This window comes from Saccostrea echinata, unplaced genomic scaffold, assembly GCF_033153115.1.
Source record: "Saccostrea echinata isolate AGI-Se365-2 ecotype Australia unplaced genomic scaffold, CSIRO_AGI_Sech_v1 ptg000001l, whole genome shotgun sequence".
In the NCBI taxonomy this organism is placed as follows: Eukaryota; Metazoa; Mollusca; class Bivalvia; order Ostreida; family Ostreidae; genus Saccostrea; species Saccostrea echinata.
In genome coordinates, this window is record NW_026889750.1 from 52,984,386 (window position 1) to 53,056,474 (window position 72,089).

The 72,089-nt window shown below is 32.8% G+C and overlaps 2 protein-coding genes and 1 long non-coding RNA gene across 4 annotated transcripts; 2 read left to right on the top strand and 1 right to left on the bottom strand.

Annotated features, from left to right (window-relative positions):
- Positions 1-5,976: 5,976 nt before the first annotated feature.
- On the top strand, positions 5,977-18,541 carry LOC133180830 (fibroleukin-like). The gene is made up of 8 exons (XM_061315289.1): positions 5,977-5,989; positions 9,805-9,877; positions 10,369-10,497; positions 10,809-10,922; positions 13,421-13,557; positions 14,030-14,126; positions 15,546-15,713; positions 18,200-18,541. Exons 5-8 carry the CDS (start codon positions 13,429-13,431, stop codon positions 18,460-18,462), a joined length of 657 nt encoding a protein of 218 aa, XP_061171273.1. The 5' UTR covers positions 5,977-5,989; positions 9,805-9,877; positions 10,369-10,497; positions 10,809-10,922; positions 13,421-13,428; the 3' UTR covers positions 18,463-18,541.
- A 7,222-nt stretch (positions 18,542-25,763) lies between these two features.
- Positions 25,764-29,291, top strand: LOC133180842 (uncharacterized). The gene is made up of 4 exons (XR_009720400.1): positions 25,764-26,185; positions 27,090-27,161; positions 29,042-29,094; positions 29,243-29,291. It is a non-coding gene; the product is annotated as an uncharacterized LOC133180842 (long non-coding RNA).
- Positions 29,292-29,864: 573 nt separating this feature from the next.
- Positions 29,865-35,579, bottom strand: LOC133180850 (protein TEX261-like). Of its 2 annotated transcripts, none has more exons than XM_061315311.1 (4): positions 35,430-35,579; positions 34,365-34,444; positions 33,197-33,350; positions 29,865-29,896 (listed from the first exon to the last, which is right to left on the bottom strand). In XM_061315311.1, the coding sequence occupies exons 1-4, from the start codon at positions 35,497-35,499 to the stop codon at positions 29,880-29,882; spliced, it is 321 nt and encodes a 106-aa protein (XP_061171295.1). In that variant the 5' UTR covers positions 35,500-35,579; the 3' UTR covers positions 29,865-29,879. The 2 variants fall into 2 exon arrangements, with proteins under 2 accessions (XP_061171295.1, XP_061171288.1); XM_061315304.1 differs by lacking the exon at positions 29,865-29,896 and adding an exon at positions 30,271-30,323.
- Between the last annotated feature and the right edge of the window lie 36,510 nt (positions 35,580-72,089).

A 72,089-nucleotide genomic window follows, 5' to 3' on the forward strand; every position in this document is an offset into this window, starting at 1 on the left:
GTATGACTATTAAGATTAGTTCTTTTTTTTTTTTTTTTTTTGCTTATAAAATGTCTCTAAATTCTCCCTGTATCATTTAATGAATTAAAGTCTTCTGCCAAAAAGCCCAATTTCATTCTGCAATTTGATTGTTTAAAAATATTAAGTTTTAGATTCATTGTTCTGTAGTAATTTTATGAAGCAGAAAAGGACATATTTTTTATGCGCCACAGTTCCGCCAAAGGTATAGTCCCTGCAAGATTTGGTTTCCTTTTTTCATTCAAAGGTGCACAATTATGAGAAGAAAGGAAAAGAATTATCTTTAAAATCAATTTCTTCTAAATATAAAAACCATATAACCAAATACACGTTAAATATTGGATTTATTCGGAAACCAGATAAAAATTCCTCTTTAAGAAATTTTCCTGACAGTAAATTCAAATATTTGCATTTAAGTCACGAACATATAAATCACATTTCAACTGGCTATGTTTTGATCTCTAGTAGGGACGTGGAGACCGGTCCTTTGGATGAGACCGTATAAACCGAGGTCCCGTGTCACAGTAGGTGCTGGCACGAAAAAGATCCCTTACTGCTCAATGGCCCTGAGTGCCGAGCATAGGACAAAATTTGCAGCTCTTCACCGGCAAGTGGTGGCGTCTTCATATGAGTGAAAAAAATCTCGAGAGGGACGTTAAACAACATACAAACAAAACATAATCTCTAGGAGAGGAAAATGAGATTTACTCACACCACCTTTATTGAATTTTTATTTAACCCGTCAAATCAAATCAAACGTTGAACACATTTTTTAAAATCTTACATACACTGTATTTAATAGCTTTTTTTGATTTACATATTTAAAAAAAAAAATCCGATATGACCTATCTTTCGTTTGAACTTATTCTCTAAATGTACTTATTCCAATAAAAAAAATAGATGAAAGGATGATTAGGTAGAAAATGTTGAAAAAGATTATCGGGAAAAGAAGTTTTGCTTTATTTATACGGCAAGGGTTGGTGCAAAAGTAACGTCACGACTGCTTTAATATCTTTAATAATGGAAAGTTTCCATCACAACTTCATATACTTATATCTCTATCCAATTGACTTTTTACCTAATACTTTAATAATGGAAAGTTTCCATCACAACTTCATATACTTATATCTCTATCCAATTGACTTTTTACCTAATACTTTAATAATGGAAAGTTTCCATCACAACTTCATATACTTATATCTCTATCCAATTGACTTTTTATCTAATACTTTATTCAGATATATGCAACATTAAATTAAATATTAAAATAAACACAATGTTGGGTCTCGTGCACCTCTGCACGACAAGAATGTACAGAAGTCGTTATGACGTTTCTCATTAACACTTATTTTGAATTTGGTGATACATAAGATTTACACAAAAAAGAATGAATTTATGAATAACATTTGGACAGAGTTAATATGAATTTAATGCTACAACTAAAAACAAGACAGTTAATAGCAAAATGGCAGTAAAGAGAATAAAAAAGAAGCATGTGAGAGGTTAAAGGTTATGCGGAAGAATTGAAAATCAGTGACGTCATAACGAGGTCTGCAATATTGTTGACGTGCGGCGATAGACGTAACCCAACGTTCTGGTTATCTTAATATATTAAAAATCATCTATATGCTCAAATGAAATTTTATAATAAAATGAAAGCAGACAGGCGTTAAAGTATGTCATATTGTGTTGATAATAGTTAATTATTAAAGATTTCATAGCAGTTGTGACCGTTCACGGTAGCTCATCAGTCAGTAGAGCGCTCGATCTGTGATCGGGAGGTTGTGAGTTCGAATCTCGGCCGCAGCTGGCCTAGGTCGATAAAAAATGGATAGCAATTGTTCCTTTGCCATGCGCTCGGCACTTTGAAGTGAAAGTTGCGGGTCCTTCGGATGAGACCTTAAACACCGAGGCCCCATGTCACGGCAGGGACGTAAAACAACATACAATCAATCATTCATAGCAGTTGTGACATTAATTTCGGATGAACAAACGTACAATGATGGCTCTGTGTAAGATTCAATGTCCTTTTCTGTTTATTTTTAGTTTTTCATTGTCAACTAGTCTCACTGAAACATAGTATTGGATCCTTTTTTTCTACCATGTTGGCTTGGCTGAAAATGTAAAATCATCTCTTGATACCCAGTTATTCGTAATTATTGTTGTTAAGCCACTCGCTGACCTATGGCTTTTTCTGTTATTTCCTTATCATGACTAGGAGCATACGGCGGGTGTGACCGGTCGGCAGGGGATGTTATATCACTATATGTAAAGACCAGGCCTCTTTGTTATCCTCTCTTTACTGTTTGTGTTTAGATTCTGTTAAGTTTATTACACACGGTAAGGTCTGTTTTATAATGCTTATAGTATAATATGTCGTGTGTACACTCTTAATACAGGGTAGTTTCGAGTGTACATACGACATATCATACTATAAGCATCACAGTCCCCCACTTTTAATTTTCTTTTCCAAATACATAAGATAATTTTTACCATTCTGGTGAAATTCAGCAAAATCTTAATACTTAAAAAATGATTGTATTGCTTGTTCAATTTTTAATGCAAGAAATATGACATTTTTGAGTGCAGAGAGGTCAAATAATTGACTATGCGAAGTAATTTGAAACCTTTTCGTTGTCACAAACGTTAATATGTCTTTTCAAGACAAATTAAAATTGTATTTGGTCCCATGATTTATTTGGATAAAAGAAATTGGAAAGAAAACTGCGAAAAGGTCATATAAACTGCTCGGTAGCTCCAAAAGATGCGCACTGGCCAACATTTCTGTTTTGAATTTTAATTAAGTATTGTGTGTAAATTCTAAAAATATACTTCATTTTTTTTTTCAGAATACTTTTGATAGCAGGATCCAATCTCCTTAAACGCCCTCATTTTTGACATAATACATTGACTCCGACTTTTTAATTAGGACGGCATTAACAAAAATTGAAATAACTTTGCAAATAAAACTGCTAAGAATATTCAACAGGTAGGACCCGACATTCTGACATTAAAACTAGCACAAATACCCACAAAACGTCAGCCAGGGTTTCTTAAAAGCAGGAAAACCCCCAGCTGCTGAAGGATGGATTTTTATTTTTAATACATGTAATTTCTTTAATAAACTGATTTAAGTTCAAAGAGATAAATCCTAATAATGAATTAACAGCGTCAAAGCTTGTGGTTATGAACATAAATAAATAGTTATGCTTGATGAAGTTTTAACCCTCTGTATCAGATTTGGAAGTGATTCTCTTTATCTTCTTATCACCTAACCATACCTTCACCATCAGAGCGCAAGCCTGACACCAATAATGTATATATTTTGATGACAGATTATTTGTTAAAATGAATTGCAAATGAGATATTAAAACTTTTACTACGTAGTATCTGACATTATTTTGCTTTTTAATGAAAAATGTTGTCAGTATAAGTAATAAAAATAGATGATAAAATGATTATGCTGAAAAAAAAAATGGTTAAGATTAGCTGGAAAACTTAATTTAACACAAAGAAACAGTGTTGGCCAAGTAAACGAGAGTAGTTGTAATTACAACAGAAATTGTACCTTAAATGCCTTAGAAAATCTTAAGTAAGCCACATATTTTTATACTGATATCAACTGTTCGAAAAGTTTTGCACACTACAGAGGAAAAGATACATGATAAGTAATCCTCAACAAAAATCACTATGATGTCTTGTTATTAACTTGCCCTACAACTATGTTTGTGATCAAGAGTTCACATCCCTCCTTGTCCTAAATTTAAAGATTCTGTCGTTTAAACCGAAATATGGAGAAAACGAAGAGAAATCAATTTCAAAAGTCGATTTATACAATACAAATCGGGAGGAGAGTAATTAATGACCTTCGAGAACATCAGAGGTTTAATCAGTTATCATGGAGGAGCAAGCATCACTATCCACCGGTCACACCTGCCGTATGCTCCTTGTCGTAAACAGGCAAATGGATAGATATGTAGACAATCAGGGTTTAAATAATGGCCTAACAATAAGTATGAAAAACGTCTGTCAGCATTTGACTTCCGACTATTATTAATTTTTTCAGTATTAAGGAGGTTAGCAATCTTTTTATTTTTTAGTATAATAGTATTTTTTAAAAATTAGTTTTACAACCAAAAACCTAATTAATTGGTTAGTACTCCTGAAAGCAAAACAAAACAGTTGAAAAAAAAACAACAACAGAACTTCGGATTTTGATTTGAAAAATTGCACTCTTTGGTCGATACAAAGTCGATACAATGTTTCTACAAACTGAAGTTCCTTTTTTTTCAAACAAAAAGTTAGGTTATTTATTTCACACTGAATTGTAATCAGAGATAGTTACCTAATTTGTGTGGAACACTTCTTTGATAAATTTTTAAGCTAATAATTCTTATGTTACTTTTGAAAGCGTTAAATTAATTTTACGGCATTAACATTTGAGTTTTTAAGAGCTTTTACGGATATGAGCATAGATGCATTGTCAGTATATCAACTAAAATCGACTGATTGTATTGTTTTACCTCCCTTTAATTTTTTTTGTCACTCAAGAGACGTTACCAATGTTCCAGTGAATCCAAAATTCATCAAAATAACCTATACTCGGCACTTGGAGGCATAAAGCAGTGAGGGTTCTTTATCCTGCCAACCTCCACAGTGACCAGGGACCTCGGTTTTATGTATTTATCCAGGAGACCTGTGACTTTCTAGTGCCGGGCGCTTACCCGCTTGGCGAATGTAAAGATTTCATTTGTATTGACGCTGCGAACGAGAATGATGCTCGAACTTCTCGATCACGAAGGAAACTCCCTACCACTAGGCTACCGTGAAATACCGCTACCACTAGGCTACTGTGAAATACCGCTACCGCTTGCTTAAGAAAGATGGATTCTACTCAAGGATCACATCAGCCTCGAAGTGGAAACTTTTCAATTTTTCAAATGATCTGTATAAAGAATTTTTTTTTTTAAAATTGAAAGCACTAGCAAGATGTGTCTGTTAAACACTAATGCCCCCGTGTGACGAACGCTAATTTTTTTCCCATTGACGAGCAGTGATTTTTATTTATATTGCTTTAATTAAATGAATGGATGTAAAATTTTTCATATAAGTATCACCTAGCAGATTAGAACTTTGAACACCAACTACAATATATCATAAATTATTTTTAAATTTGATCCGTTGTTCTCATAAGCTAGGCTTTGATAAAAAAAAAAAAAGGGAAAGATATGTTTTGCCTCCTTTCTTAAGTCATATTTCCAAAGTTATAATTTTTCTAAAGTCCTTCATTTTTTATGAATATACATAAAAATTGTACAAGTGTAGTTATACCTTACTGTACTTATTTAAAACAATGGGAATGATTTTTAAAGAAAAAACTGCCTCCCCTGAATATAACATAAAACAAGCACATTAAAATGTATAACAAGCAATTGTTTAGCAGCAGACCTTTCACATTTTTACGGTTGATCTTTGTTTACAAATCAAGATACAGCAAAAATGATCATTTAAGGTCAGATGACAACAGAAAATGTTAATTGAATCTAATAAATAGTTTTTAAATTTCTTATTTACAAACGTTCAATAGGGCGGTCCTTCGAATGAGATTAATACCCCAATCAAAATGGGTAATTATTACTAGTAACTAATCATTTTAATCTGCAAGGAATTATAAATCAGCTAAAATGGACTTTACCTCGTCCATATTCTGTAAAACATTTAATGGCAAATTGCCAAACTTCTTAAATCATTTGTTTGTAAACAATTCGAGTCAATCTAGCTAGCATACGTATTTCTTTGAAATAAAATGATAAAATCGTTTTCATTTTGAAAGGAGGCTGTCAGTCACAAAAAGATAGCCAATCATAATATTTGCCAATATCTTTATACAAATCAATTGTCTTTAAATAGAGACACGACGCTAACCTACACAGTCTGTTCTTAGACACCAGCCATAATGCAAACAGGAAAGGTAAGTGAAATTACTTAGATATTTTACATACATGTAATTATTAAAATTAAGTTCTAAATTTCTAACGTACACAATTAAAAACATTTTTATGAGTCTGAGGACTCTGGTTCAACGAGAATGAAAAAAATCTAAACCTGTATATATTTTTTAAACAAAGTATATAATTATTTGAGGCAGATTAAAATTTTCTTCAAAGAAAGTAATGTTAATAAATTTAGAAAGATGAAAAGGCGGTATAATGATTGTAGATTGCAATTTTTAGTGAAATCGACAAATTTGTTAATGCAATTTGTTCCAACAAGGAAAGCAATCTTTCTCACTCATGATTTTCCGTAGACGCAGTTCAGAGAAGCTAATAAAGCTTAACACTACTCATAAATAAGTTCCGTCACACGGGTATATAAACCCTTCGATTTCGTTACTCCCGATTGCACACTTGAAACCTGTGGCCGACTTGTAGTATTTGTTTCGTGGTCTTTGATTTTGTGCGTTTATTCCTTGTTTTTTATGCATTTCCTGTTTGTAAATTATGCATAAATAGAGGATATTCAATGTTTTGTAGATGAATATGGAATTTATTACAAAACATTGAATTTTCTGTTTATTACATTTTCTTTGATTTTCCCTTTGCCTCTGTCTTTTCTTAAGGTCAAGATCTAGTAAATAAAAGGAGCCTACAGATTTCTCAAATTTGAGAAATAAATTCCCTAAATGAAGCTTTGTAAGTATAGCTTGGTCAAAAAAGGTGTTTCGGGGCATAATTTGTAGGTAAACAAGACGAAAAATCATATCTTAAACTTTCATTTGCAATGAAAAATTAAGAAAATCAGTCATGAATATGGGAGTTTTTTCCATATCAGACAAATTAAATGATTCCAGATTGCCTATGTAGTGGTTTAGATTTCTATTTCATAGCCCTCGTTTTGTAAACTATATTTTGCAAGTATTTGTTGGTATTTCAGTCTGATAATTCTATTTACCTTATGTATTCAGTTGTTACTTATTTATTGCAGCTCGGGCTGCTCTATACATATAAGTTTAAGAGTTGGTATATGGGGATTGAGGTGGGAGAAGTTATTCAGAATCAAAGGTTTTCTAAACATTAAAAAGATTGTTTATCAGAATGTTCCTTCCCTTTTTAAATTACGAGATACACAATATATTTACTTCCATAAAGTGAATCTGTAAAAATATATATGTTTTCCATATTTAATATATAAAGTTGCTCATCATTTACTATCGAAAAAACGACAGGTCCCTTTTTTTAGAACATCGAATTTTACTTATCGCATAAAAACGTACTTTACACAGTTCGTGTTTTATATTCTTAAAGTGAAAGACATTTTTGAAAATAGGTGATGCATGTGTCTGGTTTCAATTTATATTTTATGCAGCCAACATTTACTTGAGGAATTGATAAAGTTTAAAAGGGTATCGTTTTTGTTCGATTTTCATCTGACTATAAGTTTTCAAAATATTCTCGACTATCGTCTCCATCATTTAGATGCATGCCTTTGTCACACATATCGAAGCGGTTTGATGATCAAGACTCATTTCCATTGTTTACTTTATTAATTTCCCGGGCGACAATTGATGGTTACATCAATGTTTTCTTGTTATTTGTCTGTTATAAGTTAGGACATGTGTTGACATTCCACATGTTTTACTTTTTAAACAGGAAGTGTCATCCATGTTGGGAGTCTTTCCATAGTACTTTTGGTAGCTGTGTTCTGATTGGTTAACTTAGTTGTAGGATCTTTGATATTTATTGGCTTTTATATTTGGGCCTATAGCTAGGGTATTTAAAGCCGCGTTCGTGTAGTTTTCTTCACTTGGGTTGGGGAACACGACCTCATTGTTAGTTCCTCTTTACTGTGCTAAGAAAACCTCATGGTTTATCAGCACTATTTGATTAGTACCTTAGAGTGCTAAGAAAACCTCATGGTTTAACAGTACTCTAGGTCTTAGCTAGCTTTAGTTTCATGTTTTTCACAAGTTCTAGGTTTTTGTTAGGAAACAGTTAGGATGTAGGTTTCATAGAGTTAATTTAGTTTTCCCCTTTCCAAGTCCAGCCTGGTCTAGGGATAGGTAGATAACAGGTATAATTCCTAGAACTACTGTTCACTATTTATTTATTTATGGTGTTGTTTATTTTCTGGGTTAGATATTTTTAGAATCCAGATTTAGCATTATTATTTTAAGTTCAACTCTAGAGTGTTGATTAGTAGAGTTCATATTGGGTGATGTAGCTCATTTCCCTTACATTTTTCCACATCATTGACATTTAAAGCAGTTTTTAATAGGATTTTTGACCTTTTTCATAAGTATGGAGGCTCAGTAGGGACATAGATATTTTTATTTAAGCATCTTTCATTTTTTCAAAGGGTTTCCACATTCCTCCCATTTTTTCCTATTAAATTTTTCACAAACTTCTTATTTATTTATTGAGATTATTGTTATTCACTTGCCAAATTAAATTATATTTTTGATAAAACTATTTATTTCTGTGCAATTTTGAAAGACTTTATTCTCTGTTAAGTTTTGATTATTATTTATTATTTGTTATCATTTACAAAGGTTAATTCTCACTTTATTAAATTTATAAAACTTACAACTGTGTTTTCATTTAGCGTTGATCATAGTTCAGATATCCTCTTACCTGGGTTGACAATCATAACTGGAGGCAGTTTACTGCTTTAAGCCAAGTTGGCTAGTAACTTTGTGAAGTTATTCATTAAAGAGTTCTACTTCCGGTTACACCTACAGTCTCTCAGAAAACGGTATTTTGTATGTTCTTAGCCTCTTCTTTAAAATAATATTAAATTGAATATAGGTTTCAAATAGGTTTACTTTTCACATGATTTCAAATTGAATTCCAGAAAAGTACTTCGTTTTCTACATAATTCTTTTACAGCTGTAAAGTACAGGAAAAAGAAAGTTTAATTTGATTATGACGTCATAATGTATTTAGCATCAAAAGGCAGTCTAAAATCATTTACTAGATCTTGACCTTAACACAGTGTCATAGCTAGGCTTGACGTCATAGTTGAGCGGTTGAGACGTCATAGCTTAGCAGTTGTGAGATTGAAAACATTCCATAGCATAAATTTTAGCAACATATTTGGGGAGAAAATTGCAGTTTTAGCTCTATCAAGATGTTTAGTTACTATCTCTAACGGTTATGACAGGCCATAAATTATTTTTTACTTACATTGATATCCTTTCACGCTGTGAGAGAATATCATTTTGGTATCCTTTCACACTGTGAGAGAATATCACTTTTATTCAATAAATAAATCACAGTATTTCACTGTTGAAAATGTAATAAATTTGGTTATTTTATGTTACTTTTCTCCTGGCTCGAAAAAAGTGCTTTGATAATTTTAATGTGATCGAGTAGCATGGCAATGAAAGATGTGCGACCACATCGGTGAGACCACTGCAGCGAATTACTGTTAGGAGGTCTTTTATATAGGGGTTGTCGGGATACCGACAATGAGAGAGAAATATGGCGGACAATGTCTTTACGAGTAGTGTTTAGCTTTAAAATTACTGGCGAGCTCCAGAAGGGCAAATCTCTCCTGAAATATTTTGATACAAAACACAAACTCAATTGAACAATATTTTTTAGTCAGAATGCTGCATATTATTGATACAAAACTCACACGGATTAGTTGCGTAGACATACATGTATATAAGTAAGTGCGCTAGATGTTGTGCTAGAAAAGAGACAACGTTCCTTTTTTACAGTTATATTTTCAAATAAACCAAGACAGTTGATATTTTGGTATTTGAATGTTGATCTTACTTTTCAGATACTTTTTGTTTTTTTGGTCGGGTATGTTGCAAGTCTACAAGCTGAAACCCTGACAAAGAGATCAAACAATTGTAAGTCTTCCAAATCTTTTGAAAAAGATTAAAAGAAAGTGATAAGATACGCGTATATATATCGTAACAGTTTAAAAAAAAATCGCCTGAGAAATGAAATTCCAATTCAATGTCTTATTCTAAACTGTTTCTGTTTCTATTCATCAGTAAGTTGCCCACGTGGCACAGTGATTAGAGCGTTTGTTCTTGAATTGCGAGTTTGAATCCCTATCTGGACGTGGAGATCGATCCTTCGGATGAGACATTTATAAAAAAAAAAAAAAAAAAAAAAAAAAAAAACATAAAAGACAATAATAATAGAGAACAAAAAGGAAACAATAAGGTTTCCTAAAGGATATCAAAATTCTTTTGAAAATAAAGTACTCGGCAAAGTATATATATATATATATATATATATATATATATATATATATATATATATATATATATATATATATATATATATATATATATATTAACGACATATTTTGATTACAAGTATATTGTTTCAGTCGCTGACAGAAATCCTAACCCATGTCAGAATGGTGGGACATATACACGGATAGGAAAATCCATACCACCACGTGGACCTAAGTTCATATGTACCTGTCCTGAGGGGTTTTCAGGGATAGTATGTCAATGTAAGCATCTTTTGTTTTTGAAATATTATAAGTCATTTTTCTCTGTTCGTATAATTATTGTGCACCTATAAAAATAGAGAATCATTATCATCTAATTACTGAAAATACCAACATAAGTTGTTTTCCAACCTCAACTAAAATCATAAAAACCTTCTACGCTTCATTCTTTCATATATTCAATGTACGTGAATGATGAGGTCTAACGAAATTCGATAAGACATTTATTTAAAACTAGAGGGCTTCCAAATATTTATCAGGTTGAAATTAGATATAACAATGAATCTTTTTGATTTAAAAGTTTGTTTCTTTAGTTAATGTTTGTGACAAACATGATTGTCAGAATGGAACTTGTGAGGCAGACCAGAACAGTACACGTGGTTACAGGTGTAACTGTATCGAAGGTTATGCCGGGGAGAATTGTGAAGGTAAACTTATAAATAACAATACATTGTGTATTTGAGAGTTGCTTTGCAACATTAACTGAGAATCTCTTAGATTTAAATATTTGTTAGTCCCCTACCGGTGAGGGGACTATAGGTTTTCTCTGATTCTATTTGTCCGTCTGTCTGTCTGTTTGTCTGTCCGTCCGTCTGTTTGTCCCTCGGTCTGTCTGTCAGTCTGTCCCACTTGGTTTTCAGACCTTTTTCCTGAACGCTTGCAGATATTGAGCTGATTTTTGGAATGTGAGTATATCTTGATGAGTTACAGATCAAGTTTGCATTCCGTTCCGCTTCAATGACTTTTGACGGAATTACGACCTTTTCAATTTTTCAGGGTTTTCCGCAATTTTTTTTTTAAACGCTTGCAGACATTGAGCTGATTTTTGGTATGTGACTTTACCTTGAGGAGTTATAGATAAAATTTGCATTTCGTTCCGCTTCACTAATTTTTTGACGGATTTATGGTATTTTCAATTTTTAACGGGAACCAGATTACAATTGCCTCTAGGGGACTAGTATTGCTAATGCAATACTCTCAGAATGCTTGTTTCTTTAGTTGATGTATGTGACAGACATGATTTGTCAGAATGGAAATTGTGAGGCAGATAAGTCCAGTACACGAGGTTACAAATGCAACTGAATCGAAGATTATATGGGGAGAATTGTGAAGGGAAAGTGTTTATTATTTGAAATACTGCAGAAGTCGCCCACGTGCGGCATAGGTAAGAGCGGTTGTTCTAGACTCGCGGAGTCCAGAGTTGATCTTTACGTCGCGAGTACGAATCCCATTATGGGAGGTGTAGACATTTCCTTCCGATTGGAATATATAAACCGAGGCCCCTGTCGCAGTAGGTGTTGGAACAAAAAAAATTCCATCATTGCTCAAAGCAGGTGGTGGCGTTTCAATAAATGTTCGAACACTCAAAGGAACGTTAAACAGACAAACAATGCTGCCCTACTCCTAGGAATTATCATTTCCTTCAAAACTGAATGCATATCAACATTGTGAAAATCAAGTCTTGCTATTTGTTTGTTTTGTTACTTATTTTATTTGTTTATTAGATTTAATATTTTTCCTTATTTTTAGTATATATCAATAAATTGTATCTCTACATCCCCAAAGTTCCATTTAGATTATTTTCTGATCACCTGTGCAGGTTAAGTTATTAATTCATTAGGAGAAACAGTGTTGAAACGTGACAAAATCGTAAAAGAAATATATAGTTTGACATGTAATCAATGATATTGTATCTCTTTAATAACAATTAAGCATTCTTATATTATTGTATTTAAAAATTTAAGAAACTTTCATAGATTAAAAATGACAACATCATTAAGAATGATAAGAATAAAGAAAATTATTGTTGCCAATTATGTGATGACTAATTCCTTCTCAAAACATGAGAGAGAGAGAGAGAGAGAGAGAGAGAGAGAGAGAGAGAGAGCAAGCAATCCCAATTTCCTCATTTGTTCGAGGGGAAATATGCTTTTTTCAGCTCTGTATACTTACATTTTTCTCATTTTCTTTATTGGTAAAGTAGTCGTCTAAACGAAGAAAACGATACAGAAACAAAAGGTTTTGACCGTTTACTAAGAGAGAAAACACACATTTTACTGATTTCTGCTCATATCAGTATTTTGATTAGAAGTTTTCAATAGCCAACAAGATTGTAGTTTGTATGGAAAATCGTACTTATTTCAAACTTTAAAAAAACTTTTGTCTATTAATAAAAACTATGGTTACATTTCTTTAAGTCTCTAATTGTTTAATAAAAATTACTAAATGCATTTTCCTGTGGTAGAATTTAGAAGCAGAGAAGGAGATATGTTCAGCGCCGCCTTCTCACCAAAAATACAGTCCCTCCTAGATTTCAAAATCGGTTTACCATTTGTATTTTAAAGTAGTTGAATTATAAAGAGGGAAGAAAAATATGAACTTTGAAATCTTTCATCTAAAAATATAAGATACATCAGCAAATATACTCTGAATATTTCATTTAGTCAGAAATCAGACAAAACTCTTTCCTTAAATCTTAAATTTAAAAAAAAAGTTGAACATTGTTTTCCTTATTTGACAATAAAACAGCAAACTGGTACACCTTTGCCAAATGTTATTTATAATAGTAATATCGTAATTAGCATTAAATTTTACAATGTCCGAAAGAAACATCAATTCCATTCATCCATTTGATTTTATTTTCTCCACAATTAAACACAAACATAAAAGATTAACAAAAAATTAAGTTTTTTTAGTGAGATTGATAATCAATTTAAAAAAAAAAACATATTTACAGGTTGGTAGATTGAGGAATTCAAATAGATTTGCAACAAGGAATATCATTATAGTTAAGCGTTCAACGTCAGTTATAATTCAGATTATTTTACAAAGTTATTTTCTACTTATGTCGATCTGCGGTGAGTTAAAACATATTTTTTATGCTACATTACACAATCTCTTCATTCATTTCTTTGTTCTGGTTTAGTTTTGCCAATGGATTGTAAGGAAATTCAAGAAAATGGTCCATATAATTCTGGTGTGTACGAAATTTTCCCAGATGGGAATCCCTCAAATTCGGTTAGGGTGTTCTGTGACATGGAGACGCAGGGCGGTGGATGGATGGTATTCTCTTTTATTTATAAAATTTTCACTTAATATGCAGGGGATGCTTACTCCTCCATGGCACCTGCTCTCACTTCTAATGTTTTAGAGGTCCATGTTTGCTCTACTCCTGATTTGTATTGTTTGAGTAGACTTTTGAGCTTGAATACTGTTATCATTATATTTCATGCACATATATATTGACGTTATCTATTTAGTATGAATATATATTACCTTTATCAGTACCTGGACATTATTCTTTCAACTAATTTCAACTATCGCACTGTTTAAAAAAGGTTTTCTTTGCTTTACATACTGTCATTCAAAACACGACTTATTGACTTAATAGAAATCTCCAAAAAAAGATTAATGAGATACAATATACATTTCACAATTATCATTCAAGCATGTTTAATTATGAAAATTATAATAATAATATTGATTAGTTGTTTATGATATTAATAATAATACATGTTATTATAAATTGTTAAAGGCAATCCAAAAACGACTTACAGGATCCGTGGACTTTAATCGGATATGGGATGAATATAAGAATGGATTCGGTGACCCTGAGGAAGATTTCTGGATTGGTAAGTTAGGAAACTTCAAATTTGATCACTTCTCCTCTTTTATATTTGATAAATGGCATTTTTAGGGACAAGTTAAATTTTGCCTCTCGTAGCAAAGGTATTTTTTTAGACAGGGAAATATTTAACACAATGGTAATTTGTTGTTAAAGGATAAAGAATAACTCAGTTGTAAGTACATGCAAAATCTGCGTTGAAATAAAGTTTCAAAACGAGATATTTTTTATAAATTCAAGTCAAGGTAAATTTATAACCGGTAACTTTACGTACATTTAATTAAATAAATCAAAATTTTGTATATACAAAGTGTTTAGCCACTTTCATGAGTGAACTTGATCAGAATTTCTCCATACGATAAAAACGTCTTTATTACATTTGTAGTCATCTAATGTTCTCCATGTATCTGATTAATATTATGGGCTCACGGCGAATGTGAGAGGTCGATAGGGGATGATTACTTCTCCTTGGCTCCTGATCCCACCTCTGAAATTTTCGAGAGTCCATGTTTAATGGCCCGTTCCAAGATTTTTTTTTTTCGTTATTTTTTTTCTTCGATTAATCAGTTTTTTAAAAACTTTCTCGCTGCATGAAAAAAAACCCATAAGTATGTCAAAAAAAGACAAAACAAAAATAAAAAAAAAAAACTGGAAATCAGACTGTCGAATATGTGTTTCTTGCATATATTGGGCAATTTCCTTTTTTTTTCTTACCAAATATTAAAAATGAGCAAAAAGTCTTTTGTGGCATTTTGAATATCTGCTTTAAACTGGTAATAAAGAATTTCTCTAAAAAATCATGAACAAAAGATTATCCTCAAACTTTGCGTGTACATTAAAGTTAGCGAAGGTTATAATACAAAAAATAAGTGGATAGCTATTGTAGTTTTAACACTAATTAACCCAAGTTGGAAAAAATTCTGTTTGAAAGAAAAAAAAAATATGCAGAACCTTGAAACACATAACGAAAATTAAAGTGGTTACATTTTAATCAAACACAGGAAAAAGAAATAAAATTCCAAATCCATTAAGTGTGGTCATCATAAAAAAAGATTTATCAAAATCTTCAGTGATAGAACCGTCCTCTGACATTTTACAATAATGAGAAAGTTGAAAAACAGATTTAAAGTATTAAGAATACAATACAAGATTATTCTGTTTTCCTTACTTTATGTTATGTGATAATTAAAGCATACGTTATTCGAACAAATAAGAGAAAGAAAGAACGGACATAACCATATTCTCAAAGTCCAGTACATATTAAAAAGCATAGGTAGAAACAAAATGTATATTTTATCCAATATATATATATATATATATATATATATATATATATATATATATATATATATATATATATATATATATATATATATATATATTGTAATTTACTTTAATATTGATTTGTGAATATATCTTTAAACAGGAAATGACCAAATCCATCAACTGACAAAAGGAAATGACTCTTCTCTCTACGTTTCCATAACTCTAGTAAATGGCACAACACTGTACGAGTTATATGATCGGTTCTCTGTAGCAGATGAAGCAGAGAATTATCGCCTTTTTCTGAGTGGACCGGCCACAGGAACACTGGGTAGGTGACAGGTAACATATGTAAAGCACAACCACAGGAACACTTTGTAGGTGACAGGTAACATGTGTACACCACAAACACAAGAAAACACTGGGTGCGTAACAAGTAACATGTGTACACCACAACCGCAGGAACACTTTGTAGGTGACAGATAACATGTGTACACCACAAACAAAAGAAAACACTTGGTGCGTAACAAGTAACATGTGTACACCGGGTACTCGACAGGTAACGTGTACACCACAACCACAAGAAAACCCTGGGTGCGTAACAAGTAACATGTGTACACCACAACCACAGGAACACTGGGTACGTGAAAGGGAACATGTGTACACCACAACCACAAGAAAACCCTGGGTGCGTAACAAGTAACATGTGTACACCACAACCACAGGAACACTGGGTACGTGACAGGTAACATGTGTGCACTACAACCACAGGAACACTTGGTACGTGATAGGTGACATGTGTACACCACAAACAATTGACAGTGAGATAAGAATTGAGATAAGTAGTGGGGAAAGCATGCATATATATTTCCAATCTAGCTTGTAATAATTCATTTGATTGGTTGGCAAGCCGGGTGCAAATTTCTATATACACGTCGTGAGCAGTCATAAATCGCAAATTACAAGTGATATATGGCGTACGTCATTAAACCACGCAGAAAAGCCACATCCCTGAATTTATACATTTGTGGTATATCTCTCTTATATGAACATACAGAGAGCAAATATCTTCATACCTGTATGAAGTTTTTCGAAGGTCATAGGTCATTACGTGACCTAATCACACAGCGCAGTCATTCTATATAAAAAGACTTACTCTACTAAGCAATATAGCATGCTTTTCATGTATAAAAATGTACAGAATACGCAAATAAAAAAAATAATCATTTTATTTACAATGAAAACGAGTACTGAATATAGTGACTGCATTTCGGTAGACACACCTTCATCATCGAGATCGTTGTCTTAACAATCATGAATGTAAGCTATCGCCAGTGTCTCCGTGTCAACATCATAATAAATTTGCCTTATTGAAATCGTAGATCTTATTTTTCTGATCCAATTTTTTACTTGATTTCAAGATAACTGGTCCGGACAAGTGTCTTCGTCCATCCCTTTCCGACCGAAATTCCTCCAACATTTAATTACCAAACATCGGACGTGTTTCTTGCGTTTTTTTAACATCGAATATGGGTTCTCATGAATACAAAAAATCCCAGAAACCAATATGCTCACTATAATTGATCACAAGTAGCCTTTCACAGAATATTCCCTTCAAAACAGAATCCTTTGCCAGATGAATTTGAAGCGTAACCGCTTTCAAGCCAATTACACCTTACGTAATTTGTCAAAATCTACGACGAACAGTTAGTGCAATATCCGATTTTCCGTCTCAAATGTATACATAAGTAATAAATAACAAGTTTAAAAACATCACTGGGAAATGAAGTGGGTCGGTACGTGATCAAATCCTGTGAAGTTTTTAAACTTGTTTTTTATTTCTTAAGGAGGCTGGGGGGGTCAACAAATTAACCACAAACTAACCACCAGATTTAACTTAATTTTTTTTAGATATGATATCTTAAGCTGTCAACTATTATTTGGCAAAGAAAAATTTCAAAAATTTTAGTTTTAAAATTTGATCATTTTCTATATCTTCATATGGAGCTCTTCTTCTAAAGGAGATCAATATAGTCTAAAAATGGCCACAACCCCCCAGCCTCTTTAATTGAACATGGATAACTAGAAATATACTTGAATAAAACATACTTAGAAAATATCCTACTTTGATTATTTTATTTTCAGAATATTTTTGAAGTTTTTTTTTTAAATATAGTTTTTTTTTAAAATTAGATTTAAAATCCAAACTAATTTATCGAGCATAAATACTTCTAAATTAACATTGATTTATAATAATAATAATAATAATAATAATAATAATAATAATAATAATAATAATAATAAAAAAATAAAAATAAAATAAATAGATCAATGTACCAACCTGTATTTGATTTGTACTTTTCTAAATCCATGTATTATAAACCAATTTTTATACGCATGCGAAAAATTTCCGCGAAATCTGCGAGCAACTCCAGCTCGCGGATATTTATCGTCGCGAACCAGTCATTCGCTGCGCCATATGTTTTATTCATGTGAATATCATGATCGTATGTAGGACAGTGATGGGCGACTGCGGCAAGTAGTACAGTGAATGTTTTCAGATTAAAGAAATGATTTTACTTTTTCTTCTCAAACTATATCATTATTGACATTCAAATATAATTAATAATTAAAAATAACAGTGGTTTTGACTAAAGCAAAAATTTACCGTCTTGCATTGGAGTGGTAAATGTACATGATGTACAACAATTAGATTAATTTGCCCCTTACTGAACATCAATTCATGTAAATGACGTTCTACCGTTGTTTGTTTTATTATTTCACAAATGAAGAGAATGAATTTCTTTAATTCTGTAGGTGAAAGAATGATAATTCCTGGTGACCCAGACAACGGTATAAATGGAATGTATTTTAGTACACGGGATAGAGACAACGACAGAGCGGATAATGGTTTTCAATGCGCTGTTGAATTTGGAATAGGTGGGTGGTGGTACAACAGCTGCCACGATGCCTTCCTAAACGGGCCCTGGGATTCACAAAACTGGAGACAGCCTTGGGACCCCCCATTGAATGATGGGACCGAGGTGAGAGGGACGTTGATGATGGTCAGAAGAGTCTAAGGACATCACTCATAACTTCCATACACAGAAAAAGGAGACAGATATAAAAAGGGCAATTTTTATTATTAAACGTGTGTAATGAATAAAATCACATTACACATTTTGTAAAGGATACATGCTTGTTTTCATTTTTTCTGAAGAAAAAAAAACATCTTCTCAGAGAAAGGGGCTTAACCTGGATTTTATTTTTCTGGAGACGGTCAACATGGTGTGCTTTCTCGCGCATATGCCGTTTAAACGGTGTTCTTCAAACCGTTTTACACGAAGAATTTTCAATCATGCGACGAAAAATACTTGTGGTCTCTACTGTATTTTCATTTCTCTGGTTTTCTAAAACGTTTTTGTTTGAGGAGAAAAAATTGAGACACATCACATTGATAACACTATCCTGATGAAAGAAAAACTTCATTTGTTTCTAATTTCGTATTCTGTTTACTCTGAGAACTTATTTAGTACTTACATTTATTGAGAATAGTCTGGGAAAACTTTATTTTAGGGACTGTTTTGTTTGTTTACTTCCTGGAAGTATAACGTGATTTTTTTGTATTGAATGAACTCTAGGTCTATAAATTGAAATATTAAGAAAACATTGGTGTTAATAATTGTTTAGAGGAGGGAAATATTGCCAAACCAGGGTATCTATACTACCTATCTTGTCTCGTAAAAGTATAAAAAAAAATTAACCTAAACATAAAGAAAACCATAATTCATAGGTTAAAACTATTAACCCCTTTTAAGTATATGATGTTACATGTTTCCTTTGACAATAAAATTTGAGTGGCATTTTCCACTTTATTTGAAGTCAAAGATGGTCAGCGCGATTATAATAGGTTATTGAGCTGCTTTTAACCAGAGAGAATTTAATTATTATAAATACGTTGTAACTATAAGTTCTTGTTGATTTAACTACAGTTTAGGACCGAAATGTAACCATACAACAGCAGCCTTTTTATTTGTCACGATTAAAAATATTTCTGACATGTTTTATATTTCATATTTTACTTTAAGTCCAAAGCACTGTGCTGGTATATCGTTACTGGAAAAAAAAAATCGCAATGCGGTATTATAGTCAACGATCGGCAATATACCGGAAGATCGATATGATTGTGAAGTCCTACTCTTAATGGTGAAAATTAAGTCACCGTGTAATAACAAAGCAGTCTTAAAAGACTCTTCTCTGAAAAGAACCCCAACATTTTCTATAAAATTTATTGAAAAAAAAAATACATTTAATATTTCTGTGTCAGAAGTGATTTTTGAGCAAAGTAGATGGGTGAAAAAGGCGTGCAGAATGCCATTAGCTTCATAATTACAAAGGAAAATCATATTCAGTTTTCGAATGAAGTATTTAAAGTAAATTTCTCGTTATTGAAATTTATGAAATTATGATAAGCAAATCTTTATTGAAGAAAATTCTGTTTTTAAAAAAAAATTCGTGTGGTCCTCATTGGGTTCGAAACTTAGCGAAAAAAAAAAATCCTTGTTATCCTTTGAGACTATCACGCTAGCCACTAGGCTATACCGCATGTACTCCTAATGAATAGTAGCATTGAAATCGTGTTTATGATAAGACCTTGACTAAAAAACTTAAGTATTTTTTTTTCCGGAAAGATGCATCTGTTGTGTCGGAAAGGTGTATTTTGAAAGTATAGTTCGACTTTGCTACATGTTTCTGTTTAGCAACAAATTTCTATTTGTACAATAGCTTTAAAAAAATGAAGCAAAGACCTACTCATATAGAAAAAGTGTGTTATACAATGAGATAATAATCCTTATGCCCTCTTTAGAGTATGTTTGCTATTTCATAAGCAAATAAATTCAATCTTTAAGAGCATTTTGTACATTGTGGATATATCATGAAATAAATGGAGATAACGAACAGTATTCAAGCTCAAAAGTCCACTATACAATACAAAATAGGAGCAGAGCAAACACGGACCTCCAAACATCAGAGGTGGGATCAGGTGCCATGGAGGAGTGAGCATCCCCTGCCGACCGTTCACACCCGCCGTGTGCTCCTTGTCATGATCGGGAAATAACGGAAAAATCCGTCGACAATTCAGTGTGTAAATAATGGCCTAACAATTAGCGTGAAAAACGTCAGTCAGCATTTGACTCAATGATAAATTGTATTTGCTGACAAGGTCACTGTATCGACCATAGAACTTACGAAATGATGACTTTAAACGAGACAGCTGATATTCTTGTTTCATCAACTTATTTGTCAATAATTTACCTCGTTTTAGAAATTGTACATACGTAGAGCATGCTCTTGCGTATCGAATCAACTGAGAGATATATATACCCAGTATGCAGGTGATGAAGGTATATTGCTGCATAAGTAAGGGAAGTTGATGATTGAAAAGTTAAAGTCATCACGTTTATCATAATGCTTGGTTGTTAGATTACCATTAACGTCTTTTTCAAGTAAATGTCCAAATATGAAACAGATGTGTCAGACTCCGTGGTATCTTTTATCTCAAGTTCACAAGGATATATCGTATCGACATAAGAATGGAAATAGCCATTGTTAATTGACAATACGTCATTGATATATCTAAATGTCGAGTTGAAGGCCACAGCAAGTGTTTTCTTCTTTTCACGTACAAGATTTTGGACAAATTCTGCTTCATATGAATACAAAAAAGGTCTGCTAATAACGGGGCGCAATTGGTACCCATGGGAATTCCAATAGAGTATACTTTAATATTAAAGGTAACATCAAAGAAAAACTTGAAATAATTGAGATTCCAACTTTCACCTTCAATTTTTGTCGCACAATAGGCAATTTGTTTTACATCTTGTTCTCCCATATCTCCTTTGGACAATTAAAACAAACAATAAAAACCCTTTTGAAAACATGCTATCTATTAATAAAATAGGAAATTATAAATTGTTTAGAAACATGTATTGCAATAACTTTTAGAACATGTTCTTGATTATTGAATCGATTCAGAGACATATTAAATTAATTATACATGTACATGTGATAATGGTGATTCTGAAGATAGAAAACGGTATTTGACGAAGAATCTCAGTAAAATGATAATTATATTAGGTTATGATTTATATACTGACATGCATAATTTAAAGGGAAATGACTCTCGAATCCTTTATTAATTTTTAACAATTTTGGCGAATTAAATCCAAAAAAAAAGATACAATCAGCATTGATCTATGCACAATTTTTAACTTACTGTTCTTTGAAAGAAAAGAAATCTTAACATCTTTTGATAATTCAATGAGGCGGAATTCGAAGCAACAGACAAAGAGGTATCTAGGCGTGATATCGCAATATGAAGCAATAAGCGTAAAGTAGTATTGTCGATAGATTCACGACAAAAATAAAGCCACCTTGACTGTTTTTTCAAGAAGTGGTACAAGTAGAAAGTACTTAACTGCTTAAAGAACTCAAAAGCACTTTCAAAGAATTGATTTCTCTAAACATTTCAAGCATCAATAGCAACACCACATTTGACTTTTTATGCTTTAAATGCCATTCCTCATGAACAATAAAATAGACCCGGGGAACATGATTTGAAGAACTACCTGAGGGTGCTTCCGTGTAGTCATTACTAATCAGTGGCTTGTTGTTCTTAAAATACTTTGAAATACTTTCTGTATACATTCTTTTGTAAAACTTTGATCGACCACTGTGGTCCCACTCTACCCTTGGGCTCATGAGTTGAACAATCTTGAATTAACACTATGTAATGAAACGTTCACTTAAGTATAAACTCTTCTGGCCCAGTAGATCTTGAGAAGAAGGTTTTGAAAGATTTTTTCCTATACAAACTTTGATCATCTATGGTAGGCCCATCCTTCCCTCGGGGGTCATGGTCTGAATAAAATTCAATCTACACTTTATAATAAAGTTTTCACGTAAGTTTTAACTTTTCTGACACAGTGGTTCTTGAAAATATTTTTAAAAGATGCCACTAAATTTTTCTAATTTATCTTCCCTAAAAGGAGGACCTGGTCCTTCATTTGAACAAAATTGAATCCTCTTTATCCAATGATGCTTTGTGGCAAATTTGGTGGAAATTGGCCAGTAGTTTTTGATAAGAAGAACCTTGGCATATGATAGTACGTTAGTCCCGGATACAATTTTCTGACCGAAACTTTTTCTCCCTACAGTATTGCGGGTAATACTTAATAAAAACAACTTGTTTACTTATACATGTATATCTGCCATACACGTTTCTATCCTTTTGTTGTTTGTATGTCTCTCTCTCTCTCTCTATTTGTGTGTCAATCTTCTCTCTCTCTCTCTCTTTAGGAAATATTCTTTAACACAATATATCTGCGACAATATGTGCAAATGTTCACAATACATATTTCGGCGACGACAAAATGTGCCGATGCGTGACTGTACATATTGGCGTCCTTTATGCAGAAGGAAAAAAAGCTCGTCTCGGTACATATTGTCGCCGGCGACAATATGTACAGACGGACGATAATATGTGCAGTGAGGGTAGGTACATATTGTCGCTGACGCCAGTACCTGGTCTGTGTACCCCTGTCAATTAAGTGCGTTAAGGTACATCACTGGGTGCTAGAACTTGATTGACATTTACTTACTAGTCCCTGTGTATACCCTGTACACCTTGTTTGGCACTCGTGGTGACCTTCAAATTAACTTTTGATTGAATTTCTTTGATATTTACCACACATGGTATAAACAATAGAGAAGCTGTATTACTATGGAATTTTTAGCTTGATAATATATATACATACATACCTTTACTATTCGAAATAATTATGATATTCTTTATGATAATATATATATCAAAATTTGGTATAACTTTTTTTTTTCAAAGCTCAACAAATACTTTGAATAATAATATTCTTTAATGGGCGGGGATACTTTGACACATATTCAATTACAAATTAATAAAAATTATTGAGATTAAACTTTATTTACAACTTTTTATTTCTATTCTAAAATCATCTCAAAATCCCAACACAGGTAAAGATTGACTTCTTGGGTACTCTACTGTGTATTAAATCACTTCCTGTGTATAGGGATTAGCAGGTAGACTGCTAGCCCTCAGGGCATTCACTCCTGTACAAAATAAGCCCCTCCCTCACCTGGAATTTACCAGCCGGTAAAAAATCTCTGCCTTTAAAGATGATTCAAGTACAGATAAAAGGATTTTCGACATGGATATCAAGAAGCCACCTACTATCGATATTAAAGCTATCCATATAAACACCCATTAGGAGTGTGGGAAAGCTGAAAAGTAGTATTTATGACGGTATATATATGATAAACACTAGCCTAAAGGTGATTTAACGCAGGTGAGTTAAGGCTAGGTATAGGCATTTCTATGCAAATAAACTAATCAAAATGCCTAAGGACTATATCTATTATACAGAGAAAGTTAAAACTCATTGTAACCCAAGACATGAGTTAGCCAGTACACATTATGACGTCATATTATGACGTCATTGTTCTTTACTACTCAAGATTATAATGGACATGAACAAAAATGATCGGCTCAAGGTCATGCTCTATTTTTTTTAAACTGAAATAAGGTATATTTAGAAGCAAAATATTCCAAAGATTGCTGGTATTGCTGCGCAAATATCAACAGCTCAGTTGTATAATTTCTATTTATAAAGTTTTATGTTGAATCAGGGTAAAAATGTACTGTCCGGTATAAGTTTCCTCGAAATTCCGATCAAATGAGAAAATGGCTAGGATTTGTGCAGCAGTTTTATTGATCTTTAGAATATTCTTCTTAGCATTAGACAATTTTTATGTAAAATTAAATAAGGTAATCCCTTGCGCCGAAGCCATTTTGTTGATGTGTTTCATTACATCCAGTATGAAAGAACAATGACGTCATAATGTGTACTGGCTATAACATACAGTGGGTACTAAGTATGCATAAGAAAATAAATCAAAACTTTCTATGAATAATAAATATACATCTCATGAGTGTTTATTGGCTCATTTGCATAGAAACGCCTATACCTAGCCTTAATTCACATGCGAAAATTAAAATTCGCTTCGTTAACATGTAACAATTGAGTGTCCTGACTTTTGAGAACAGCTAGTGAAACATCAAAGGACTTTGAGCTGGGTGTCCTTTCGGTTCCAGAAGTAATGCTCTGGAATAATCAATGTTCGTGGATTTCGTGGGTCACCCTTATCCACATATCTATATATAAATGTATGTACATCCCCACGAAAAATTATTTTGTCAATTATATATTCATTAAATTTTCTGAGTATACGAATTATCCACGAAAAATTTATTTTACGTCCCCACGAACCAAACAATTTTTTTTTTACCCACGAACATTGACCCCCACAATTTGTAGAGAACGTTTCCATTGCTTTCGGGATATTGCATCGGCCATTCTGTTATATAGATCTCCTGTAGATACGTTCAACCATCTTCATTGCTCTATCACATTTGACACGGTTTGTATCTAACGTACACGTAATTATCGTCTTAGACATGTTTAATAATTGACATTGCCCCTTCACAACTGTCTCCCTTTGTATACGGAATATATAAATGCACGTAAAAGGCGTTTATCATTTGTGACGTTAGAAGAAAATCAGAACTTTACCTTTTGACCTCTTCATCCTAGGCTCCAAACACAGTTTTATATGCAAAATAGATGTAGGATGATAATATCTTTAAATCAGAACACAATATTCGAAGTTAGTTTTTTAATTTCAGAATTTAGAAATTAGAGTACATTCATTATAGATAATTCTCAATAAAACTCTTGAAAGTAAAATAAAAAAAAATAGCCTCTTCAAAGTATTCAAAGTTTTCCCGATTCATTTACATGGCTAAATGGTTTTCAGAATAAAACAAAAGTACAAAGATAATAAGATACTTTTTTCTCTTATCGGTGTTTCTATCAATTTGACTTGTTATAAAAACTGCTGCTTCTTTCGTTTTAAACTTATGGTGATAAAATAAGAAAGCTGAGAAGATAAAACTTAATCACTTTTTGACCTAAATAAATTAATAATCATTTAATTTCGATTCTGATTGGATAAAAAATTCTTTTGATAACTGCATCAATAAAATCTGGAGTTCACTTGCACGTAGCAGCCGAAACTACTTTGGCTAACTTTACATGTATATCTCCTGCTTCCATATTACTTTGTGAAAGAAAAACGAAATACTTTTACTCTATTTTCCTGAATTTCAGAACTTGTCCGTTACGTTCCTGAGTTATTTTCTACTTTCGTTTCTTTTCGAATTTTTCCCCTTTAGTAAACAAATCGGATCGTCTGTATTGACAACAATGCAGTTGCGGGAAAAAAGGAAAGAAATCATCATACGTATGTTAAATATTTGTCTTTGAGATAACTGGTATGAACAATAGAACTATGAAGAAATGTTTTTATGCTACCAAAGCGGGGAAATGTCGTTAATCAGTTAATTCTTAGGAAACGAATGCATGAGAAAAACGACGCGACACTGAGCGAGGACGGAATTCTTTCCAAGTTATACAGTCGACAACCATATTTTGAAGCATGTTGTGTTATGAATGGGCAGGTTGTGATACGTATATATTTGTTCGGTTTGAAATACAGATGAAGAGATGCTCAAATGAAATCCAAAATTTTTGTGATCTAGAAAGAGTTGTTAAATTTGAGTAGCTTCCCTTTACATTTACAAACCTAAAGACATCAGCTTACTTGTGAAATATAACCATTTGGATATAGCAAAAATTAAGAACACAACAGGTAAGTTTTTTGTGTTAAAACTCTTATTGTTAGAAAAAAGCTGGTAATGACACGACAATATTTGAAAACGTTTGTTCGTCATTCTTTAATAAGCAGCTGAGCTAGGCCAGTAGTACAAGAAGCCTGGATGGGTGGGTATTTTTGGGTCCGGGTGGGGCGCTGGCTGGGTCTTTTGGGTCCATGAGTACATTTGGAGGGTATAGGGGGTCAACTTAGTACTTGGGGGGATGGGGGGTTCAATTTAGTACACTTGGGGATAGGGGGTCAATCTAGTACACCCCTGGAGGGGATAAGCGGGTCAACCCTCTCCTTTGGTTAAGGCAAGACTTTAGATCTACGTTTGTGCTACAGTATTAGATTTATTAATTTATTTCATAAATCTGTAATATATTTGATATGTTTTAAATTGTAAATATAAATTCATTATTAAATCTTTAAAGGTCACCCAAGTAGAACAGGCAGTACCTGTACTTAATTATTATTGTATTCACTGTTTTCATTGGTTTGGACTTTGTAAGGTTGTGTTTTATTGGTTCAGTATTTTTCCCTCCAAAAAGTTGTTGTTTGTTATGGTCATTCTTTCTCCAGTATTTGCCCAGAGAAGGTTATATATACTAAGTTTTGTATTTACGACCTTTTGACATTGACAGAGACAATACTTTTCTCTATTAAGGTAAGATAACATTTATATACTGATTCTAATATGATTTTTAATATTTGATTTAACTGTAAAATCTGTAATTTTGCCAAAGTTAATTCTATAGCACTAGCACAGTCAGAATCTGACTTGGGAGACAGTATATAAGGAGTAACAATTTTATTGAAAGTATTTTTTATTTTATATATGTCTACTAGATATTTTTATAATGAAAGGTTTACTTATGTAAACTATGATAATTTGTAGTTTTATGATCTGGACATGTACTGTGAGCCATATTGACTACGATGAATGGGAGAGGCTCAGTCCCATAGATTGGTATGATATTTATGATATTAATGTTTTTATACATTTTATGACAATCCTGAAAAAGTAAAGTCTGTGTAGACATTATTGCAGCATATAAATCAGTTTTTGTTGTATAAATGTTTTTGTTTTTCAAAGCGTAATATAGAAAGGGGGTATTGATTATATGTAAATCATGTACAGAGTTATCTCCCTTTATTCAGCGAATCTGTTAACCGCAGATTGTAATTACTGTATTGATACGGATATGTCAGAATATTTTATGCTATGTATTTATTATTTGTTATTATGATTTTTCAGGGCATTATTACAAATATTCCTTCATTGTTCCATTATTCCATTTTCCAACTATTTTATGACTGTTCATCTGTGTATGTAATAAATGGAGATGTCAGTAGAACCCTGAAACGGACTTATTTATATTTCCATGCACCAGATTTTATAATAAGACACCGTTAAATTTGTACTACGTCTTGGCAGCGATTGAAATTTTTTGATTGTGACGTCATGTCATTTACAGAGCAAGCCTCTATTTTCTGAAAACCTTCAAAAACAATAACACAGTAAAAACGATTTATTCAAAGCAAATATACATAATCATATCCTGTGTTTCTGGTAAGGTATCTCTTGCATTTTCCTCTGCCATATTTCTACGTCTGTCTAGTTCATAACTGAATGACTTACGTTTTTCATATCAATTGTTAGACTCTTATTTACACACTATTTTCTATGGATTTTCCGTTTTCCTGATCGTGACAAGGAGCACACGGCTGGTGTGACCGGTCGAAATGGGATGCTTATTCCATGGCACCTGATCCCATCTCTGGTCTTTGCTCTGTTCCAGGTTGTATTGTATCAATGGACTTTTGAGCTTGATTACTGTTCGTTATCTCTATAATTAATTGGTTAATAAACGAGTGCCCATCGGGAGACCTGGTCTATAAAGACTATAGATATTGTATTTGAGAAACTCCAGTATCTTTTTAATATCGTCTTCAAAGTATATGAGTGTAGAATCAGCAGAATAAAGTAATTTTGTAATGAAATATGGAGATAACAAGCAGTATATAAGCTCAATGTCCATTTGTTTTATACTGAAATTGACTACGGAATGTTCCGTCTACCTGATCCATACACAGAACATACGGCTGGTTTGACCGCTCATAAGGGATGCTTACTCCACCTAGGCACCTGATTCCACCTCTGAAATTTCGAGGGGTCCGTACTTTATGCTCTCTTCACATATCTGAATTGTTTATAGATTTTTTTGAGATCGATTTCTGTATACTTTACATTAGATAATACAAATCACACGAACACGGCTAAACGGAAAAATCCAAAGAAATTTTAGTGTGTTAATAATGGCCTTACAATTAATAGGGAAAAAAGTCAGTCAGAATTTGACCTAAAAATAGATTGTATTTGCAGATAAGGTCATTGTATGGACCATAGAACTTGCAAAATGATGACTTCAAAAGAGGCTGTTGATATCCGTGTTTCATCAACTTGTTGATTAATAGCTTGCCTGGTTTTAAAAATTGATCGCAATAAGAGCATATTCGAATTATCTGTGAGACATAAACCCCACATTCTGGTGATAAGGATATATTGCTATTTAAGTAAGGGAAGTTAACGATCGAAAAGTTGAAGTCATTAAGTTTATCCTCCTTTTGTATCAACATGCATTAAAAAAGGACCAAAACTAACAAAGTAATTTTTTTTTAAAAAATGGATCCAGATCAAGATCCAGATCGGGGGGTTTTGGACAACTTATTAACGAATATACATTTCAGGTGTTAACGTTCTTGTTGGCCTAAAAAAGATATCTTTTTTAAATTGTTGTACACAATGCACATTTGATTACGTTATATTATATAACTGATTTTTTCCAGGCAGAGAATTTCATGCTTGACATGAACGAGGATGAATATGGAAAAATTACAAAGTAGGTATCTTCAGATTACTCTATGAAAAGTGTATAGATAACACACAGTAGTCGTTCTAAAAACAAAACAAAAAAAAAACAAACAAACGATACAAATCTTCTATTTCGTCCCACTACTTTTACACTGAATTATCTACGGATTTTTTAGTCTGTCTGATTGTGTCAAGAAGCACAAGGCGTTAGTGCCCAGTCGACAGGGAATGCTTACCTTACCTGAACCTGTTTTTATAGGGTAATGTTTGCATAGTTTTTTTTTTTTTTTTTTTTTTTTTTTTTTGCTTTTTTATATTGTTTCAATGGATTTTTAACTCGATTACTTTTCGATATTGTCATATTCCATCTTTGAACATCTGTAAACAAGGAAAAAACGAATCCAGGAAATATCAGAGGTAGAATCAGGTGCCTAAGAGGAGAAAGCAACCCATTTCGATCGACGACTTCCGCAGTGAATCGTGAGTAGTCAAATTACTGAAATAACAACGGCTTAATCAGTATTCTTTTCAATATTTAGCCTTATGTCAGAGCTAGAATCCAATGTTATATTCAAAATCAATATATCGGCGATGTTAGAATACAGAATAGACAACGGTATACCAATCAGATTTCCGTAAAACATTTAGGCTCTGATATTTATACTTGTACTTACCAACTGAAAGATCAATTTTAGATTCTCGTAGGAGCGCATAAGATTGTTTTACACACTGCAATATGAACATCCCTTGTATTATCTGTTTAAATATTTTCTTCTTTACATGGATCCAAGCTACTGATGTTTCGTGGAATTTTTACTGCAAACCTAGAACTTGAAAATAAAAAGTTTAATAACGAACTTTTGAGAGAATACAGTGCTCAATCTTTGTGTGTTTGTTCCACGATGTGTCAAGAGGACTGTGGTTTCTTTGGATACACTCCTCGTATGAAGAAGTGTCGTGTTCACAGGAAAATCTGTACATCTGAAATATCTTATAAAGCTGGTTCTTATCGTTTGTATAAGTGTAACTACTTTGTATTTTTAACACATACACATCATAAGATACACTTCAGCACAATAATTATTTTAGTAATTGAAGCAGTTTGAAAAGATCTGTAATATTTATTCTGCAAGATTATTTTCTGGATTTTTTCCAAAAGCTATCCATCTGGGTAACCAATTGTTATTATTATTCGAAATATCTTGATACCATGATACATTTATTTTGTGTTTCCACTATTTCCTCTACTGTATACTTCTGAAAGAAAACAGATTTAGTCAAATAATTACAGGACCAGGAATAGAAATTGATACAAAGTAAAACTGACCAGGGCAAAACCAATAGAAAATATCAAATTCTCGAGACAAGGAAAAGACTAGAAAGTTATTAAAAAAAAGGAAATGGGAAAAATTCAACTAGCACTAAAACTAAACTACGAGGTCAAATATATTAAAAGTTTTACATGTTCAATTTGAATGTAAGAAAAACAACTGATCTAAAAAAAAAAAATCAGGACTTTTATGAAATACGTCCGGTCTGAATGTTATAGTGTGGTTATTAGAATTTTGTCATAGAAAAGGACAATTTCTGTATACAGAATTTACTTTGTAGCTTTAAAGATTTACAAACGTCTAAAAAAAAAGTCGACCCCCTCTTAGTTGTTATCTGTGTGGATGGGTGGGCGTCCGAAGAGTAATACAATTATTGGAAATATAATATATTAAAAAAAAACTGCAAAATAGGAACTCTCTACTATAGTTAATAATTATTGTTATTACGATCAATGTGGCAATCACACTGTAACACCTTCTGTATATTTTTTTAACCTTTAATTTATCCATATGTTCACTATAATGTTTCAGTTTTTTTCATAATTTCTGCTTCAGCTCTTCCTATTGATTGTAAGGATCCTGTGCAGATGGTCACGCTAATTCAGGCCTGTACGAGATTTATCTCTATGGGGCCAGGAATTTTACAGTTAGAGTTTACTGTGACATGTAGACAAGGGACGGTGGATAGACTGAGTATCAACTGAGTATGGGCGACCAAATATGCCCAATTTCAAAATAATGCTCTACCAACTGCTTAATACTACTAACATACGTAAACTAATTATGGAAAGTGACTGTAAGATTTAGTGTACTCACTCGTCACCTTGCGACATTGCTATGCGGGTTTGTTATGGTCAATGGCCTTTTCAGTCCTCAATAATATTCATTAAACAGCATTTCATCTATAGCCTGGCCAAAAGCTGATAAATATGGATGAAATATATTATAAAAGAAATTTACCAACTGTTCTATATAGCTATCTCACAAGTCTTTGAAATTGCTGGTAGAATGCTTGCAGGTCTATTGTCACCAACTTTCAACTGACTATTTTTCTTTTGAAGTGGAACAACATGTGCCTCATTAAGGTTTTCTCACACATTGTTCAAACGTTTTATTAATTAGCATGGTGATCGGTTTTGCTATTGCAGTATTTAAATTTTTTTGGAGATGCAATCCTTTGATTTCAATTTTTATTTATTTGGTGTTCGATAAAAATAGGTTTAAATTCCATTCAATTTTCTATATGTATGATATATAGACATATGAATATCAAAAACTGCTGCATGAAAAGAAGAAGTCTTCTGCTGTGGCCGTCAATTCAACATTCAATATATCGACGACGTTTTATCAATTAACAATATTCATTTCATTTTCAGTCCTACTTCGATTCGATATAGCCTTTTCAAGTCAAAATAGAAGATTCCACAAATAACATGCATTAAGAGTATGACAGTACAACACACTTATAGCCAACATGTATAATGTATTTCTTATAAAACTGATTGCTCTGGACCAGTCAATACATGTATATACACGTACAATCAAATTCTAAACTAATTAGATTTGTTTTCTTTTAACGATGACAGACCTATTTCATTTCTGCAATAGATTTTTTATTCAAATTTTAATATGAAGTAATGTGACTTTCAGTGAGTTAAAATCAATAAAAAAAAATCATATGGTCATCGATGTAGATTTTTAATGGGGAGCAGTTTCAAAAGTTGGCAATGGAAATCGATAATTACTATAGGAGGTAATGGGAAATTGATTGATTGATTGATTGTATGTTGTTTTACGTCCCATTCGAGAATTTTTCACTCATATAGAGACGTCACCATATACCGGTGAAGGGCTTCAAATTTTGACCTTTACTCGGCACTTAGGGCCATTGAGCAGTGAGGGATCTTTATCGTGCCAACGCCTGCCGTGACACGGGGCCTCGGTTTTTAAGGTCTCATCCGAAGGACCCGCAACTTTCACTTCAAAGTGCCGAGCGCATGGCGAAGGAACAGTTGCTACCTATTTTTTATCGACTTAGGTCTGTCGCGGCCTAATGGGAAATTGACAGAGTAAGGTATAAATCTGAGTGATCATTGAAAAAAAAATTCTGCAATAGATTTTTTCTCATTTTAAAGACAATGTTAACAAGACAATTTACCAGCAAATTATGCCAAAAAATAAATGGGTCATCAGCTTAGATTTTTCAGGGGGGCATGTCAAACTCAAGTGTAGGGCACATTTTGGGGGAAATTTTCAATGAAAATACCTTGGCCAAATAAATCATTTATTTATGAATATAAATCGAAATATTTACAATATTTTTGAATTGAGAGGAAATGTTTGAATATCTTTATAATAATTAAAAATGTATGTTTTTTATCTTTTGCAATACATAATAAAGTCAATTTGATTCAAGGCATATGCACGGTTTTCTGGGCAGTGGCGTGAAATTTCGAATTAGGTCTGTCATTCTTAAGCCATCTTTATGAAAGATAAAAAAGTGTAAAAGGTCAACCTTGATGGTTCTTCCATCAGTGCATTTAGTATGCATCCATAATACAATATTTTACATAATGCCAGTTTTATCATATATAATGAATAATTTACACAGCAATAAATATAAACAATAAAATGCATTTCTTTCTTTTTTTCTTTTTTTTTTTTTTTGAAATGGGTACACACATTGCCAAGAAAAGTTTATATAAATCAATAATACTGGTTAAGTATTTCCTGCAATTTCCAACAATTTATTCCTATTATATAAACAAAGGAAGACATTTTATTGTTTAAGTAACTCACCAATGGACATAAGAAATGATGGAGACATGAGTTCAAAGTATGGGAAAGTTTGTAGAACAAAGAAGTAGGCGATGTTACCAACCAAACCTACGACGATCATGTACAGGGGCAAATCCTCAAACAACAAAAGACCAATAAATATCACAGTGGTGCCCTGGAGGAAAAAAAACATGTTTGGTAAATGATGTGTTAGTTCAAATCTATCCTCTAATAAAAGTTCTAAAATAGTTTCATGGTTACAACTTTAAACTGTTACTGCATAATTAATCTTGAGCTATGAGCAGAGATTTATATACTAGCTGATATCCTTCTTCAGACAGAGTAAATTATTATTTGGATAAAAACAAATCACTCTGAAAATTTCATTATACTGTCTCTACAGGGCTCTCGATTCTCTATAGTTGGGGCCGTTGAACGGCCACATTCCCAATGCCAAAAAGGTACCTTTTTCCCCAAAGCAAAGTGTAAATTTCCCAATTTTCTACAGCAAAAAAAAAAAATCTTAAATGATGACACTTAATCGCCAACAAGTGAAAGTGAAAAAAACTAGTTCTGTGTATGACTGTATTAATTAATTAGTTCACACTACCTATATTCGTAAAGAACCAGGTTTTCCCAATTTTCCCCAAAATGAAAATAATTTTCCCAATTTGAATGGCTCTGGCCCCAGTCCCAAAAATTGGTGTGAGAGCCCTGCTCTAAAAATCCTTGTAGGGGGTGTATTAATCATCGGGGTGAGATTCTGTTCTACAAGTGACTGTTGTAACCAAAGAGTGGTAAGTAGTTTGTTCAATATTTTGGATCATATATTAAACTCTGATGTTATTATAATAAAATTGTATGAAGTATGTGATGTTTGAATTAAATTTTATCAAATGCATGTATGTAATCCACTAAAATTTTGAAAATAATCTTGTAAGGATCTTCAGCAGGATAAATTCATTACACAGTCAGTCACTCAGTGTGGGAAATAAAACAGAGTCATCTAGCACGTAAAATGGAAATCTATACTGGCTCTCTGCTTCTTGTCACCCAATACAGATTTAATCCAATTTCACACAATGGATAACTCCATATAATATATCCCAATCTAATTATAACTTACAATTCTTACATACATGAACTAAGTACATGTCTCATGATATAAGCTTACACTACAATTACTTACTATCAACATATATTTTATAATTCTTGCTGTAAGTACTGTGTATTCTTCTACAATTTCTGCCAGGTAAAACAACCCAGCCGCTGCAAAATTAAAGGAAAATTTAATTGGATAATATGGACTAGATAAGGAAATTAATATATGAGAGATTTATAAAATAGAATTAAGTAAAGCTTCTATCATGTTTACAATGTGTTTACAGATGAACAGAAAAAAACTGGTCCAGCACAATACCCTGATAAAGGTATATAGCTTGATAAAGCTATATAGCTTTATCAAGGTATTACAAATACCTTGATCAAGGTATTTTATGTAATGAAAATACAAAAAAAAAAAATAAATACTGAAAGTCGAGTTCTGAGTTGTTGTCAGTAAATTCACTCATGCATGTGAAGTACTCAAATGCAAAGAAATCAGTATAAAAGCATGTCATGTGAGGAGACGTTCTTTTATGCTGTCTTTTTGATACCTGAGTACTTTTCATGCACGAGTCAACACAATGACCACAACTTATAAGTTGACTTTTAAATTTAATTTTTAAAGATTTTTTTTTGTATTTTCATTACATAAAATACCTTGATCAAGGTATTTGTAATACCTTGATAAAGCTATATAGCTTTATCAAGCTATATACCTTTATTGAGGTACTGTGCTGGACCTGAAAAATGTAGATCAATCCCTGTTGATCCTGTTACACCTGCGTCCACAGATTAGCTGTTAATATCCCCCATTGTCTCCTTGGACAATAACTGCAACTCTGTAGATACTTATATATCCCTCTACAACAGGTGACACTTTGAGAGGTCTCTTACACTGCATTGACTTATCTCAAAATCTGATTTGCACTGCAGCCAATTTATTTTTCTTTTGAAACAGAAAGCTGGCGGATAATTTTTTCATTACTAAGATATCCCAATTTATTTAATGAAAGGTGATATGCCGTAAAATGACATTTGGGCTATGACAAAATGAGTTACACATGTACTTGATAATGGGAATGGTCGTAATTTTTCGAGGAAATTCGAACGTACACAGAATTTATCGTGATTAAAAATCTGGCTTACTTACCCACGGATAAAGTTATTACACATATCTGTATAATTAGTGCAATCCAGCTTAATAGGTACATGAACCACATGTTGATTAATTCATACAGTATACTAGGGATGCGAAATACGTTTCAGATTCAGAGGCCGGGTAGATTCCCGATTTATCTCCCCCTTAGCAATTGTCAAGTTGTGCATTGATGTGTCGGATATAATACGTTGTACAACAGACCGAAGTAAGGATGGATGTGATAACCATTTCCAAGTTATTTATTGGAAGAGGTTTTATTTTTAATCTATACCCGCACGTTCTAAAGAAAGTTCGGGTATATTGTTTTTTCTGCCGCTTGCCGAAAGTTGGCTTTCTTTTGAATAAGACTATTTTTAAAATCTCAAATTTATTTACTTGCTGTTTATTTGAATTTTTTAATGAACAATTAAGAATAAATGATAATTTATTACTGAGCTTTATGTATGTTAGCAAATGATAATAATTATAATAAAAATAACAAGAGGCCCAGGGGCCACATCGCTCACCTGAGCACTATGGCTAAAAAAAAGCAGAGATCAGTTCAGTCTTGAAAGGTTGAAAAGTTTAAATATATATAAAAGTGGTTCGGGGGGGGGGGGGGGGCATGAATTGAACAAATTTGAATCTACATTACCTGAAGATGTTTCCATTTAAATATGACCAATCATGGCTTTGCTGTTCTTGAGATTTTTAAAGATTTTTCCTATGTATTCCTATGTAAAACTTTGATTACCCATTGTGGTCCCACCCTACCCCCGGGGGTCATGATTTGAACAAACTTGAATCTACACTATCTAAGAATGCTTCCATATAAATATGACCAATCATGGCTTTGCTGTTCTTAAAAAATAGGTTGTTTTTTTTTCTTAAAGATTTATTCCTATGTAAAAATTTGATCGCCCATTGTGGCCCCACCCTATTCCCGGGGGTCATGATTTGAACAAACTTGAATCTACACCAACTGAGGATGCTACCATGTAAATATGACCAATCATGGCTTTGCTGTTCTTGAGAAGAAGATTTTTAAAGATTTTTCCTATATATTCCTATGTAAAACTTTGATCGCCCACTGTGGCCCCACCCGACCCCCGGGGGTCATGATTTGAACAAACTTGAATCTACACTACCTGAGGATGCTTCCACATAAGTTTCATATTTTCAAGCACAGTGGTTCTTCAATCTAATTAAAATTAGATGTTCCGAATCCGCTACCGCTTCTCAAACATCTAACAACATCCCATTCGGGGTCACGTCAGAGCGACCTTTCGATTACGAATAAACATAAAAATTTTGGCCAATCAGATTCAACCTTCTGTATACAATTCTAAAATTAGTTCCACGGCTACTTCTTTACATTATTGATGCTCAGTAGACTGTCTTACGATGAATTAAAGTAATTTTGGTATAAATTGAACTATAGTCCGCCAGTCTGGCATTCTTACCTGAATAACGCAAACGAAAATGCACAAACTACTATATATCCCGCACGTCACATTCATATATAGCACGGTCTTCTCCATGCATATTTTGTTTACTACGAAACCCCTCGGGCGTTTAAGTTTGGCAGTGAAAAAAGAATCGCATCCGAACTATAAGCCAAGATTTCGACGACGGCAATTTCATTGGGTAATCGAAAGGTCGCTCTGACGTGACCCCGAATGGGATGTTGTTAGATGTTTGAGAAGCGGTAGCGGATTCGGAACATCTAATTTTAATTAGGTTGAGTGGTTCTTGAGAAGAAGATTTTTTTAATGATGCCATTCATTTTTCACGAATTCATAATTATCTCCCCTTGAAAGAAGGCGTGGCCCTTCATTTGAACAAACTTGAATTCTCTCTACCCAAGGATACTTTGTGGCAAGTTTGGTTGACATTGGCCCTGTGGTTCTGGAGGAGAAGTCGAAAATGTGAAAAGTTTACAGACAGACAGACGGACTACAGACAAAATGTGATCAGAAAAGCTCATCTGAGCCTTCGGCTCAGGTGAGCTAATAAATAAAAATAAATAATAAAAATAAATAAATAATGAATAATTTTTTCAAAGTACGTTAAATTGGGACCAAGTTAACACACTTTGAAAAAAAAAATCTTTTCAAAGTCCGTTAATATCGACCATACTAACGCACTTCGGAGAAAAAAAATGTGCACGGCTTGGGTAACATTCTTACAAATTTAAGGTATGATAAATAATTAATTGAACCTGGTTGGGTAACTTTTCGGTGATGACGTCACTTCAGGATCTGAGATATAGACGTTTTAAAGATTTTTAGGGGTTGTCTTGTTCCCAAAGGTTCTCGTAAATTTTATAAAAGGGAAATGGGTCTTTAGAAATAATGGAGGAATGATTGATTAATGGAACAAGTGCGTTTCTTTTTTTTTATTTTATCCATGCAGTCTGTAATAAGTTTGTAAAATGTAAGGGTCGATAAGTGACTTAAAGCGTCGCATTTTTAGAGCAATTATGAATTTTCCCTACCCCCCCCCCCTCTCTCTCTCTCTCTCATAGAGAGTTATTATATCTATCATATTCATTTATCTATTTATTGAGAACGTATAGAAAACAATGGTTGACTCATTTATTTGATAGGAAGAAATAAACTTTAGCCACATTACTCCTTCGACTGAAATTTTTACCTCGTTCACTAATAATTTTTTCTCAAAAAAAAATCTTATAAACAAAAGTTATGCAGTCAGATTACATCTAAATCTGTAATTTGATGTCATGAAAAGGCTAGACATGTTAAAGAGCATGTTTTAATTACCCTGTACATTCCAGTATAGTCAGTTAGCTATTGTTGTTAGATCAGCGTTATGGCCCAAAAACTTCCAAATGGAGAAACAATTGGACTCCATACCTCATACAAAGATTGCTTATGAACCGAAGGTGTGTCATGACCTTTACCCAAGGTCATTTGATCTATGTCCAGAACACATGTGGAAAAATATTTGATTCCTGTTCTAACCAAATCTTGTAATGGAGAAATTAGAGGCTCATAGTTATCACAAATATTGCATATGACCTGAGAGTAATTACTGACATTAACCCAAGTTCATCCCAGCACTTTCAAGGTCACTGGCAGAAAAATTGTTACTTGAGTCTGTTTTGTATCTCTAAAATGGAGGCTAATTGGAGTTGTTTCTCCATTTGGAAGTTGTTGGCCAAACACAAGTTATATACTTTTTCTGTCAATGGCCTTGAACTTTCATAAAAGTTTTTGTGTAATATCAAATTCACTTCCGTTGACTGAAATGTTCAAAGTATTAAAGACTGGAACGTGACTTTAAAGGATTTCATGCTGAGAAAGGGAACAGCAAGTTTAAGTTGGATTTCCAAACGTATATATTTAAACAGTTAAAGGCAGTCTTCAAAAATATCGTTATAATAATGGGCGATATTGTTACAAGCCTTGTCAGCTTCATTAAGTCTTTCTAAATACTTCTTTTATCACTTTCCATTTACTCAAAACGGATTCTAGAATATACGTCTAAAATACTTCATCCATTCTGACAAAAAGACGAGGCCATGACCTTCATATTTAGCCCACCTATCATATACCTGTACGGAATGCTAACAAAAATAAACTTCTTGCGCAATTTAAAAGATCGGGGCTCTCCCTTTCATGACTGTTTTCAGGTTGTCATTTTCAAGTATATTTGGATCGGCGGTTTATCTGCGACTTTATACATATGTCATATCCCTTATAATCAGTTGTTCATAACGCTTCCACTACACTGTGTGATAAAAATGTCGGTCTTAGTTGCGTCACACTGGTAGTACCGTAATGTATATCATTTTCTAAGAATTTTCCATTTGTCTTGTATAAAATGAATGCATAAAAATTCAACTAGAAGAATGCTCATGAATACTGCAGTTTTAATTATATTTCAATAATATTTAGATGCATTTTTTTGGAAGAACTGGTAGAAACAAACTATAACTACAGTAAGATGTATTGGTCCGGATGAATACCGGGTACTATTATTACAAAGGCGTCGACTTTGTTAAGAAATTAAGAAAACCAGAGTTTTCAATAATACCCTTCGCATTTATTGGGTTCCAACTAAAGAAAAGAGACTTCGTAGAGATACTTGGAAAGTATAACTCTCCGAACGGGAGACCAGAACTAGTATCCAGTTTCTGAAGGTGTCGGAGTCTGAAGGTGTCGGAGGGCCTTTGAAGAAAGTAATAGGGGAATAATTAACATGTGCCCAAATGGTACAGTGACACCCAGTCCGTTGTCAAGGTGATGTCTCGCCCTCAAATCCTAAACCATTATTTTTATTTATTTGTATGATTAAAGAGTAAAGTCTGTATTTAAGTCTTAAGAAATATATTTTGTTCACAAAAATTAGATCTGAATTTTAAAATATGATTTATTTACGTTGAAATATTGAGAAAACTGCCTTTGAAAATTGCATCAGTTGATGTTTGATTGATTGATTGTATGTTGTTTTACGTCCCATTCGAGAATTTTTCACTCATATAGAGATGTCACCATATACCGGTGAAGGGCTTCAAATTTGGACCTTTACTCGGCACTCAGGGCCATTGAGCAGTGAGGGATCTTTATCGTGCCAACGCCTGCCGTGACACGGGACCTCGGTTTTTAAGGTCACATCCGAAGGACCCCATCAATTGATGGTATTTATGACAAAAGATACTTAACTATTGTTTACTTTGAATATCTATGTAATGATTCATTAAACAGGGAACCCGGTTCGACCCAAAGTGAACGTAGACCAACCTTTAAACCTTTGTAATCTTATATGCTTTGGAAAGAAATATGTTTCAAAACTTTTTAACGACTAAGCCAGGTAAATTCTTTCCCTGCATGATTAATCACCTCCGTTATGCAACATCTTTACCAAGCTCGTATTTTATTTCTTTCTACTGAATTCTATAAAACTTTTTCTTAATGGAAAAAATAACTAGTAATTGTTTTTCTATTGCCTTTGGTTTTAATTTCTGATTTACGATATCTATATAGGTTTTAGAGATCAAGTCTTCCAACAGTTTCCATGGGTACCAATTGCGACCCGTTATTAGAAGACCTATTTTTGTATTCATATAAAGCAGAATTTATCCAAAAACTTATACATAAAAGAAGGATCGTACCTGGCCTTCAATTCGATATTTAGATACATCGACAGCGTTTTATCAATTGACAATATTCATTTTCATTCAACGTTGCCTCTATACATCCCTTTGAACTCGAAATAAAAGACGCAACAGAGTCAGACACATCTGATTCATATTCAATTTGATCTGTTTCTAGAAAAAGACATTAATGACGATCTAACAACAAAAGTTTTAGATAAACTTGATAACTTTAACTTTTCTATGGTCGACTTCCTTTATTTATGTATTAATATATCATTCATTATCACATGCAAACGGAGTATATATCTCCCAGTTGATTCGATACACATTAGTTTGCTCTATATAAAAATAATTTCTAAAACAAGGCAAGCTGTTGAAAAATAAGTTGATGATACAAGGATATCAACAGTTCCGTTTAAAGTACACATTTTGCAAGTTCTATGGTCGATACAATGACCTTGTTAGCAAATACATTCTATCGTTAAGTCGAATGTTACTGACGTTTTTCATACTAATTATTAGGTCATTGTTTTCATACTGAATTGCCAACGGATTTTTCCGCTTGTCCGATCATGACAAGGAGCAAACGACAGGTGTGACCGGTCGACAGGGGATGCTTACTCCTCCATTGCATTTTATTCCACCCCTGATTTTTTTAGAGGCCCGCGTTTGCTCTGCTCCCGATTTGCATTGTTACAATGGACGTCTGAGTTTGATAATTGTTCCTTATCTTCATATTTCATATATGATATAAGCAACATCACAGCACTGTTTTGACCTCATCTCTGTTATTGCCCCTCGCATGATTTCAGCCCGTGCTCTCCGGGCTTGGGCCGATATAAATCGCTCAGGCTGATACCAGGGTTGAGATCTAAACAACAGTGGGATATTGTACATAACCACTTAGAAATGAAACTCTGGTCTCAGGTGACAAATGTTATACATTTTTATGAACAACCTTGATCATATTCACAGATATTGTATCTTAGAGGTACAGGATACACTGTAGAATGTATAATAAACCTCGATAAATGACCAAATTAGCCCTTTCCTGGCACTGATTCCTGGTTCCAGGAAATGAACTTTAAAATTTTTGAAAAATGCCAGTTTTCGTAATATCCATGCAAACACTTTGCCTTTTATCTACTAGTCAAAAGAATTATACCATAAGATAACATTTACCTTCAGTTTGTTCGGTAGCTTTTTATCTTTCTTCAATGTGAATTTAGCTATCAAATTTAAATAAAAAATATCCCAGTTAAAGTTGTTATGAATATTATTTTTAAAAAAATTAAATGTTAAAAGAGGAAAATCAAATCCCTCTGATTTGAAAGATTTTTTGAAGCTGTATAACAATTTTGGAATTGAAAAGATACCTATCTCTTGTAGAAAATAGTCATAGGTGAGAACATGCAATAATTCTTGTATTGAATTTAAACAGAAAACCCGATCAAACATTCCTTATGTGTCAGCATTCAATATTAAACATTGCAATGCCAACAATACTTCCGCCATCACAAGATAAAGAAATTGAAACTAAAAAAAATCACTTATTCCGCCTTTTTATGACCAAAAGCATCAAAGTGTCCGCTCTGAGAATGATACGGCATAAAGTTTCAATCACCCTTTATTTTTTCCTAATAATTATGTAAATAAATGAAGTGTGGTAAGCAATGAAAGGCTTTGAGAGATCAAATAAAACTTCAGTATTATTTTGTTATCGTCAATGGCCTGTTTCTTTTTCAAACTGAACCTCACATATAAATCATGCAGTGCAATAACATCTTCTATTGCCTCATTTGATATTTATTCCTTGCTCAAAAACCATCTAATTAGAGACTGTTAAAAACTCCTGTTTACCCCATACCGTATAATGTTCAACAATGTGTCAACAGATCCTGCAATAATTTTGTTTCACTAAATAATATAATATTTTCTAAATTGGTTAAAAAGAAAAGTGACATCTAAAACCGAACCCAAATCTGTAGGAGAAGTTGCATTTAGAAAGAATTTCATACAATTTTCATACAATACAATTTTCTTTAGATAACAATAGCAATGCCAGAGTTTGAAATCAAAAACTAATATAATGACAACGTATATTTGATATTTCTTATTCATTTTTATAAGAAATTTTGATTGAGGCTTCAATATCTCTTAAAAACAAAGAATTACTAATGTTGACTTACATAAACGGAAAACTAACTAAAATTATTTATTATTCATATTTGCATATCCCTAGAGATAGTGAACATTTCCATTCCATAAACAATGTAGAACAATATATGCATGTATATATTAAACAAAAATTGTTTTGAAAGATACACAAAAGATTATCACATTAGCTAAATAAAAAGATAGGACGTTAAAGAATTGCATTGTTTGTAAAGAAAGATAACCGCTGCTGATCGTCTGCGGTGGATAAATTGAGGATTTTACTTTCTCAACAAGTAGCTTGATCACTTAGCTAAGAACTCAAACAACCTCATGTTGTATATAATCGACTTAAGTCATATGGCTCTTTGAACATGGATGAGGACACAAAAGCTGACTGCTGTTTGACATAGAGATATAAGGGGGAAATGTTGCTTCAAAATCTTGTTGAACTTAAATGTTAACATTTTATTGACTTTTGAACCATAAGAAATGCACTATGTCTCTTAAGTTATTAAGAAGTATTTTTAAAAAGGAAGTGCTATCAAGGCCCAGTGGTCCTCTATTTTTCTTTACACGGTATATGGTTGGTTGTTAGTCTGCTTTACGTTTGACTTTTGAGCAGTGAGGGAGCTGCTTTAAACCTTTGCTCGGCACCTTTCTAATTTTCGAGAAATTAGGGAGTTGATTTAGACTCGGCACCTTTGACGATTGAGCATTGATGGGTCCCTCTAAGCTGCTCTAGACCTTTGCTCGGCACCTTTGAGTATTTAAGGATCTGACAGGACATACTGCAACACGGGGCCTCAGTTAATATAGTCTTATACGAAAGACCGGAGGTACAGTTTGCTGTCTTCTAAGAAATATCTTATTGCGTCATGCAGTGTCGGCTTTAATGTCAAACATAATTACTTTCAAATGGTTGATAAACTTATACTGGAGAAGGGAAGTTTGTCATGACTTCCTTAGAAACAATTATTATTTGGTAGATGAATGAATTTTATTTGTTTGCATTTTTGAAATACCCTACCGATAGGATGACATTCAAATAGTAGTATTCTTGAATTGAATAATTCGGAAAACCCGATCATACACTTCCCCTGTGTCAGCATTTAGTCGAACACGTTGCAGTACCTAAACTTCCCATCCTTAATATGATAAAGAAATCGAAGATTTTATTATATCACATCTTTATTTCCGCTTTTTGCAACTAAATGTTCGCTCTCAGAATAAAAACGGGAAATATAACCACCCTTCCTTCTTAATTATATAAATAAATTGTTAATTTTCTAAAACGATTAGAATTTTACCTGCAAAGCCAGGAGACAACAGCATTTGTCAAAAACAGAAACATTTTAGCTATCGTTTGACGACCAGGACAAGTAATGGCAGGTATGGCAATAGTTGTGTATGGCATGTACATCAAGGTAGAATGCTTATTGAATCTCACTGTGTTAATTTGTTTGGATACAACTACTAAATAAAATAAAATAAAATATATATTAAATAAAAAAAATATATAAATTATGCTTTAACAATTATCCGATAGAGAGCAAAATCATTAATTCATATATCTAAACTACTATATATTAATTATGGACATGATATTTTGTGCCAAATTCAGGTAAATTGAAAGAAGACTGTCTTTAACATTGGATATTAGAAACAATGTACCTAAATGAAATTTTGCATAGGAACTTATTTTTCTTTATCAAGGCTTATCAAATAATCATCGAAAATGACTCTCATATTTCTTGAATTTGAATCCTGAATATTCCTATTTTGTAACTTTTCTGCAATTTGTGATTACATCGTACAAGGGAAGGACTGGATCCAAATAAAATAAATCAATGAAAAAAAGATATTGGTGAATAGAAGATGAATTTCACCTCAGGAATATCCCAGTTCTTAAACGTCACTTTCTATTAATATACATAAAAATCAAAATTATCAAACGCAACACAGAGAGTTAGTGGACTGAAATCCCTCTGTCTAACCAAACGAGCAAGCAATAAGGGAATTTCGAGGGTAAGTTAAGGCTAGTTATAGGCGTTTCTATGTAAATGAGCTAAAAACGCATAAGGCATGTCTATTATACAGAGAAAGTTTAAAATCATTTACTTATAAATACTTAGTACCCACGACATGTTATAGCCAGTACACATTATAACACCATATTATGACGCCATTGTTCTTTATTACTCAGGGTAACAAAACTCGTCAACAAAACAGCTTCGGCGCAAGGCCATATCCAATCTAATTTTGCATAAATAATGTATAATTCTAATAAGAATATTCTAAAGATTAATAAAATTGTGCACAAAGTTTAGGAGACTTACACCGGATTCAACACAATACAATGTACTTCAATAATAGTAGCTACACAAATGAACTGCCGATATTTGTGCAGCTATATCATAAATGCTAGGAATATTCTGCTCCTAATTATAGTCTTGTTTCTGTAAATATTAATAGGGTACGCCCTTGCGTCTAGGCTATTTTGTTGATGTTCTTTATAACCTTGTGTAATAAAGAACAATGCCACTATAATATGACGTCATAAAGTGTCCGGCTAACACAAGTATGTATTAGAAAATAAGTGTCAACCTTTTCTGTGTAATAGGTACTTATATACGTTTTAATGTGTTCATTTGCATAGAAATGCCTATACCTAGGTTTAACCTACTTGCATTATATTTAAAAATTATTGGTAAAATTTGTGAGCATATACATTTTATGTGCATTTCAAAGTATTATCAATAAATTTTCATCTTCCTTCTTATGGAAGAGATATTTGACAAATACGTTGATTTTACGATTCGTTTGTTGTTGTTGTGAGTTTAAATGTTCCATCTCTTTCAGCAAATACAGTGTATGATGATTTTGTCTTGTCTACATTTAATATTTCGAGCTTATAAGAACCCCCTTAATCTCCGATGGTAATTGTAAAAATAAAATAAACATATTACTAGTATTATGTAACATTGTTTTCATTACATTTGAACTAATAAATAATTACATATATCTGAATATTTACATTTGCTGTGTTTTTCTACTAAGCCAACTGTGGACCTGAACTGTGAAAGCCATTTTCGTGTATACTCACGTGTAGAAATAAACACGGAGAAACTTGCGCTAAAGTGACGTCACAATGAGGCTACAGAGACGTTAATAAAAATATGACGATATAAGATAGGGAGAAATTCAAACATTGAGTATATTTTGGTGCATTTAAACATGTAAAATGTAAATATAAGGAATGTTTTTAAATTTAGTGTGAATTATTGGTGTGTAAATCACACAGACTTGCATGTAGGTATATTTTTCATGAAGCGCCAGCGCGCTTCATGAAATATGCCTACGTGACAAGTCTGTGTGATTTACACACCAATAAATCACACAAAACTTAAAAACATACCTTAATTGATTTCGATGTACAGTTCAACTTCCTCCTCCGACTAAAATATCACAACAAAACCTTGCGTAATTACTGTAATATAATAATTTTGTATATTTTCTTTAAATTTTTGAAAAGCTCAACTCCCATGACTTTGATGTCATTTCGCCAACTTGATTCAAAACCTTTTTTTTTGCATGAAAAAAACTTAAAACAATACAATAATTTAGCTCTATCCAGTAACTCAGAAATATGATTCCCGTCTTGATAAAACCCAGGGTAATTGAAAGGTATGTTGATTAAAACTTGTTTAAATAAACATTTCGCGATGCAAAAAGTATCTGAGTATTCCTTAAAAAAAAACAGAATCTCCAGCTGTTCAATACATAAAAAAGGAAATTTTTCTTTTGTCATTTGGCCATAATGTGAAATGCACCGACGGACATTAAATTCTAAGAAGTCTGTGTTGTTTTGTTGTTAAAACTTGAATATCTTTTCCTCGATAAGAGCACTCGTTCTATTTCTTATTGATATAGCACAAAAATCTTTCTTTGCATTAGTTTCAGTATTGTCTTGAACAATGATAGTATGTCGCTTAAAATTGATCGTAAATAATACAGATTAACTGTATGTTTTAAATTTATAGATGCAGAATCTGTTTGGAAGAAATGGCAGAGACACGCAACACATGCAAGAAAATATGGTTCAGAAGTATATTACTATTATAAAGGGGACTGGTACTGCAGAGACCAGACAAGACGTGGTGGTTTCTTTCTTAAAAAATACGATGAGAGATTACGTTCATCAGGGCGTGTAATTATATTTCAAGCTTTCATGGCATTCGATTCAGAAAATAAAGACTTTGTAGAACTGAAAGGAAAGCACGGTTCCGGAAAGGAAGTTAATTCCGTTTAGCAATATGACAAAAATAAAGTAACTGATAATTGATACATATATAGTAATATTTTAAAATACAATAAATATATTATCAAGAAATCTAAAGATATTGTTATCAGGGGGGAAAATCTATTATATTTAAGGATATCTGCTCTTCAGCCAGGAAGGATATCTCTTAAAATTCTTATTAGATTCAAAAAGGGTCAAAATTAAGCTTGAAATTCAAATCTTCTCGTGCAAAACTTTTCATTCCATGCATCTCAATGAAATATGGAGATAACAAACAGTATTCAAGCTCAAAGTCCATTTAGACGATACAACTCGGGAGCAGAACAAAACACGGACCTCCAAAAACATCAGAGGTGAAATCAGGTGTCATGGAGGAGTGAGCATCCCCGCCGTGTGCTCCTTGTCATGATCGGGAAATAACGGGAAATCCGTCGACAATTCAGTGTGTAAATAATGTAATGAAAAACAGAAAAATCCGTAGACAATTCATGGCCTAACAATTAGAATGACAAACGTCAGTCATTTGACTTTTGACTCATTGTATCGACCATAAAACTTGCGAAATGATGACTTCAAACGAGACTGTTGATATCTTTGTTTCATCAACTTGCTTGTAAATAGCTTTCCTCGTTTTAGAAATTGTTAATATGAAAAGCATGCTCTTTCGTATCGAATCAACTAGGAAACAATATGATTCAAGGTTCTTTGAAGTCTAAGAAACTGTATTGTAAAAAGTTTACGTTTGAACCCCCATAAAAGTACAAAAATTGATGAGTCTTTTAAGAAATCAAATTTCCTTTAATCTAGCTTTAGATACCAATGCTTATTTAACCATAATATGAAATTAGAAGTGATCTATGATGTTTTCCAAAGATAGCACAAGCTTTTTACAATATGTGTTATATAATAATTGAAGAAAATAAAAGGACTTTCGAGCTTGAATACTGTTCGTTATCTACATATATATCTGAAACACCATGTAAGTATAAAGAAACGGGTATTTTTCCCCGAATGCAAGGATACCTATATTTTTTTTTATTCTAATATATTTGTTGTTCTTTTTACCATTAGAAAATGCTGTTGACTTCATTCCGTTTTTTGAAAATATAATTGAGATTCGATAATATTCCCTATATAATATGATTACCTTTAATGCCGAGCTTTGAAGAAATACCACGGTTAAACACAAATAACTTTGTGAAATCAGATTTTTTTTTTTTTGAGGATTTTTAATTACTTAGTTCTGATCTTCAGGGGCCCGTTTCATCAAAGGTCATACGCCCCGTCGTAGCGCTACGCCGACATAAAGTCGGGACCAGCTCAAAGATTTGCGTTTCATTAAATAGCGTATCTTTACACGGGACTAAAGTTATGCCAAAATTTTACGTCTACTCATGCGTAGGCGTAATTTCGGGCGTAAACATAAAATAAAGCGACTTTACTGATTTGAAAACGATTAAGCCACTCTTTAAGAAGAATTAAGTTCTAAGAAGTCTTTTTAATACAAACGATGCATAATTTAATTTCACAAACTATGAAGATTTGGGGGAGCAGAAATTGGGGAGGGGGGGTACACCCACTCGGGAAGGTCGTTGACATGCAATATTTACATAACTTACTTTAAAAAATTTCTTCATAAAATATTGCCTTATTAGGGATTCATTTTAACATCATCTCCTCAGTTTTGACAATCCTGCATTTGTAAGCATTTGATTGTTGTATTTTGAGTATGTGGAGGTCTTGTAAATCCACTACTCGATATACATTTTGTGTCATTTACTGAAAAGAACCCCATTAAAAATGTATATTTTGAAAAAAAGCAATTTTTCCAAACATATTTTTCCACAAAAGCACAGTTATCTTCTTTAGCTTAGCATGGTTAATATCTATATTTAAAATTCCAACTTTTTTAACTCATCGTAAATACAAGTAGGCTTTTTAAAAATATTATCGTGCTCGAAAACTCCATTTCTTATTTACTCAACGTTCACACGCGTGGATCTAGAGGGGGGTAAGGGAGGGCAGTCCAGTCCTCCCTTCAGCAATTTGCGGAGTTATTTATGTATCTAGAGTAAAGTAAGTGAGAAATGAAAATGACCTTGGACCCTGTTAAAAAGTCAAATTAGTACATTGGTCGGAAGAACCATATTTATGAAGTTTAGGATTTGAATGGAAGGACCCCCCTCCGATAAGATTTTCAGGTTTGGGAAAGCAATGGCAAATTAAGATTTTTAGCTCGTCAACAAGTTTCTCAGATGGAATTTTTGTTTACTGATGACTCCCCCCCCCCCCCTCCCTCCTCGCCTTTGAAAAAAAAAAACACGGACCCGCACCTGCGTCCAGAAAAAAGTTGTTAACGTTCAAAAGACGAAAAAGATTCCAGTTGATTACGTAAATATACTTGAAAGTAATTTTTTCCTGATATTGAATACAAATTAGAGAGGATTTCTGCCGAAGAGACTAGTCACTCGGTAGATTCTGAGAATCAGTTGTCAGAAAATCTTGACTCGGAAATGACTGTAATAATATTTTACAATTATTACACCCATGTATGGCAATATATTAATGTTTAAACAATGAATGATAAATTTCTGAAATTTTCAAAATGAATATCGATGGTACTTGCCTTTCTTTATCGGGAAAAATAAAATAATCCGCATTTTAAAAAAATAAATGAATACTACAATTTTTAGGACCAAACGGAATGGCGTACAAGGTAATGTCATAGAAGAAATAGAAAACAGTCTTTATTTTTTCATGATGATGCATATTTTGTATTATTTTATCGATTCTTAATAATTAAGTGGACTAGTCCACCATATGCCCAGTTACATATATTTACAAGTATATACCAGTAATATACTGTATACTATATATATGTAACGGATCCCCCCTCTCTCTCTCCCTGTATCAAAATCGAGGGTGTGAAGCGGGGGGGGGGGGGGTGATGTAAATATTTCAAAATAAATACATTTACAAGAACATGTATTTCTTTTCTTAGACCTTTAATTTTGGAGTGTAATCAGATGGTATGTTGTAAGTAGTTAATATTTTATAATAAGTAGATTTAGGATGCATGTTTTCTACAAGGTCCCAAAAATTTCATGTAATTTTTCAGTTAAGTTAATGTATTTGTGACCGTATTGTGTTCAATATATGTAGAACAACACTGTATGTTGCATTGTATACAATACGTATTTTTATGTTTTTTGCGCATGTGCAATGCAGCGTTGTCAAGGACTTAGTCCTCAGACTAAGCGTAATTGTTTACGACTAACCTAACGCTACTTCGTGAAACGCAAATTACACCCGACTACATTTTGGCGTAAGTCCTGGTAGTGCACCCAAGTTAGGTCTTTAATTTACGACTTCTGATGAAACGGGCCCCTGAACCTTAAAGGACTTCCAACAATCACGTTTTAAGTAAGCAATTCGCAAATTCCATTGTCGTTATGATGACCTTTTATACAAATAAAACCTATCCTTAGGGTGTTGACTGACATGTTCCATACCAATTGTTTTGTAATTGTTTTTATACCATTTTTGACATTGTATTATTCCTCTTACCTGATTATACAGAGGACTTAGGGTGAATGTGACCGGTCAACAGAGCTAACTATTCCACATCTGATCTCATCTAACTGTGTTTCCAGGGGGTCGTGTTTTTGCCCTTTTTACGATTCATATTCTTTACCCAACATCATGTTTTGAATTGATTTACACCACTTTCCATATTTATGGAGGAAACTGTTCTCTTTAATTTATCATGAAGAATGGTTCAAAAAAGTTTTGAAAAGTCATACATTTTGTTACTGTTGAGTTAAGAAAGGAAAATAATTTCAGATTTTCTAAAAGTTTTTTCGTTTTGAGAATCCACACTTTATTGTTCACTCTTACAAAAAAAAAAGATTTTGAATTATATATATATATATATATATATATATATATATATATATATATATATATATATATATATATATATATATATATATATATATATGTCATGACATGAAGGAAAATGACGGAAAAATCCGTCAACAATTCATTGTGTGAATAATTGCCTAACATTTAGTATGAAAAACGTCAGTCAGCATTTGACTCAGTATAATTCACACACTGTAGTTTTCCCCACAAATTTAAAGATTCGGTATATGAGACAAGCTCAAAGAAGCCCCTGTGGCTTTTCATAGTACTTACTTCATTCTAAGATTTTAAAGTGCACATCAAAAAATAACACTAAAGGGAAGGGATTGGGGATATGAATTGTCAAACATTAACATTTTGTCTAATTTGCTTAAACACCCCAAATCAATTACTTCTGCAATATTTGACTAAAAACATAAGAAGTAGCGTTTACACTAAAAACGGCAATTTATACCTTTTACTCACTGTTTCATTTTACTCTTGAACGCCTGTATTTCACTTAATTTTTATTTTACATGATAAAGTACGAAAAACATTACATTTCTAGATGAGTTCTTATTAGAGTCAATCAATAATAAGTATCTTTAATTTTCAATCAAACAAATTTAAGGTTTCTCTTAAAAGAAACTAATTTCATTACGGGACACACTACAAAGTACGTGATTCACACTCGAATTTTTTTTATATCCTTTGTAAAAGCTCTATTGGATTAGTGAAAAGGTAAACCCATTTTAAGTGTTTTTACCATCAGTGTCTGTCAGCTAACATCCGCGACTGTACTATTAACACGGAAATTGGTAAATTGATAACAAAATTGATATAAGGGTTTTTAAAACAAATTTCCGTATTAAACCAAATACTGTAATATAGTCATGAATATATATATATATATATATATATATATATATATATATATATATATATATATATATATATATATATATATATATATATATATATATATATATATATATATATGTTTGTATGTATGTATAAATGTGCTTTGCAGAGTAAATTTGTACATAAAGTTAACATCCCCCAACCCCCAAGCAGGTAGATATTTAAAGAGCAGATATATACAGATACAGCTGATAAAAAATCTCTTCAAGGTTCTCAATATGACATATTACTAACGATTTATATTTATCTTTTGATATCTCTTCAGCTACTAGAGAATTTTTGTGAGACATACGTAAAGTTTACAAATATTAACATCGTTGAAGTAACTGGGTTCTTACTAGCTGATATCCACTAATATTGCTAAACATCCCCTTAGCTTCTCCATATAATCTGGCACTGAAGTTACCAAGATATATGTATTGATATCTATAGCTAATAGTACGTTTTGTGAAATATGAATCATATTCTGGATAAAAGGTTAACATCCTCCAAGAAGCTGGGTATTTAGAGATCTGATATCTACTGATACAGTTATTAATATATTTCTTCAAGATTCCTCAAAGAAAATATGACTGACATTTTACATTTTTTTTTTCCATTTCTTCAATTACTGGTACATTTCGTGAGACATACGTAAAGTTTGCGATTAACATCATTGAAGTAACTGGGTTTTTAATAAGTTGATATATCCCAGTATTGTTAATGTAAACATCCCCTTAGCTTCTCCACATGGTATCTGTAGTGATATACTCAGATATTGGTACCTTTGGTGTAATATAATGCATGTTTGCGAAACAAATCTTAACATCAATGAAGTAACTAGTTCTTACTTAGTTGATATCTCTAATTGCTGATATAAAGGATGTTAATATTCTACCCCCAAAAAATAATCATATTTCACAAAAAGTACTAGTAGCTAAAGATATCACTACAGATATCTTGGTTACTTAAGTGCCGGATCATCTGGAGAAGCTAAGAGAAAGTTTACTTCAGCAATTTTAGTAGATATCAGCTATGTAAGAACCCAGTTACTTCAATGATATCAACATTTGTATCCCAGACTTGCATTATATTACACAAAAAGTCCTAGTAGCTGAGTATATTACTACCGATATCTTGTTAACCTCAGTACCAGATCATTCGGAGAAGCTAAGAGAATGTTTTCATCAACAATACTTGTAGATATCAGTTTAGTTAGAATCCAGTCACTTCAATGATGTCAATATTTGTATCGCAAACCATTCGTATGCCTAACGAAATATACTAGTAGCTGAAAAGATAACAAAAGATAAACGTAAATCGTCAATCATGTTTTATATGGAGAACCTTGCAGAAATTTCTATTTAGCTGTATCAGTAGATACCAGCTCTCTAAATACCCAGCTTATTGAGGCTGGTGACATTTTACATTTAAGTCGATACGATATATCCCGGTAATCTTGAGATAAAAGGTACCACAGGGTCTGACACATCTGTTTCATATTTGGATATTTTACTTGAAAAAGACGTTAATGGTAATCTATTAACCAAGCTTTATGATGAACGTGATGACTTTAACTTTTCAATCGTCAACTTCCCTTACTTATGCAGCAATATACCTTCATCACCGGCATACGGGGTTTATATCTCTCAGTTGATTCGATACGCCAGAGCTTGCTCTACTTAAGTACAATTTCTAAAACGAGGTAAATTATTGACAAACAAGTTGATGAAACAAGAATTTCAGCTGTCTCGTTTAAAGTCATCATTTCGTAAGTTCTATGGTCGATACAATGACCTTGTCAGCAATACAATTTATCATTGAGTCAAATGCTGACTGACGTTTTTCATACTGATTGTTAGGCCATTGTTTACACACTGAATTGTCGACGGATTTTTCCGTTATTTCCCGATCGTGACAAGGAGCACACGGTGGGTGTGACCGGTCGGCAGGGGATGCTCAATCCTCCTTGGCATATGATCCCACCTCTGATGTTTTGGAGATCCGTGTTTGCTCTGCACCTATTTTGTATTGTTTAATGGACTTTTGAGCTTGAATACTGTTCGTTATCTCCATATATTTCACCCAGAAATTGATTCACATTTCACAAAACGCGCTAGTAGCTGAAGATATCACTACAGATATCTTGGCAACTTCAGTCCAAGATCATGTGGAGAACCAAACAATAAGTTTATATCAGCAATATAAGTAGATATTAGCTAAATAAGAACCCAGTTACTTCAATGACATCAACATTTGTATCACAAACTTGCATTATATTACATAAAAGTACGAGTAGCTGAGTATATCACTACAGATATCTTGGTAATTTCAGTGCCAGATCATCGGACGGAATTTATAAAAGAAACGGCACACTAACGGTTTTTCTAAGATATGACTAATTAAAAATGCATACGCAATGATAGTATTAAACTACAAGTAGAGATTAAAAGTAGCATATTTTAATATAAGATATTTTGACTAGCGAAACAAAAATACGATATTGTACTCATTTTTTTAATGTTGATTCCTCGACACCAGAATATAGGCTCGGATCTGTAGTTATGGATATTGCCAATCAGGCTTTTTAAACCCCCGCGTTTTACTGAAGAAAATGCAGCTAAAACAATCCGTTTTTTCCTTAAACTTCAATATGCCAACAAAGGAATTGAAGCGGTTGATATAAGTAATATTCTTAATCACAAAAGGGTCCATTCTTGTATTCCACCATATTTCAAGTTAAATACTCCACCTTGTATTTCCTACAAATATACATCGACTATTGCTTCCAAACTTTTTTATTACAAGAAAACTTTACAGGGCCTGGATATCGAATATCTGAAACATAATCCTCCATCGTGTTCATGTTCTTCTTCGCCCTATAACTGTAGTCCTGCTGGACACGTTATTACTAGTGACGTAAATATAGTTAATAATGAGGACCTTAGATCACTAATTTTAAAAGGTCCTAAATTTAGGGAACCCAGATCCTTCAACTGGCGTCGGAATTTCATAAATATTATGGATTCTGTAGAGGACTACGCCAGGCGATGGACCAGACATGAAAAAGAAGACGTTGACACTTTGTCAGAATGGCTTAAATGTATCAGATGTATGTTAAAATCGCGCATTAAAAATTGAGAGGCAATATGAAAACCATCTATCCTTCTGTATTCAATAATCCAGAAGTGAAAAAAGAATTAGATAGATTACATGATCAGTACGTACTGGTCCCTGCTGACAAAGCAGGTAACAACATTGTCTTTGTTTGTAAGGCTCATTATATTAAATGTATTTTAGAGGAACTTGGATTTAATTCTACAAGTGGTAATCCAACTTATACTCATAGTTCCCTTTCTAAGGAAGAAATTCTTCAAAATCATATGTCAGTTTTGAATATTTTTAATATTCCAAACAACCAAAATGAATTTGAATTACCATATTTATATTGGATTCCGAAACTTCATAAAAATCCTTACAAACAAAGATAAATAGCGGGTTCCAGTAAATGTTCAACCAATCCTCTTTCTTTACTCCTCACTAAGATATTAACAGTGGTGAAGGAGAAACTTCAAGAGTACTGTGCAACAATATATTCGAGAAGTGGTGTAAATCAGATGTTGATACTTAAAAATTCCAAGGAACTTTTGGAAAATTTGAAATCACAAGATTTTACCAAAATCAACAGCTTAAAAACTTACGACTTTTCAACTTTGTACACAACCATTCCCCACGATGAATTAAAGTCCAGGCTTTTTGATATCATTGACAGCTGCTTTTTCAATAAAAATGGAACTCGTAAATATACTTACCTTGTCATTGGTCATTTGCAAAATTATTTTGTTAAAAAACATTCTGATTGTTCACACAAGTACTCTGAAGTTGACATTAAACAGATGCTTGAGTTTCTGATTGACAATATCTATGAGGTTTTTGGAGACCAGGTCTTCCAACAATCTATTGGAATACCTATGGGTACCAATTGCGCCCCGTTATTAGCAGACCTTTTTTTGTATTCATATGAAGCAGAATTTGTCCAAAATCTTGTACGTGAAAAGAAGAAAACACTTGCTGTGGCCTTCAACTCGACATTTAGATATATCGATGACGTATTGTCAATTAACAATGGCTATTTCCATTCTTATGTCGATACGATATATCCTTGTGAACTTGAGATAAAAGATACCACATCTGTTTCATATTTGGATATTTTACTTGAAAAAGACGTTAATGGTAATCTAACAACCAAGCTTTATGATAAACGTGATGACTTTAACTTTTCAATCGTCAACTTCCCTTACTTATGCAGCAATATACCTTCATCACCTGCATACTGGGTATATATATCTCTCAGTTGATTCGATACGCAAGAGCATGCTCTACGTATGTACAATTTCTAAAACGAAGTAAATTATTGACAAATAAGTTGATGAAACAAGAATATCAGCTGTCTCGTTTAAAGTCATCATTTCGTAAGTTCTATGGTCGATACAATGACCTTGTCAGCAAATACAATTTATCATTGAGTCAAATGCTGACTGACGTTTTTCATACTAATTGTTAGGCCATTATTTACACACTGAATTGTCGACGGATTTTTCCGTTATTTCCCGATCATGACAAGGAGCACACGGCGGGTGTGAACGGTCGGCAGGGGATGCTCACTCTTCCATGGCACCTGATCCCACCTCTGATGTTTGGAGGTCCGTGTTTGCTCTGCTCCTATTTTGAAATGATTAATGGACTTTTGAGCTTGAATACTGTTCGTTATCTCCATATATTTCATTTAATGTGTAACAGGAAAGGAGAAAATGTATGGCTGGACCGGGAATCGAACCCGGGTCCCCTGCATCACTAGTCAGGTGCTCTACCGATTGAGCTACCAAGGCCGATATCCACGGCCCAAACCATTAGATTCCCCCCTCCTTAAATTGACTTCGCCCTCGAAGACACAACCCAAGTTCTTATATTTGTCCCTGGCAGGACTTTCACCTGCAAGCCCAGGGGCGGCCACGGCACCAAAACTGTAACAGGAAAGGAGAAAATGTATGGCTGGATCGGGAATCGAACCCGGGACCCCTGTATCACTAGTCATACCGACTGAGCTACCCAAGCCGATATCCACGGCCCAAACCATTACAAACGCATTCAATACATTACTTTTATTTTCTTCAAATTAATATTAGTAATTTAGCCAGTTACTAGAAGCTACGTAGCTTTACTCACATTGTAAGCCAGTTACTAGTAGCTAGCTTTACTCACATGTCGTAGCCAGTTACTAATAGCTAGCTTAATTCACATTTTAAGTCAGATACTAGTAGCCAGTTACTAGTAGCTAACTTTACCAACTTATCGTAGCCAGTTACTAGTAGCCAACTTTACCAACTTGTAGTAACTAGCTACTTGTATCCAGTTACTAGTAGCTTACTAGTAGCCAGTTACTAGTAGCTGACTTTACATATCTTGATCCCACCTCTGATGTTTTTGGAGGTCAGTGTTTGCTTTGCTCCCGATTTTTATTGTTTTAATTTACTTTGAGCTTGAATACTGTTCGTTATCTCCATGCATATTTCATACAAAGGATTTTACCACTTAACATCAATTCTCTGTAAGGACCAAAAATGCTTGGCCACGCACTATCATGGAATTTTATTTTATCACTATAATATTAGAGAGTGCCTTATATAAAGACTATTGGTGGGTAAATTTTGGACAGTACCTCCTTTGTTTCCATAGCAACGACTTTGAAATATTTTGTTATGGCAAAACTGACCTGATAGTCATCACCATGTTAAATAATACCGTGCTTCCTTAATGTAGGAAAGTTATCAACATAACATGGGTTTCATTTTATAGCTAAGTAATTAAAGTTTCTGTGCATCTAAATTTTGTTCAATTTAACCCAAGGTTTTTAATATGATACAGATCAATTTACATGAATTTGTCATAAAAATGAATACAAATGCGCCTATTTCTTGATATGCATATTAATTTTTCCAGGCAATTGAAACTTAGAAAAAAGATATTTTTAGTAAGATCGAGCTTAGATCTAAAAGATGCAAAAAGATTTGAGGTGGGGAAATCAGTTAAAAGTCATATTCGAATCCCCTCAAATTATAACTTTTCCTAAAAATTAACCTAGAGTTATTTCCCTTTGCTGACTCTTTTGCACTGAAGACAAAAAATTAGACTGGTGTTATTTTCCTTTATTGACTCTCCTGTATTGTAGTCTAAAGAAGTTTATAACAACATGTGGCAAAAACAGACGCCAGAAAAATAAACATGAAACAATAACAGAAAAATGACGTGTTTTTCAACTTTTAAAAATGGAATCCAGGTGTGAATGACAAAGTAAGTCATCAAAAGAAGGAGACACTGCTTTCTCAGCATTCAACTTGATAATGATGTACAGGTCTTTATTAATAATAGATTTTTAAAGTCAAATTCACTTTGCAATATATTGAAACAAATTTTATGAAGTCTGACTTGCATTCCCATCATGTGGGATTCCATGTACTCTCTGAAACCCATGAGAAAAATGCAAGATGCAATTGGAGGAATACAACAAGCAGAAGATACGGCAGTCAGTGGGAATGGTTAGAACAACCCTAGGCACAGGTATAAATTTGAATTTTTTCAAATATTCATTTTGTATAAAAACTACATGTAAGAAGCTTTTTCAATTAAATTGACATAATTTTTAAATTAAATATTTTTTTATAATAGACTTAATTGGTCTATATTCAAAGATCACCATGTTAGCAGGACATTCCAGATATACATCTTAGTAATATATTTGCATTATAGGAATTTTTGCTTGCTTCACAAAGAAACTTACTTTGGCAAATCATAACCACAAAGTTTATCAAAAGGAGGAGAATGTTATAGAAGATGTAAGTTTGTAAAACAAACACAAGGCAATTTAATATAAAAAAAAAAACATATATTTTTGGTAACGTTGTACACAGTGGCGGATCCAGGAATCTTGAAAAGGGGGAGGGACTAGTTTGGTGTCGGGGTAGGGGCTCAAGGCCACACCAAAAAATTGATTTATTAAATCTGATGTATATTTACTCTAAATCTGCCAGTGGTACAGTTTAAAATCTGATTTGGCCAAAAAAGTAGTACCGGTAGGTGGTGGGTAAAAATTAGAGATGGTCGACTTAATGGAAACACATAAAAATTTTTTAGCCTAAAAAGAAGTCATATAATTCAGATTCACTGTAAAAGAACAAAACATATTCAACTGTATTCTTTATTGAGAAGTTGATGGCTCGTTTTAATACTCCCCCTGAGGGGGAGTACTAAGACAAGCCATCAGCTTCTCAATAGAGAATAATTTAACTGCAGCTATAAATACACACTAATAAGATATAAATATAATATACCCATGTAAATGTATGTATTCATGATTGACAATTAGAATGAATTTCTTTAATTTGAAAAAAATATTTTAAACATATAATAGATGTACTGGTGCTTTGAAAAAAAAAGAAGATACATAAAGAGAACCTTTATTCTTGTGTTTTTATCATCTTTATTTCAACACAAAGGCTAAATACCGGAAGCAGGAGGCAGTAACAAATTAACTAATGGAGAAAGAAACCTTGCAATTGACCGTGAGAACTGAACATTGGACAGTATCTTAACTGAACAATATTCTTTTGGAGAAGATTCTGTTAGAGCATGGGGACAGCTTTTGGAGTAGGTGATGGTAAATTGTTTCAGTTCATTTTACCTTGCAATTGGCTACACTGAAAATACTGTTTGTGTACATAAATTGGCGTATTCAAAATTTAGCGCAATTACTGGGTATGGAGTGGTTGGCGTAATCATGAATTAGCGCTACATACATCTGCGCCATGTATTGCATTTATTAATGGTTTATTTACGGTATTCATTAATTAGCAAATTGTTGTCTGCGTTCAAGGCGATAAAATATGAAGAACAGGTGCTTGAGGATGGGACCCCCTCCCCCCGCGTTCCATACCCAAGGGTTCTCCTCGACTTTTTTTAGTAAAATATATTTCTATGACATATTCACAAAGTATTACAATTGAAAAATCCAAAATATAATTTAAAACTAACCTTTTATAAAAATTCATACTTTTGATACTAAAAGTTCTTTTTTAGTATCCAAGAGTATGAATTTTTATAGAAATAAATAAAACAATGAACTTCATGTGTATAAACTATAAAAGAAGATGGATTAACTGGAACCAGATATTTGAAAACATAAACATATAGATAAATTTATGTCATCTACATTATTATTTTAGTATATCTTGTGTATTCATATTTTTTTTATTTCATGTTTATTCCTAAAAATTTGTATGTAAGCTTTCCAGCCGTGGTGTGTCTGTGTTTGTGTATGTGTATGTATGTTTGTTTATGTCTAAAGTCAATTAAAAAAAAACTTTGTTAATGTGTCATAGAAAAATATTTTATATAAAAAAAAAAGTCGGGGAGAACCCTTGGGGTATGGAACGCAGGGGAAGGGGGGGGGGTCCGGTCCCCAAGCACCTGTGATAGGAAGCCTGCTTTTTAAAGTACACATGCAGGAATTCTGAGGCAATTTATTTGGAGTTGTAAATACTAACTACTAGCTTAGAATTATATACATCTTAATAAAAATAGATATGCTTATATACTTGTATTTGTTATCACATGAAAAATGTAGTAGATATTAAACAATTGATTTTTAAATAAAGTACATGTATGTTTTTTATTCCAGGGGAAAAGATGAAGATGATTATTTCAAGTTTCACTTTTCAAACCCATTTAAAATTCTTCTTGACTGGTCAGACACAACACCACATAATGGCCAACCTCTGATGTAAAGAGAAATCAAACCTAGCTGTTTTTATTGCCTAAAAAATTGCTATATAGCAGTTATTTTCTGCATTTTGTTTATCTCTAAATACACATTTTGGATAATGTTTAGATGTAGATTCTTGCTTGATTAATAATTTGAAGAAAAAAAAAACCAAACAAACTATTTTTAAAAGTAACGATAAAATTATACATATACACATGAATATGTGTATGTTTTCTGATTGTAAGAATATACATTAATGGTTTTATTTTTAATGGGGTGTTAATTTATGGTCAGTCTAAATAATTCTAAATTTCTTTATCCAAATAAAATTGATATCTAAAGATTTGCATCTGGGAACAAACAAAATTTAAATGGAGGAAATTAACATTAGCTTATCAAATTTCAAACTTGCTAAATTAATATCTACCTACCTATGCATGAAAAAGTAATAATTTATTATTTATTTATTTATTTATTTATTTATTTTGGTTGAAAAGTATCATTAGAGTTTTTATCCATTATCTTTTTCCATTTTTTATCTAATTTTGAAAATGTTATTTACTGAAATAAGTTCCAGTGAAAAGTTGAATAGCTAATTTTCTTTATATTTTGAGTTACCTGTCCTTTGTAAAGGAACATAGAGAAACAATAATAATTCATTTAATTTTGTTTTATCTTATTTATTATTTTTATCTTATTTATTATCTTTAATAATATTTACTTATCATTCCGTTTGTCTTATCTATTCGTGAGAAAATTGTTTGGAAAAGAAATTTTATAAAACAACCAGTCTCTAGTAATATTTTGAAAAAAAATGTTATTTGGCAAAATGCCAATTTTCGAAGTTAAAAATACCGAAAAGGAAAAAAATCCCCACACTTTTCATAAAATTTAACTAATATTATTATGGTGTTTCTAAAATTTCAGGTGATTTTTTCTTGAATTGCCTGCATTTCTTGAAAGACTTCTTGAAATTTAGGGCAAAAACGACCATTTTCAAAATGTAAGAATTTGGTCATCTTTGAGCCATCAATTGAAGAATTTGCAGTGACTTGTAGAATTTTTTTTTATTGTGTTATATAGTGCTTCATTTGTTCTATTCATATAATGTATGAATTATCTCAAAATAATAAAGATGATTAAACCACATGAAATCAAGTATATAGCATTTTTATGCTTGAATTGAGAGTAAATGGGGCAAAAATTTATATTATCCCGTTACCATGGCAACCAAGGTAGTAACCTTAATTTTGAATGTTGATTATATCATAATGTATGGGCATTAATCACCTGAAAAAGTTTCATGAAAATCGCTCATGGTGAGTGCCACAGCCCTACAGTAAAATTTTAGTCCTTACAGAGAATTGATGTTAAGATGTTGTACAACTGCAGGTAATTCTGTTCAAAAAATCACCCGAGGATTTTTTTTATTAAACTCCGTTTCAATTTTTATTTAAAAGTGCGCAAATATTTCAAGTTTTACTTTATTTCATTAACTTTTAGATGCAAGTTCAGTTTGGAAAAACTGGCAGAGACAAGCTACAGACAAAAAGAAATATGGTTCAGATGTATATTACAAATATAAAGGGTATTGGTACTGCAGAGACAAGGCCGGTCATGGTGGCTCCTTCCTAAAAAAATACAAAAATCAGGGCGGTCAATTACATTTCAAGCATCAATGGCATTCGATGATAAAACCAAAGATTTTGTAGAGATGAGAGGAAAGTACAACTCCGGACAGGACAATACAATTCCGTTTAGCAAGATGTCGGGTGTGTAGTAATCAACGGGGAAATAATTAGCGTATCCAAAATGCTGCAGTTTTCACTGTGAGGATATACCATTTCATTATATACCCAACTGTTTGTCACTCAGTTTTACTGTTGAATTTATGCAATCACGTGACGGTGTGATCCGACGTTCCGGATCACCACACTGTGATTTTCTGAATCCATATCACCCCTCTCTGAAACTGATGACGTAGTACACAGATAAATGACGTTTTTATTCTCGTGCATCAAAAAGTTCCTTGATAAAATGGTTTGTTTAATGGATAAAAGTTATGTAATTGATCCAAAAAGTTTCCTTTTATTATATTTTGCTAGTTGTTAAGGTATATAATAAATTTATCATTATAACAGTAACTTGATCCGAAGAGTCGTATCACGTCTCGTTTAATCTGATGATCCGCGCCTGTCAACTTGACGTGATACGACTCTTCGGATCAAGTTACTGTTATAATAATATATTTATAACTCTGTAAATACCTAGTTCATCTATAACAGTATACATGTATCAGTCTTCTTAATAACTATAAGCTCAGGTATCTCCATGCGGCAGTATTTGAAAATAAGAAAATGAAAAAGCTTTTTCTAGTTTCTAATGTTTTTACACAACAATCTTCAACAGAGAAATGTAACAGAGAAAGAATGGAGACTTTTGAGTAGTCAATTCAATCAAACCCGATATATTATGGAAATTTTGACTCCTTTATTTTTCAAAATTGTTTCATTATAATTGACATAAAACATTTACATCCAGATTTAAAACCTTTACTAATTTAATAAGTTCTATCTTTTTATAAACCATGTTAAAGAATTCTTTAATGTATATCATTTTCTATATGTTGAATTTTTATTGGTATTACATTTTTATCATTGAAAAAATATTTTTTTTAGAAAGATAACTCTATCTTATGGATGTATTCCTTTCATACAAGCACATATAACATTCTGATTTTCAGGCTTAGGAAGCAGCGCTTTATCATGGTTTTTAAAACAAATTTAATAGGTATGACACTAAATATATTTGAATATACCTCATATTTTGATTTCATGTTTTGATAATAAATTTTTACTCATCCTATTCTCTGTTTAAAAATTTCTTCATATCATGGTCTGACATTTCTGAAAAAATAAGCGCCGCTGTAAACCTCATACTACTTTTCATTTGAATCTAATGCTGTAGTTCTTGAAAAAGTTCTTGATGAAAATCAATGTTGGAAATTTAAAAAAAAAATAATGGAGTTTAGAGCAGAAGATCATTACTCCCTAAATAATGAAAAAATCGAAGTTTTCATATTTGGATATCCTACCACAGAAAGATACTGACGTCAAACTACTAGCTAAATTTCATAACAAATATGATGACTTCAACTTTTTTTTATCGTCAAGTTTTCTTCTCCTTCTTTATGTGTTTATGTCACGTAATGATGATCAGGTAAATTTAAAAATCCGTGGGCAATTCAGTTTGAAAATAATGGACTAAGAATTTGTATTGAAAACGTCAGTCAGCATTCGACTTAATGATAGATTACATTTGCTGACAAGATCATTCATATTTGTATCAACCATAGAATGTTGACTTCAAAGGAGACTGTTGATATTACCACTTATACGAGCCTGGTCTCGGATAGGTGAGTTTATTTCAGTAACCCTAGTAATATTTATCTATTCCGGATAAGTTACGTACATTCGGATATATAAATTTTCACCCTTAGTCACAAGCTATCATTCCGGATAATTTAGGTCCATTTGTATATAGTCTAACAATAAGTTCTTTTCTACCTCCTTTCTCGAAGAATCGATTAAACGGTAAGGTCATGGAAAATTTTTGGGAGTTAAATTGTGGCAATGTTTAAAATTGTTTAAGTCAAATAAGTTTGATTTTTAGTATAACTATTGAGGTTTGTAGTTTCAAAGCAATTTAGACTTATCGATGGCGAAGTTTGACTTTGGATTCGGCCTGATTGGACTTTTTCGTAAACTGAATTGATTTTACGCGATATTGTAATTTGTGAGTTACAGGTAACAGGAATATATTACGATCAGTTTGGGGGTCTAAGGATTGTTTAACTTGAGTTATTATTTTTAGGAGCGAAATGTTAAACTTCGAGTCCATCATAGCTATAACGGGGGGGGGGGGGGATAATTTCATAAAACAAGGAATATTCTAAGAAGCCGGGCTTACTAGACAGATTTTAGTTTGTTTTCTACATAGATTTATCGTGCTCGAAGGAGGTATATTGATTCGCATTTTACAAAATGTAATCGTCGTTATATCGGAGAAAGCATTCATGAGAATTTGTGCACTTTCACTTTTTGAAGTAATCAAAGTACTGTATGTACTGAGAGGAGGTTTATTAAATTGTATAAGTGTTATGCTCTATTTGCAGCCTTGTATCGTTTCATTTGTTTGTTGGTCTTTTGAAAGGTTTGGAACAGTTACTGTTTGTTATCTTTTCCTATTTTTCAATTTTTTTTGTTCATGTTATCCTTGCATTTACATAGAACATGTTACCAAGAAAACAAAAAGGTCTAAGGTTTTATAGGTGATATTGTATGAACTGGTTTACATAATGGGATGGGAGTTAATTTGTATATTATGTTACACAACATATGTGAGCTCATGTGGTCCACATGGTCAATTACTGCATAAAAATCCAACTAATGAAAGCAAAATCACATTTTATTGAAATAGGATGAAAACATTTCTTAATAATTTTGCAAGCATTTGTCTCACAGTGAGCAGTCAAACCGCAGCAAAGCTGTGGAAATGTATTCTTCATATGCTTTAGAATAGGTAGGCAAATTTGCAGGGTTCAGGCACAAGCAAGGAGCAAAATTAATTATATTGGTACAAAAGGCAGTAAGTAATATAAAAAACCTTAAGTAATTGATAGTGATTACTGATATATGTTACCATGATAAATTATTTTCAGGTACATTACCAAAAACAGGTCAACATTTTTAATTTTTTAAGACAGCTTTATCAGTGAGTCAACAGCTGCAATGGGCACAAGATTCCTTTCCATCAAAGCATGATTTTATCACTTCCCAAGTAATTCATTAGAACAGTAATTAAAGATATGCAAAAAAGAAATAAGTAGGAAATGTTGCAGCTGTGCTAAAACTAGATATAAAAGTGGAATTGACAAATGATATATATCTTATCCTGCTTCAATTAATTGCAGCTATTAGATTACAATCAGAGTAAAGTATATTTTGGTTAAGCGAGTCTTTGTGTGAGGGGGGGGGGGCATATTTCAAATAAACTGGTAATTTTTTAAATAGATAGTCAAAATCAAATTGGTTCCTCATCTCCTTCGGGTGGATTGAGTTCTGATATTTAGTTAAGCTATTATAGCATTGTGATAGGCAGATTAGCAAAGTGATTGGTCAGGAGTCTCACTAGGATAAGCAGCACCCAGTACTTGCTCCGTATGTTGCTTATCAGGCTATATTTGAATGGATAGTCTGCTAATGTGTGCGACGAGACGGGGAAACAAAGCTTGTCAATTAATCAGTTAAATGTAAATTATATATAAATCAACGATTATTTAAACATTTAAAAGGTTGATATTAAATTGCAATATTGAATTTACTAGTACATAAGAAAAGTCAAAACGAAGGAGTTAATAATGTGTTGTCAAAACAATATTGATCCATTTATTTAAGGTACACTACGACATTCAATTTTAAGCTAATCTGGTAAGGGATATCCAAGATATGTCCAGAAGTATGCCTTATCAAGTATACCAGTTTTTTCCACCACACATACCCATGGACAAAGAGTTACAACATACCCAAGATTTTGTTTTCTCGGATGTTTTATTGTGCTTAGTTATTTCATTGAGCATCAGTGTCTTATGGGGATTTAAGCCTTGAGCCTAATTTTATCATTCTGTTTAATTATTACCAAATACATGTATAATTGTGTGTACATGTAATACACAATGGTCCACGATTATACCTAAATTTCCCAGAGATAGAACTACTCCCTTATAGGCACTAAGTATCGCAATTACCTCGAATTATATAACTTACTGCGGCTGTTTTGCCATAAAGTCAAGAAAGTTATAAATCTCCCTTCATTTTCGGCGCATAACATATTGTTTACGTATATTGTTTACGCTAGTAACAATTGAATGATACGAACAATAAGTATGCCGAATGTACAATGTACTGCCGATGGTTGCACTTCAGAAAGCAAGTCAAAGTATTCGGAATTTTAAGACTTCCAAAATAACGTTTATCAGAAAGAAAATGATTAAATTTATTATTAGAATAGTCTACTTAGCGGGAAATATCCACAATAATTTAACACGAGAGCTAGCGTTTAAATTTCATCAGCGTGGTGCAACGAACATTTAGCAAGGTATTTCACCAGGGCTTCTTTCTTACATATGTCTCTTAAAAATCTGCAGTGATCGATCTCATAGTGTAGTCAATAGCTATATAGCACATTGTCCTCAGCTGTTAATCAACATTTCTTACCTTCAACGCAAAAGAGTTTCATTACGTTAAGTAATAGCGATATAACGACTAAAGTATCCTTCTTTTGTTTGAAATAGGTTAAGCTACCCTAATGGCATGAAGTTATATAAAACTAAAATTAGTCGTACTTTAAAACACTTAATAGGTGATGATTAAATTAATAAGCCTTGGCAGTTATTGGTAATTAAAACAGTCTAACGATTCGAATGTACTTGCAAGTACTCCCATGACCAGTCATAAAAGGCGTTTATTTTTTTTTTCAGGGAAACTGCGAGCAGGTTTAGTCAGTATTGGAGACGGTATATCATGCCGATATGTTTTATTATTTGAAGAATACAAAATTTAAATCTCATTCACTACAATTAGGGAGCAACCACTAAAGCACATTTGCCATCAAGATGCAACAGGAGAGGTTATTTTAGCTTTGAAACGCTGGCTATAAAATGCACATGTTTATGCATCCATTAAGTAGTTGTTACAAGGCTCACATATTTTTACTTTCTTTAATTGCAATGATTTATTTTTTTTTAAATTTTACTATGGATTATAGTTGTTTGATGAATTGTAAGAGGGAATTTGGTTTATGCAGCTGGGAAATGAGAAAAAGGGGGGGGGGTTTAAGGACACAAATATAGTTTTAAATGTATTCTAAATTGAGAGGTGACGTAACTATCTCGTTTTTGTTCAATTTGGGTCTGATACACTCCAAACTTTTTAGTACAACTATAACCAATACTTGCAAAGATAGTTTAAATTTTTATAAAAGCCATAAAAATGCGTAACAGGAGTAACAGCCTAGTAGGTAAGTAATACGATAAAATAAACCAACGGGACAGGGAATACAGTGCAGGTAAGGATCCACAATTTTAGATTAAACGGGGAGTTGTATTATACTCAGAAGTCCATAATTGCATTTCAACGCATTTCTTAAAACAATTATAACGGAATAGGTGAATGACCGTTGACGATTTAAATTCATATTTTGTTTTAATGCATCGAATAGTAATTGACTAGGAAGTCACTTGTTTTATAAGTATGGGTGAATGAGCAGGCCCTGGTCGACGGTGACCATTTGTGTTGAGGTACTGCCGCCGTCACCATGGTTCTTGGCACCCCCATTGGTGGCGGTTGCAGTTCCATGTTTACTCGTGGTAGACACGAGTATTCATGGCCCTTGCAAGTGGCGTATTCCGTCGCACCTCAACGCAACTGGAGGAGTGCAACACATATTCTTACGCTCATTCCATTGTTATCCTATTGTAATGTAAATTGAAATTCAGGATTTGAATTTGTGCATTGGCTTGTAATTGACAAGCAGTTGACTTGATTGATATTGAATTGATTGATTGATTGATGATTGATTGATTGAACTTCATTGATTGATGGTTTATTGATTGAACTTGATTGATAATTGAATTGGTGACGTTCATGCACTTGTGACCTACCCAGTGCATGATCCGCCCAATTTGGGTCGTCACATTTGTTGTATTGATTGTTGATTGTGGGACAGCCCTGTGGTAGCCCTAGCAAATTGATCACCGCGGCCAGAAGCGCCAAATTAAACAATCAAAATAAAATCTGTTGTTTGTTTGATTAATAGGGAATCTGCAATAATCTTGTTTCACTAACTTATTTGTCAATAGTTAGCCTCGTTTAGAAATTGTTCGTACCTAGAGCATGATATTGCGTATCGAATCAACCGGGAGAAATAAATTTCATACTGGTATGCAGGTGTTAATGGTATATTGCTACATAAATGAGGGAAGGTAGCGACAGATTGATTGATTGATTGTATGTTGTTTTACGTCCCATTCGAGAATTTTTCACTCATATAGAGACGTCACCATATACCGGTGAAGGGCTTCAAATTTTGACCTTTACTCGGCACTCAGGGCCATTGAGCAGTGAGGGATCTTTATCGTGCCAACGCCTGCCGTGACAGGGGGCCTCGGTTTTTAAGGTCTCATCCAAAAGACCCGCAACTTTCACTCCAAAGTGCCGAGCGCATGGCGAAGGAACAGTTGCTACCTTTTTTTATCGACTTAGGTCTGTCGCGGCCGAGATTCGAACTCACGACCTCCCGATCACGGAGCGAGCGCTCTACCGACTGAGCTACCGTGAACGGTAGTAGCGACAGAAAAATATTTCATATCACTTTTATATAAACACCTTGTTGTTAGTTTATCTTTAACGTCTTTTTTCTAGTAAAATATTTTAAAATAAAACAGATGTGTCAGACTCTGTGGAGTCTTCTATTTTGACTTCAAAAGGCTATATCGAATCGAAGTAGGACTGAAAATGAATATTGTTAATTGATAAAACGTCGTCGATATATTGAATGTTGAATTGACGGCCACAGCAGAAGACTTCTTCTTTTCATGCAGCAGTTTTTGATATTCATATGTCTATATATCATACATATAGAAAATTGAATGGAATTTAAACCTATTTTTATCGAACACCAAATAAATAAAAATTGAAATCAAAGGATTGCATCTCCAAAAAAATTTAAATACTGCAATAGCAAAACCGATCACCATGCTTATTAATAAAACGTTTGAACAATGTGTGAGAAAACCTTAATGAGGCACATGTTGTTCCACTTCAAAAGAAAAATAGTCAGTTGAAAGTTGGTGACAATAGACCTGCAAGCATTCTACCAGCAATTTCAAAGACTTGTGAGATAGCTATATAGAACAGTTGGTAAATTTCTTTTATAATATATTTCATCCATATTTATCAGCTTTTGGCCAGGCTATAGATGAAATGCTGTTTAATGAATATTATTGAGGACTGAAAAGGCCATTGACCATAACAAACCCGCATAGCAATGTCGCAAGGTGACGAGTGAGTACACTAAATCTTACAGTCACTTTCCATAATTAGTTTACGTATGTTAGTGGTATTAAGCAGTTGGTAGAGCATTATTTTGAAATTGGGCATATTTGGTCGCCCATACTCAGTTGATACTCAGTCTATCCACCGTCCCTTGTCTACATGTCACAGTAAACTCTAACTGTAAAATTCCTGGCCCCATAGAGATAAATCTCGTACAGACGTTTGTAAATCTTTAAAGCTACAAAGTAAATTCTGTATACAGAAATTGTCCTTTTCTATGACAAAATTCTAATAACCACACTATAACATTCAGACCGGACGTATTTCATAAAAGTCCTGATTTTTTTTTTTTAGATCAATTGTTTTTCTTACATTCAAATTGAACATGTAAAACTTTTAATATATTTGACCTTGTAGTTTAGTTTTAGTGCTAGTTGAATTTTTCCCATTTCCCTTTTTTAATAACTTTCTAGTCTTTTCCTTGTCTCGAGAATTTGATATTTTCTATTGGTTTTGCCCTGGTCAGTTTTACTTTGTATCAATTTCTATTCCTGGTCCTGTAATTATTTGACTAAATCTGTTTTCTTTCAGAAGTATACAGTAGAGGAAATAGTGGAAACACAAAATAAATGTATCATGGTATCAAGATATTTCGAATAATAATAACAATTGGTTACCCAGATGGATAGCTTTTGGAAAAAATCCAGAAAATAATCTTGCAGAATAAATATTACAGATCTTTTCAAACTGCTTCAATTACTAAAATAATTATTGTACTGAAGTGTATCTTATGATGTGTATGTGTTAAAAAATACAAAGTAGTTACACTTATACAAACGATAAGAACCAGCTTTATAAGATATTTCAGATTTTCCTGTGAACACGACACTTCTTCATACGAGGAGTGTATCCAAAGAAACCACAGTCCTCTTGACACATCGTGGAACAAACACACAAAGATTGAGCACTGTATTCTCTCAAAAGTTCGTTATTAAACTTTTTATTTTCAAGTTCTAGGTTTGCAGTAAAAATTCCACGAAACATCAGTAGCTTGGATCCATGTAAAGAAGAAAATATTTAAACAGATAATACAAGGGATGTTCATATTGCAGTGTGAAAAACAATCTTATGCGCTCCTACGAGAATCTAAAATTGATCTTTCAGTTGGTAAGTACAAGTATAAACATCAGAGCCTAAATGTTTTACGGAAATCTGATTGGTATACCGTTGTCTATTCTGTATTCTAACATCGCCGATATATTGATTTTGAATATAACATTGGATTCTAGCTCTGACATAAGGCTAAATATTGAAAAGAATACTGATTAAGCCTTTGTTATTTCAGTAATTTGACTACTCACGATTCACTGCGGAAGTCGTCGATCGAAATGGGTTGCTTTCTCCTCTTAGGCACCTTATTCTACCTCTGATATTTCCTGGATTCGTTTTTTCCTTGTTTACAGATGTTCAAAGATGGAATATGACAATAACGAAAAGTAATCGAGTTAAAAATCCATTGAAACAATATAAAAAAGCAAAAAAAAAAAAAACTATGCAAACATTACCCTATAAAAACAGGTTCAGGTAAGGTAAGCATTCCCTGTCGACTGGGCACTAACGCCTTGTGCTTCTTGACACAATCAGACAGACTAAAAAATCCGTAGATAATTCAGTGTAAAAGTAGTGGGACAAAATAGAAGATTTGTATCGTTTGTTTGTTTGTTTTTTGTTTTGTTTTTAGAACGACTACTGTGTGTTATCTATACACTTTTCATAGAGTAATCTGAAGATACCTACTTTGTAATTTTTCCATATTCATCCTCGTTCATGTCAAGCATGAAATTATCTGCTTGGAAAAAATCAGTTATATAATATAACGTAATCAAATGTGCATTGTGTACAACTATTTAAAAAAGATATCTTTTTTAGGCCAACAAGAACGTTAACACCTGAAATGTATATTCGTTAATAAGTTGTCCAAAACCCCCCGATCTGGATCTTGATCTGGATCCATTTTTAAAAAAAAATTACTTTGTTAGTTTTGGTCCTTTTTTAATGCATGTTGATACAAAAGGAGGATAAACTTAATGACTTCAACTTTTCGATCGTCAACTTCCCTTACTTAAATAGCAATATATCCTTATCACCAGAATGTGGGGTTTATGTCTCACAGATAATTCGAATATGCTCTTATTGCGATCAATTTTTAAAACCAGGCAAGCTATTAATCAACAAGTTGATGAAACACGGATATCAACAGTCTCTTTTGAAGTCATCATTTTGCAAGTTCTATGGTCCATACAATGACCTTATCTGCAAATACAATCTATTTTTAGGTCAAATTCTGACTGACTTTTTT

Coding starts and splice junctions, on each gene's coding strand:
- LOC133180830 (XM_061315289.1), top strand. CDS start 13,429: ATGGATTGTAAGGAAATTCAAGAAAATGGTCCATATAATTCTGGTGTG. Junction 14,127..15,545: donor TGAGGAAGATTTCTGGATTG/GTAAGTTAGGAA, acceptor ATCTTTAAACAG/GAAATGACCAAATCCATCAA. Junction 15,714..18,199: donor ACCGGCCACAGGAACACTGG/GTAGGTGACAGG, acceptor TTAATTCTGTAG/GTGAAAGAATGATAATTCCT.
- LOC133180850 (XM_061315304.1), bottom strand. CDS start 35,499: ATGTGGTTCATGTACCTATTAAGCTGGATTGCACTAATTATACAGATA. Junction 33,351..34,364: donor TTATAAAATATATGTTGATA/GTAAGTAATTGT, acceptor TTTTTCCTCCAG/GGCACCACTGTGATATTTAT. Junction 30,324..33,196: donor ATCATTTCTTATGTCCATTG/GTGAGTTACTTA, acceptor GTTTTCTTTCAG/AAGTATACAGTAGAGGAAAT.